Source organism: Mytilus trossulus, chromosome 10 (genome assembly GCF_036588685.1).
Source record: "Mytilus trossulus isolate FHL-02 chromosome 10, PNRI_Mtr1.1.1.hap1, whole genome shotgun sequence".
NCBI lineage: Eukaryota > Metazoa > Mollusca > Bivalvia > Mytilida > Mytilidae > Mytilus > Mytilus trossulus.
The window spans coordinates 61,141,979-61,198,155 of record NC_086382.1 but is presented as its reverse complement, the minus strand read 5'-3'; the positions used below and the strand labels follow the sequence as shown (position 1 = coordinate 61,198,155).

The 56,177-nt window shown below is 30.6% G+C and overlaps 2 protein-coding genes across 2 annotated transcripts; both read left to right on the top strand.

The window, feature by feature from the left end:
• Nucleotides 1-2,820: 2,820 nt before the first annotated feature.
• On the top strand, nucleotides 2,821-10,837 carry LOC134688316 (8-oxo-dGDP phosphatase NUDT18-like). The gene is made up of 6 exons (XM_063548901.1): nucleotides 2,821-3,062; nucleotides 4,424-4,581; nucleotides 4,981-5,101; nucleotides 5,768-5,864; nucleotides 6,997-7,249; nucleotides 7,763-10,837. Exons 1-6 carry the CDS (start codon nucleotides 2,978-2,980, stop codon nucleotides 8,012-8,014), a joined length of 966 nt encoding a protein of 321 aa, XP_063404971.1. The 5' UTR covers nucleotides 2,821-2,977; the 3' UTR covers nucleotides 8,015-10,837.
• Nucleotides 10,838-17,191: 6,354 nt separating this feature from the next.
• Nucleotides 17,192-39,222, top strand: LOC134688315 (hexokinase-2-like). The gene is made up of 13 exons (XM_063548900.1): nucleotides 17,192-17,247; nucleotides 17,460-17,563; nucleotides 18,529-18,697; nucleotides 19,759-19,898; nucleotides 20,344-20,422; nucleotides 21,114-21,253; nucleotides 22,247-22,352; nucleotides 22,785-22,864; nucleotides 23,526-23,638; nucleotides 24,148-24,303; nucleotides 26,911-27,053; nucleotides 38,284-38,417; nucleotides 39,061-39,222. Exons 2-13 carry the CDS (start codon nucleotides 17,501-17,503, stop codon nucleotides 39,130-39,132), a joined length of 1,395 nt encoding a protein of 464 aa, XP_063404970.1. The 5' UTR covers nucleotides 17,192-17,247; nucleotides 17,460-17,500; the 3' UTR covers nucleotides 39,133-39,222.
• The last annotated feature ends 16,955 nt before the right edge of the window (nucleotides 39,223-56,177 follow it).

The window sequence follows — 56,177 nt, the reverse complement described above, 5'->3', positions numbered from 1 at the left end:
TGTTAAAACATTGTATCCAAAATGCATGTCATGTAAAGGAAAACTTTATAAAATTGAAAACTTTGAAAAACAAATATGTAGGTAACAGTATTCCATTGTTCTTGTTTTTTGCAGAATTCCCAACTGAATGACTACAAGTCCTCTGAAGAACCCAGACAAGAGTCTTCTCAAGAATTCACAATAGAGACAACCCAAGGATCAAGCTGGAGTTACGATAGTTCAACACTACCAGAGCGAAACTTTGAGCTTCTTAACACAGCATTGTAATCTGCAGTTAGACCATTGCAGTCAAAGTTATCAACACCGTTTAATGAATCTGCTGATAGGACCAAAATATATATCAAGCACAAAGCTGGAAAATTGATCTCTACACTTTGGATACAATAGCTCCTGGTCAAGGTGACATTCTGTTAGATGCAATGAGCAATGGCAAAACAGTACAGCGGAAACCTCATCATCGGAGGACATCGTCAGCACAATTGTCCGTCTGTACAATGAATCAACAGATTCAGGATTTAAGGTAAAATCCTTTCAATTGTTGTTAATAAACATTCCAAACGTAATCTTTAGGAAATGATACCTGGTATCACAGTATATCGAATTGATCAAGCAAGACAATATGCAGTGCTGTATGGAAGAGGATCAGAAGAAGATCTAGTTTACACTCAAGATAAGCGACAAAGAATGGATAAGTCAAAGTTGGCGCATGCAGTAAATGTTTTAACTGACCCATCATTCATTCAACTAGTGGCTTGTAAATCTAGGGAGTTGAATCTTGACAATGGGTAAAACTTGTAATTCCAGATATTGTTAGAACAACAATGCATTCTACACTTGTTGAACTATATCTCAGTCATTGTGATGAAACTGACTCGCAACCATTCAGCAGATCATCACTATTTAGAATTTTGAATGCTTGCTCTGCATCCAAAAGATATTGTTTAAAAGGACTGTATAATGTTTCTGCAGAGGGAAGTGCAGCTTTTATGTTTAGACGAGTTGTATATACATTATGTACACAGCCATGTAGATCCTGCTCCACATGTTGCACCCGTCGTGTTGCTTATATGTGATTACAAATCCAGTAAATAGTCTAATTCGGTAGGTCACATTCATGAAAGGGAAGGGGATTGTAGTTACGACGTAAGGAACATATCCGATATCATTTGTGAAACGGTTATTCCATAACGGTCAACCGACTCGTGATGGCGTCCGTAAAATTTACGAAGGGATGATTATTAACAGACAATACCTAAGTTTTGTATCAACAACTGAGGTCTGATCATTGGTGCTGCCGATGCGACATGTACACGTTGGATGATATGCTGTTACTGCATAGTGACGTATCAAACATTCCCAGTAGACATCACTATCAAACTCTTCCTCATCACACACACACACCTTCATAGTCAAGCCTAGTTAGGGTGGCACCTATTTCTCGGAAGGGTTTTGTCTGGGCCATGTGTTGGACTTTTCGCACATGAATTTAAAATCAAATAAGCAAATGTTTATTTCTACTGAAAAAATGTATTTTCCTTTTACAGTTGAGTTCAGTATTAAATTACGTGCTTTGTTATATATTCATATTATTGTATCCATCGATACTAAAATACAACAAAACACACAACATACATTGACAGTCACACTCAATGAACGAATAAATTTGATCTATAAAACAATGTATTGTATAGCAATGATAATATTTCCCACAGAACGTAACTAAAAGTTAGCGTGCAATAAATTCTTTTATTCCATATTGATAAAATATTAGTAGGTTTTTCTATATGAATGGGATTTTGAATAAATAAGCATATTCACCTGCGGAAAAAGGATATTCACCGCGCAAAACGTCGCGTGCTTTTACGTGTATAATTTTGGTAAAAAAACGTTTGATGTACAATTGGTTTTGGTAAATATTTCCCATTACATTAATTTCTCTCGAAATATGGAATAAAACATTTACTGTCTTTTGTTTCGGTAAATATGTGGTTTTATTGACTTTTGAAAAACTGATATTCACTTCGGTCGTTGGCCTAAGTGAATATCAGTTTTTCAAAAGTCAATAAAACCACACATTTACCTCACCAAAAGACAGTAATTGTATAATATTGCACTAGTGCAATAAATCTTCAAAATTCATGACGTCATCAATGTTTAAATCTTAGTTTAAACCAGTTTTTACTTTCAAATATTATTTAAGGAATGACTGCGATATTTTTTCTGTCTATGAAGAAATAACATAAAAATGTGGTGCACTCTGAACAGTGCGTAGCGGGTTATTGACAGTGTGCACCACATTTTTCTGATCTTTAATTTTCTTAGACAGAAAAAATATAACAATCATTTCTTATAATACATTTTGAATCTTAGAAAACCATGAAAAATGTGAAGCGCTCTATAGTCGAGATTCACGTTGATAGTAAACATGCATATTTAGAGTATAAATATGGTATATTAGTATATATATGGTACAAATAAGTTATATATATCGAAAAATCTGAGATTTATGAATAAAAAAAGGGGGGGACTATATGGGGCTCATACAGGATCCTGTCCTCAAGCACCTGTGGTATATTGCTATAATTGGTTATTGCATGAATATTGGGGAATGTTCACGCAATAACCCTATAGTATTAAATGTTTTTGTCTTGATTTTTATTATTCGCAGCGAAACAATTTTTAGTTGTCATCGTTGTATAATAGTGATTCTAGTATAATCTATTTGGAGTTTGCTTTAAAAAAAATGATACGAAGGCACGGAATTCAATTCTTTTCCAGTCCGTTCCGTTTTTCATATTATTTGTACAGCTTTACATCCGGTAAAAAATTTACTTCGCAACTGAAAACTCTGTGTAACATGATTATGCTTATTTGCAGCATTTGATAATGTCTTTTAGAATTAAACATTAGGCTAACATGTCGACAATAGAGTTCAAATTATACAAGTAGAAGCAGGTTGTTTTGTAATTTTAATGTCATGGAAATTGAAGACGATGTGAGGAAGCTTTTGGCTGGAGAGGTTTTACCTCTATCAGATGTTGACACAGGGCTTGATAAATCAAGTAAGTAGATAATCATTGTATACCAGAGAAAACAATAAATTGTCACCAGTGTAACCATTCTCATGTAGGAGTTACAAATTCTGATATGATGATTTAAGGACACATTTCTAGACATATATGTGTTGGTGCATCGCAAACAGACACTCATATCCCATGTAATGTATATAACCCATTGACAAACCAAACATTTTACACTTTAAAGTCCTTATCTCTGTTTGTCACATTACATTGAGGTTCCTGTAAAATTTTGATTTCATAACACAAAACATGCATTTGAAGTCACTATAAATAAAATAACATCAATATTAGACTTATAGTTCAAGCTGTGCAGATTCTGAGGTCTACCACGACAGATTTTCAAATAGCAATAAGGTGCATTTAACACTAACATGTGCAGTCTTGCAAAAATGCAACTGTTCAAGTGAGGTACATGTATAATAATTTCCTGAGAACTCCCAAAACCTCAACTTTAACATGACATGCATGAGAACTGATTTGAATTACCGGAAAAACTATTCTGAATGAAACAGAATACTGCTTTTATTAGTACAAACTGTAATAAAGACTAAATTTGATTTTAGAGATATATAATACAGAGGTTTATTTACTCATTAAAAATGTCATTTTAACTTTAGGAATTTCAATTTGTGTGTCTTGTATGCATGATCTTTGTATAACATATATATATTTTCAATAATTAAGGAGCTTGACTCATCTGCATAAAGTACAAGTAGGGACTCCCCTTTAAGCACCGACTCTTGGTGCTTTCTGCAGATAAGTCATATTAAATATCCTTTATTAAATATACTTTGTTATTTGCAGTATACCTCATAGTCAAATGTGGGAGTGCTTAATTGCTTTGTTTTTTATTGGGTTCTTTTTGTATTGTATTTTTTTTTTTTTTTTTATATTGACATTTCTCCGCACAAACTACTAATGCCTCATGTTTGTCTTTTTAAAGTGAAGATACACTTACCGGGTGCACTTGAGTCAATTTCAACATAGTATTCATTGAATAATAATACATTGCTACTATTTTGAGTGTATTTTCTGTGGTATATTATTTTATTTTATTATTTTTATAACACTGTTATATATCTTTTATTATGTGTGTATTGCATATGTTAATGTTTATAATAATATTGTCTGTATCATATGCCCTCCTGGGGCCCTAATTTGGAAAATAAAGATATTCAATTCTATTCTATTCTATATATATTATATTTGCAATAATACATGTAACAGCAAATATATTATAGTTAGTACAACAGCAGAGCACAACTAAATGTTTGTGTTACACACCTTGACATCTGATAGTAAATAATCAATCAGAATTATTTAAAAAAAATGTATTTCTACAGAGTTCAAGCCAGTAACAAAGAACAATATGGGGTTTATTGTATCAGCAGTTATTGTTAATGAAGCAAGTCAAGTATTAATGATTCAGGAAGCCAAGTACTCCTGCCATGGAACCTGGTATCTTCCTGCTGGTCGAGTGGAGAAAAAAGAATCTTTAGTGGTATGTTTTTCTTATTTTTATTCATTTACATGCTTTTCATATATACAAACAAAAAATTCTAGATAAATGTATATAGCAACTTGAAATTTTGAAAAAAGACAGACAAGATATACAAATAAGCTGTTGACATGCTCTGTTAAATGTTTTTTTTTCAGTTCAAGTTTACATTGTATATTTATCTTAAACTATCTCCCACCTGAATATCAAGTACAATCCCTTCCGATAGGGGTTAGAACATGTATTAAATCATCTTAAAATATATGAGAAGCAAATAACCTGTATCTTGCCAACAACTAATTTTAGAATTAATGTGTTTATTTCCTATGCAGACCCTATAAGTGAATCTATATGATTCTTTTGTGAATTTTATGGTGTAGTGAATATCTTTTCTTATTTAAGGAAGCTGCAAAGAGAGAAGTGAAAGAGGAAGCTGGGTTAGAAATTGAAGCAGTTACTCTGTTGTCTGTAGAATTTGGATCAGGCTCGTGGATGAGATTTAATTTTGCTGGAAATATAACTGGTACAAAAAATAAACATGATCTTTGTTCTTGAACCTTTTTTTTAATTTATATATGTCAGTATGTTCATCAAGTCAAATACAATGACTGAATTTTATAATTTTATCTTCAATAAAAAATGCAATAGCAGAATCAAGGTTTGGTTTTAAAATTAATTAGTATTTTTCAGTAGTGGAATATTGTCTTAATCACACCAGAACTGCTGACAAACTAAGTTGCACATCCCAACATTTTCCCCCTTGTGATTGAAAATTTTCAAATCAACCTTAGATCTTTAACTTTTTTTCAATGCTGAATCAATAACTTATTGTCACCAAATCCTTATGCACTAATGTTTATGCACTGACAAAAACTAACAGATAAGTTGTGCATTTCCTAGAAATAAAGCTTGAAGAGATGTGGTATATCAATGAGACAACTATCAACCATAGTCAGTCAGATATATAAATATATTTGTAAACTTGTTTCCTGAGATAATCTGTAAACTTTGACCAATTCTCAGGAAACAAGTTTACAAATATATTTAAAATACTTCCTTATTTGAGTAAAATATTATATTTCATATGAATATTCCTGTTTTAAATAGAAAATAAAATTTATATATTGCAAACTTATAGCATTTAGAATTTATTTATGTACTGTTTTATCTTTATTAATTTTGATTTCAGGTGGAGAAATAAAAACATTAGATTTGCAAGACAAAGAATCATTACAGGCAGAATGGATAGACAGAAAACATTTAAAAGATGGCTCACTTAAAATAAGGTATGTATCTTTTATGCCCAATTAATGGGCATTATGCTTTCTAGTCTGTGAGTCATTTCATGTTTGTCCATCTGTCACGCTTCAGGATAAAGTTTTTGGTCAAGGTAGTTTTTGATGAAGTTTAAGTCCTATAAAACTTGAAACTTAGTGCACATGGTCCTTATGATATGATTATAATGCCAATTTAGAGTTTTGACCTGAAATTTTACTGTCTGCTGAACAAAAAAAATGATAATGTGTTTGGGGCATCCATGTTCTATGGACACATGCTTGTTTACAATTAATTCAATACAAATGTATGGAACCTTAAATAAAGTCCAACAGCATTATTTTGCTATACAAACAGTTGAAAGTTAGCTTTTTGATTATGATATTTAGCTTCTCTGATTAGTTATTCTTTTTATTACATTGACTATGGTCTTATTATCAGTCTTCACGACAAACTTTAAATCTACAGGCCCTGAGCTCAATTTTTGAAAATTTTTAGTAAGATTTTGTTGGCCTGTAGATATTATTTTTACAGGCCCTTTTTACAGGCCCGAGAGCAATTTTACTAGTCTAGGCTGCCACTCAGCGTGAAGACTGTGGTATAAAGTAGAAAATGGAAGGAACTTTATCTTTTTCTACGCTGGATCAATAACTTATTGTCACTTATAATTTACAATTTGTATTAATGTGATGTCATCAGGAACATCTTGGTGTAACCTTTTGTTGTATAACGTAGTCATAGGAGGACTTTATTTCACATATGAAATTATCTGTTTTTATTTCACTGGGAAATCATGGTAATTCATTGCAACTAATGTAAACCAAATATATAATTAATAACCTGATACCATGGATACTGTCTCAATTTTTCATTTTTAAAAATATTACAATCATTTCTAAATTTACAGATACATATTTTATAATTCAGTTAATCAGTAAACATCAATATTTCTACCTTTTCATCCTAAACAGGACTCAGGACTTTGTAACTGAAATGTAATTATGTTATACATACATAATATATATATTCTTTCAACAGCTACCTGTTTTGTTAATAAAATACGATAATTTTGTTCCATGATTGAAACAATTGATTTTAATTTAGAAATATTTCATAAAAGTATAATTCATTATATTTTTTTAGAGCAAAAGACATCTTTCCACTGATAGAAATAGGCTACTCCTATTATGGAAAACCACCAAGAAGTAGACATTTGAATTGTTTACCCACTCAAGTACCTCATACGAAAGCTATACACAGACCTGTGATCGTGTGTGTTTTACAGGAACGAGAGCTCTATCTTCTAGTAAATACCAAGACTAAACCACATATACCCTCATGTTACATAGGTTGTGCAGATTCCTCATCTAGAACATCAGTATATTCAATTTTAAAGGTATGTATGATTAGGCCAAATAAAAAAGTATGTGTGTTTACTATACCCCTATCTACCCTAATTTTTATCTCCTACCCTAAAGTTTTTTAGGCCATTTTTGATTAAGCACTGTCATAGTCACAATGTTGCTCCCATAGACTCAATTTAAAAAAAAATGATAAAAGTTTATAAAAATTCCCTAACTACCCATCCTATTTTTTTCAGCATGTGACAGCTAACACACATTTATTTTGTTTGGCCTTATAGCTGTTAATTGGTCTTTATTCATACGACTGGTTGGGGGATTTTCTAGCTGTAGTGAAGACCCATTGGTGACCTTTGGCTGTTTCTACTCTTTGGTTGAGTTTTTTTCTCTTTAACAGCTTCCCCTTTTCATTCTCAATGAAATTTATTCTGTTTATTTCTTTGACACATTCCCCATTTTCTTATTTTATTAGTTTATTTTCTTGAACACAGAATACAAATTCAATTACATAAATATTTTTATTCTAGAACTATTTGTCTTTTTTGTAGGAAGCAGATGTAGATGGCGTACAGGGTGGATATATAGAAGTTTGTGGACTTTTATCTGTGGAATATAATGGTGAACCAGACGCAAAGGTCAATGGTATTTGTCTGACCTCTATTGTTACCATGACGAGTTCTGCAGTACCAAAGATAGCCAATGACAATTACACATGGCACCATATTACTTCATCATTGAAAGACGAATTATTACAAAAAATCAAAGATGAACGTTTTGTGAAGTTTATAGATTTATATTGATTTCTTTAAATGGGAACCAAATTGAGTTATATTTTTGAAAGAAACATTTGTTTAAAAAGAATTCTTTTACTTCACGTTATTCCAATTTTCAAAAGAATTAATGATCTAAAAGAGCAACCATTTAAGTCTTTGGGCAGGGATTTGTACTTTCAAGTCTATTTAGAAAAAAAAAGTCTTTGTGCAAACAAATAATATTGATAATTTAGTAATAGTACCTCTGAGTATACTGTATAATGCTTAAAGCAATATATTTATTAATACTCATTTGGGAAAAAATGGAATGAATTCCTATATTTTACACCTACATGTACCCATTACTCTGTACTCCTTTCAAAGAAAACTTCATTCAGTTTGTTTTGTAATATATCGTCGCTGTGATGCAAAAACCATGTATCTAAGGTTTTTATAATTTTACACCAGGCAGTAAAAACTGATTTTTTTTTAATCGATTATTTAGAATTAAATATGTATGTTCCATATATGCAAAAATATCTGATCTTCTAACCAATCGATTACCAAGGCGAGCAAAAAATTCTGCACCTAAATTGTATTTTCAAAGCTTTTCATTATTTCTAAGCTATTTTAGCTTTCAGAACCTAAAATTGACAAAACTGTACCTGTTATTATCTCAGCTGCTGTGCCATATTTTTTTTCTTTGAGATACGATATTTTCGCACAACAAAATGTCTCACCAATCCGACTACACTTATTTGTCACATGTCAGAATTCGGGTTAATGATTGGTTAGAAGATCAGATATTTTCTCATTCAGTGGAGCATACATATTTAATTCTAAATAATCGATAAAAAGATTTCTGCAAAAAGTTGAGATACAAGGTTTTTGCATAACAGTGACGATATATATTATACTTGTTATAATCAAAAGGAAAACTTCTTTCTTTGTTTTGTTTACAGAAAATGAAATTAGAAACATTTTACAATCTATAACATTTTACACTGTGGTTTCAAATTACAGTTAGAGATGCACAATTTTAGTCAGGAGATGTGACTGAAAAATGTCTGTTTTTTATTCAGGGTTTATGTTTGATATCTATTTGAGCTAAAATGATAATATCCAAGTTTTAATCTTGTTGTTATGTTTATGTATGTGTGTTGATTGTAATGTTGTGTAATAAAAGTGTTAATGTCTGACTTGAGATAAATCATGTACAATGTATTCCTTTTTACCCACAGTTATGTATTTTAACTGAAGAGGAATATTTCAGAGCAGAAGGGAAAAAAAAATTACAATTATTAGTTGCTTATTTTCATTTATTAAAATTGGCAATTTCAGAATCCAGATAAAAGATTTTAAAAGCATACCGTACACCATATTTCATTGAAACAAAAGTTCAGGATTAATGAATACATTGTATTTTCCTGAAAAAAGTAACTTCCTTGTCACAAGTGATGTATGCAAAATAGATTTACCTATAAAACTTTAGAATCTATTCTAAAACCACCATAATAATAAATTAGTATTTTTCAAAGGGTATTTATTCCACTTATTTCTCTATTGTCAAGTCAATGATAGAATAATGGGGGCTTACTTTTTACTTCAACACCAACATTTTCTAGGTTCATAAAGTGTTTTCAGCTTGATGATATTTTTTTCTACCTGCAATGATCTGAAAGATATAAAAATGTTTAAGGCAAAGTTGTAAACATATAATATATGAAAGTATATCACTGCCGTCAGTGTTTCATGCAAGCAGATTTTGCCTAGTATCATGCCATGCTCTTTGTTGACTAAAATGTGCTATGATTTGTCAATGCTTGTTTAACATGTAGACAATATGTGCCATGCCTATTTTTATTGACACAATCCCATTTGTTAAAGCAATATATTTATATCATTCCATTTTTACAATTAGAATTTTCTCTTCAGTTTTGATTTTTCTGCAAGAAGATTGTGTTTTGTAAATATTTTACACAATTAAACTTATACTCTTTATAATTTTTGAGTAAAACAGTTCTCCAAGAAAAACTGTAGTGAAGGTCATCATAGATCATCAGAGATGATTTTCCATAATTATTTTTTCTATTCCCTTTTTAGAATTTGGTGAAAACATAAGCATAAAAGGGATGATTATTCTTACTCTCTAGCGATTCATTTCTTAAAAAAAAATGTACAAGAAAAGAGCACAAAGAGCCTCCTTAATTGTGTATGGTTTTTATACGACCGCAAATTTTGAAAAAATTTTCATCGTATATTGCTATCACGTTGGCGTCGTCGTCGTCGTCGTCGTCCGAATACTTTTAGTTTTCGTACTCTAACTTTAGTAAAAGTGAATAGAAATCTATGAAATTTTAACACAAGGTTTATGACCACAAAAGGAAGGTTGGTATTGATTTTGGGAGTTTTGGTCCCAACATTTTAGGAATTAGGGGCCAAAAAGGGCCCAAATAAGCATTTTCTTGGTTTTCGCGCTATAACTTTAGTTTAAGTTAATAGAAATCTATGAAATTTTGACACAAGGTTTATGACCACAAAAGAAAGGTTGGGATTGATTTTGGGAGTTTTGGTTTCAACAGTTTAGGAATTAGGGGCCAAAAAAGGGCCCAAATAAGCATTATTCTTGGTTTTCGCACAATAACTTTAGTTTAAGTTAATAGAAATCAATGAAATTTATACACAATGTTTATGACCACAAAAGGAAGGTTGGTTTTGATTTTGGGAGTTTAGGTCCCAACAGTTTAGGAATTAGGGGCCAAAAAGGGACCCAAATAAGCATTTTTCTTGGTTTTCGCACCATAACTTTAGTATAAGTAAATAGAAATCTATGAAATTTAAACACAAGGTTTATGACCATAAAAGGAAGGTTGGTATTGATTTTGGCCCAAAGGGTCCAAAATTAAACTTTGTTTGATTTCATCAAGAATTGAACAATTGGGGTTCTTTGATATGCGGAATCTAACTGTGTATGTAGATTCTTAATTTTTGGTCCCATTTTCAAATTGGTCTACATTAAGGTCCAAAGGGTCCAAAATTAAACTTAGTTTGATTTTGACAAAAAAATAATCGGTTGGGTTCTTTGATATGCTGAATCTAAAAATGTATTCAGATTCTTGATTATTGGCCCAGTTTTCAAGTTGGTCCAAATCGGGGTCAATTAAACATTGTTTGATTTCATTAAAAATTGAATAAATGGGGTTCTTTGATATGCCAAGTCTAACTGTGTATGTAGATTCTTCATTTTTGGTCCTGTTTTCAAATTGGTCTACATTAAAGTCCAAAGGGTCCAAAATTAAACTTAGTTTGATTTTAACAAAAATTGAAATCTTGGGGTTCTTTGATATGCTGAATCCAAACATGTACTTAGATTTTTGATTATGGGCCCAGTTTTCAAGTTGGTCCAAATCAGGATCTAAAATATTATATTAAGTATTGTGCAATAGCAAGTCTTTTCAATTGCACAGTATTGCACAATGGCAAGAAATATCTAATTGCACAATATTGTGAAATAGCAATATTTTTTTTTAATTGGAGTTATCTTTCTTTGTCCAGAATCAACTCAAATCTTTGTTATATACAATGTATATTCACTTTTTACTACCAACTGATAAATTAAAATAATCTTTACCATTCAGAGATAACAAGCAGTTTTTTTTCATCTTAATATTTTATGATGTATTTAAATGAGTAGTTATTGTTGCAAACTCCATTAGAAATTTAATTGAGATTAATTTGGAATAAGGGAAAGGGGGATGTGATTAAAAAAATTGGGTTCAATTTTCTCATTTGAAATGAAATTTCATAAATAATATGAAAATTTCTTCAAACATTTTTTTGAGAGGATTAATATTCAACAGCATAGTGAATTCTCTAAGAGAGAAAAAAAAATTTTAAGTTCATTAGAACACATTCATTCTGTGTCAGAAACCTATGCTGTGTCAACTATTTAATCACAATCCAAATTTAGAGCTGAATCCAGCTTGCATGTTGTGTCCATACTTGCCCCAACCGTTCAGGGTTCAACCTCTGCGGTCGTATAAAGCTACGCCCTGCGGAGCATCTGGTTAATCATTTCTAGCATTCAAGAAAATTTTCCTTCATACGAATTCTTTCTAGCATTGTTCAAAAATTCTTTGATAACTCTAACTATCATTTATCAAATTGCATCAGTCATTATATTAAGGTTCACATAAAATACTGAGATCTTTCACAAAATATTAGAAAATTATTATAACACAAAAACCTATGTCTGTAAAAACTGTAAGGAGTATCATTCAATTTGAATAATTTATATAATAATTACAGATACTTGTAGATAACTTTTTTTAATTTGTAGTATTGAAGGACTGTTAGTACAGAAATTATTGTGTGTATTTATTATTGAAAGTTCTTATTAATGCGACATTCACCAAGTCACATTATTCCCAATAATAAAAAACTAGCAATAATTTCTAAATTTACAGTAGTTGATATTTTTAGATTAATTGATTTTTTAGTAGTTGATATTTTTGAAATAACAGATTTTTTAAACTAAACATCAGCCTTATTTAATATGTGCTAGATGACTTTTGGTGCTGATATTTTCCCATATGTCTTTACTTTTACTATAATTTATTTAATAATTGATACATATATAACTCTTAGAAATGTCTGCATATGTCTACAGTATTTCTAACTGCACTAGATTCAAAATGTGTTATTGATATAGCGTTACTTGATTTAACCTAAATTGTAAGCATTTATATAAGATTTGTGTATAACAAGATTATGTTCTTCAAAGATTGATACCTTGTATGGTACATTGTTGTTAGTCCAACTGAGCATATTATATTCTTTTTTGCTCAAATAAATCTTTAGTATCCATGTTTAGCTTCACAAAAAAAACCCTTGTAACTTGTATGATTTTCATGTTGGTCAAACAAGAGTTATGGATCTTTTATCGTATTTTTTTTTTCATTTCTTAGCAACCAAATTTGTTTTCACAGGTTTGTACACCAATTCTCTGCATGAAAATTAGTTCCATTTTAGTTTGAAAATTAACAGATTTATTGTTCTAGCATTTTAGAAATTATATTGTTAAAAATTTGAAAATACCATGTAATAAAATGGAGAATGGAAATAGGGAATATTTCAAAGAAACAACAACCTGACCAAAAAGTAGACAACAGACGAAGGCTACCAATGGGTCTCAACGGTTTATTTTGTATACTAGTGCATCTCCTAACAAAATTGCAATCATTACATTCAATTATTTGTGGATGGCAAATCATGCATTCATTGAGCAGCTATTTATTTGTTATGGTGTTACAGAGAATATGTAATTAACCAAATGGCTGTTATTTAAGGTAAATGATATGTTCTAGATATTTTACATATTGATTTTTTTTAATTGTATAGGTCACCAAGACAGAATTACAAAGTGTCTCTGCTCTACAAATCAGATAGACTTTCTTCATTTTTCATAATTTACTAAAGCTATGTATTTCCAGTGTATAATATAGGAGAAGTTTTGACTTCTTGTTCATTTCTATGTTTATTTAATTTAAAACCACAATTTGGTTTCAGTCAGTTTAAATTGTTAACAAAATTTCTATTGTATGTATTAGTTTTGAGAAACACAAATTGCTCCTTGAAAAAAATATGATTATGATTTAATTTAAAGGAAAAAATCAAAACCAGAAAAGGGGAAACTTCAGATTAATAATAAGTTTATTGGTTATTTTACGTAACTTTAATTGTTTGTGTTTAATTTTTAATGTTTCAAGATTTTTTAATCATGAAATACAAAATTAATTTATGATTTACTTGTCTGTTTTTTATTGTAAAAATGTATTGATTTTAAAAGAAAAAAAAATCAGACCAATTATAATAAAGTTAAGTTGTATATGTTATATTTCAAAGTTTATATTTTGACTTGTATATGTTATGTTACAGAGTAATGCTAATATATGTCTATACTATTAGGTTAACTAACACATTCTGAGAATAGAAAAACAGAGAGATTATACTAACAAAATTTAAATTTAAAGGCTTTTTAAAATATGTGTGTAGATAAATTTACTAATTTGTATGTAGCTTGACAGCATCCAATTGAAACTTATCTTTATGATCACTTCTGTTCTCATGAAGCCTTGTTTTAGTCATATATGATTTCAAGCTTTGTCAATCCAAAATTCCAGTTTATTTGTTAGACAGAATTCAATCAATCTTGCACTGTTTTATCTAGGATGTTGTGGCATCTTTTTTCAATTTTTTTTTTATCACAAATAGGGTTTTTCATACCTGGATTACGTCATATCTGTTTATATATTACCGACTTTTGACTCTTGATTATAATTTTTCGACTAGTTACGTTTTCTCTTGTTGGACATCTTTGTACAAAGTCAGGTAAGAGCAAGCTAAAAAAGTAAAACCAAGCTTTCAATCGGTGCTATTTTGAGGAAAACTGCTTGAAATTTTCTTTACACAACAAAATCATCATGAAACAGTATTTGCACCAAATTTATGTCTGATTTTACGTATTACTTGAATGAGTTCCAGGATGTACAACTGCAGAAATGGTAACCTGTTGAAAATTTATGTAATCCGAAGTCAAAATTTGGTAATATAAAATAGTCTATTGTTTATGGGCATCTCCTACAATACAGGTTGAAAGAATGCAGGGTAAATTACATTGGATTGTTTTTGCAGGACAAGAATATGTGCTCCTTTTATATTGATCTTTGATCTGAGTAATTTTGGGTTTATCATATACCAAAATATAGAATACTTTTGAGATGAATGGCAATACATATCTTTCTTTGACAATTTTATTTTTTTCTGAAATAATTTTTTAGCTTTATAAAAAATGGTATATATATATCTCATACACTTTCACTTCTTATATATCAAATATTAGTTTTGCTTTGGATTTTTTTTCCTTTTCAAGAAACAAAAATATTTCTAACTTATAATTGTATTTATTTTCAATAACTTGTCTTTGCTTTCTAATATTTTTGTAGAATTATATTGTTTTTGTTTTTGGAAAAATGTTGTTTTGATTGTTGGGTTTTGTTTGGGTTGGGATTAAAAGATATTTAAACATACAACTTATAACTGTTACCGTTACTTTATAATATGGTACATTACACTGCAGGGGAGATAACTCTGACAAAATCAGCTGAATACTGTTAAGGAAATATTGAGCTTCTCAGTATTCAAAATAAGTGTTTGTTAAACTTGAACTATATTCAATGAAATTTAATCTGATAAATTATATTTTTCAAAATTTTTCAAATTTTATATTTTTGTCAAAGGGTAAAAAGTAATTTAGGTCGAGGTGTTTGGTACCACCTTAGTGTTTTAATTTGTAAGGTACCCGAGGTTCAGTCATCACAGCTGGCTTCAATTCATCGAAGAGCAAGTCTTGTTAACAGTGGCAGGACTTCACAGGGTCATTTCCGGACATTTGAACTTTATATCAAAAGACAATTCTTACATTTTTGTCTGGCCGTACTTACTTAACATATATATAATTTTGTAATACTCTGCAAACAGATTTTTTTATCCTGCAATATTAAAAAAATAAAAGAGAGATTTAGTTGAATGGCATTTTTAGAGATACTGATTTCATAATTTAAGAAAATTTAGTGTCACCAATTTCCTTTTTGTTTGTTAAAATTTTATTATTTATCAGTCTTTTATAAGTATTAAGTTTATAACATTTTGATGGGCTATGTTTACAAAATATGCAAGGGCAGTAACACTTGCAAATATGAAAAATTGGAATAAGTTCATGAAGTTTGAAACTCAGTTATTTACATCTATCCTAAAAGTAATAATTGTTTTATTTTGATATTGAGTATAAAAAGGACTTTTTACTATCAATCATACACATTATATGTAAACTAGGAACATTTATAGGTTGTATTATAATTTGTTTTATTTTGTTGCCTAACACACTCCTTAATGTTAATTTATATTGTTATACATATTGTTATTGGATTTATGGAATAAAGTTAATTTTGTAAAAAAAATATTTCCTTGTGTTTATTTTCTGCATGTGTGTGCCTGATGTGATTTGGTTCAAATTTATTGTTGAATGAATAAGTAAGAAGATGTGGTATGAATACCAATTAAAGTTCTGTCAAACAAAAGACCAAAGGATACAGAGGTGACCAACTGCAATTCACAGTATAGCCTTTAACAAGGAGCAAAAACCATTACTGTATTTTAAACTTAATTTTTTAGATGGTTACGTTTGTCATTGACGTATAGAATGCATTTTCTTTTATTTATATTCTAAAAATATTGAAAGAATTTGAGAAATATAGAGTTTTGAAAAGTAAACAATTTAGAGCAGTCTTGTAGAAATGAGAGGACATACGGCTGAAAGTTTGGAAATTAGAGGACTGTAGGCTGAAAAGGCAATGCATGAGAGGATTATGTTTTCACCAAACAAATTCAGATAGCAAATAAATGTAGCTGCTGCCCAAACCGCAATCCTCGGTTGACATCGCTACTAGGTACGGAATCTGCAGTGTTGTGAAGAATGGCTGCTGCATTATCCTTCTGTGTTTCAATTATTTACTGGTCATTAAAATACAGGTCATGTTTAGGTTTACTAGGATGATGGCTGTGTGTCTAGATTTAATTAACGTACAAACTGGAAACTTTTATGGTTCTGTGGTGATAAATATGACAAGAGATGGTTTTGAATGTTCTAGTTCTGTTGGATCTGTCATTTATTTTGTTTCACAAACTATGGTGAGTATGGTTACTAAAGACACACTCTTTTAAAATGTTTTTTTTTTTATCAAAAATATATGATTAGGTCAATTAAGTTCCCATAACTACTTAGTCTGTCATCTTGGAACCATGGTGTTCCAAGCTGTTTTATGTACCATTTTTTTCCCTTCCCCCTAAAAGGAAATATATTGTAATTATTTTGAAAGTCAATTTTGAGATTGATAAATCCTTTAAAACAATAAACCAGAGACATAATTTTTTATTACAGAATGTTTTATATGGCTAACAGCCTGAACCAAATTGCCTTTCAAGAAATAAGAATTAAATATTTCAATGTTTAGGAATATGTGTCCCCACATACAAAAAAAACACAATAAGTTAAATTATTGTGTCTTACCTAGAATTTTTAGAATTCTTGAGTTGAGTGGAGGTGTTCCTTTATTGGCAGAAGTTATTATACACATATAAAGAAAAGGGCTCTTTAAGTTGGAGGTAAGAATATTGATGTAAACAAATAGTACGGGAAATATTTGTCAGATAAGAGTTTTGAAGTAGGTTGAATTTTGATTGAATTACACTTTGGCAGTGATTAATATTGTGGAAAAATAAGTCAATAGAAATATTTATTGATCATATGTATGCATGTTCCCCTAAAAATACTGAGTTTTCTTTAACTAAGGATTTGTTATGCATTTTGCAGTTGGATAGAATAATTTGTAACTTGATGAAGTTATTTGGCCTTGAACATGTGTTCTATTTTCAGGTTAACAACTTGATGTTACAGTGTAGACAGTTTACAACATAATGGAACCGATTTCAAACAGACCAGGAATCCAAAAAATAAAATCTGCTGATAAGAGGAAGAAGGTAAAGGATCAGATCTTTCAGCTCTGCATAATATAAAAATATAAGAAAATCAATATCTCAGTGAGGATGTGTGTGTGTGTGTGTGCCACAGTCTCAAGAAGCTGCCTTTAAATTTTAAGAATTTTCATGTTTAATTGCATTGTTTGAAAAAGAGTTTCAAGCACTTTTGGTGGAAAATAATGTCAGTAACTATTTTGTACAGTTATACAAGGAGCTATATATTCTAATCTGCTTTTTTTACCCCCAAAGGATTCAAACCAAGGTCCATCATGGAGGTGACACTTCATGTCTATAATCTTTGTACATGTTCCTAGCTACCTTACATTGATGGCTCTCTCACTGTCAACATACATGACATATCTGTATGTAAATTTGAGCACAGGAGTAACTTTAAGTACAGAACAAACAAGATAATTTTTTTAATGTTTATCTACATTTTGTAGCTTAATTAATATGTTTTATGCATTTCAACAAAAGCTTTGTTGATGATGTATTATGTGAACCATTCTGATTCATAATTACAAAATCTTTTATCCTTTGTCATAATGTACGTAAATGATATTTATGCTAGGCTATATGAAAAATTTGGCTTTTTATGTAAGCCTGTATTTAGAGATGTGATATGATTGTCAGTGAGATAACCATCCAACAGATACCAATTAAAGTACAGTATCTAAATAACTACAGGAAACCTTATGTCCTTCAACAATGAGTACAACTGATATCTATAATTAGGTTTAAAAGACCCTGGCATTACAAAAAAGGTGACATAAGGGGGCCCTCTCCGGTCATGCTTTCGTGATTCCCTATATAATCAACCAAATTTTTTCACAAAAGGGGGGACTAGGTCCCCACAGGGCCCCCTGGGTCTATCTATGTTTGTATGGAAAATAAAATAAAATCACAAAAATATTTACAAACATACAATGTACACTATATCTAAATATGATATGTTACTTGTACAGGTCTGTGATGCATTGGAAAGTTTAAGGTTTACAGAAAATGATGTTAAACAGATGATGAAAGTTTTTGAGGAACAGATTGATTATGCCAATAGTTTGAATGAAGAAGACAGGAAGAAATCAGATTTATTCTGGGAATGTACATATGTCAGTGACCTGGTCAAAGGAAATGGTAATGTAACTGTCTATATATATATATATAATATATAACAGTGAAGTAACTGTTGTACAATGTAGTTACCTGATGCACATGTATACTAGGAAGATTGTTATTTGGATATAAGAAGATGAAGTATATGTGCCAATGAGACAACTCTCCATCCAGGTCACAATTTGTAAAAGTAAACCATTATACATGTTATAGTTCAAAGCACAGCCTTCAAGGCCCAAAAAATGACTAGTGTAAAACTATTCATACAAAAAACATACAGTCTAATCTATATAAAAAAGAACTACACCAACAAACAACAACTATTGAACATCAGATTCCTAATTTAGGACAGGTGCAAACAGGTGCAAATAAATGCATGCAGGAATTTTGAAGCTGTCGTTTATTTCACCAAGAAAAAATTTCTGTGATAAAAGGAAAAAAACCCAGAAAAATAAAGAAAACACAGGTTGAATATATTTACTGTAACAGCAACTGGACAAGTGTTCTATTTATAATTTATAATTTATACAATATAACAGATAAGAATGCAGATTATCTTGATCTAGTCAGTAATTTGTATATGAATGAATGGGACTGCTTAAACAATTGAATGCTGATGTGTTCATAACTTTCCCTCATTCAGAATAGGTTGGACTGTGAAATACTTATTTACTATAGAGACCTAAAGAAAAACTACATAGTGGTATTTATTTTATTGATAACCAATCTGGCAATTTTGTCTGAGTTCTCTGAGCAAATAAAAAGATTGAGATGTAAAAATCAGCTATTGGGGGTGAATTATAACACTGAGAATAAAGACCAAAAGAACATCTTTTGTGGATAGTTGTCTCATTGGCAATCATACCACATCTTTTTTTTTTATATTAAAAAAATTCAAGTTTATCTATAGTCACAGGTAATGTGGCATCAAAAGCAGAGTAACACTCCTCTTGAAATCTATAACTTTTTTCGACCAATGTTGTATAGACTAGTAATGTTAATATGGTTGAATCAATAACTTATGGCACATTATCACATCCTTGAGTAGAACTGCTTTCAGAGTATTTATTAATCTTTTACAGAAAATGGAAGATATCTAGGATTAGATTTAGGTAGTACCAACTTCAGAGTAGTGCTTGTTGATCTTAAAGACGGTTTAGCCAAAACAACAACAACATATTATAATCTAACAGATGACCAACTTTCTGGGCCTGCTGAACTGGTACTGTATTTGTACTAATATCATTTTGCTACAAGAGTTTCATATGATAAATGACTCCAGAATGTAACAATTTAAAAAAAAAAGAAATACTCTACTGTATCAATTATTTTCATTGATTGAGGAAAATTGCATTTTCGTAGATATTTGATCTTTTGGTTTTGCTAATACCTGCATACCAAGCCTATAGAAGCCTTCAGTGTCAAATTATCTGCTCTTCAATGTTTGTATTATGTTTTGAATTTTTGGTAACAAGCATATTATGAAGAGATATTAATTTTTCGAAATAGGCAACTGTTACAGAATAATTGGTACCATTTGATATTGTCTTTGTTAATTTATCTCATTATTTCTTCTTCAATTTTTGGTTTATTTAATGACGAAATTTGTTTAACCAAAAACATGCAATGTGCATCATTCTATTTTATTTGCTGTACCTTTCTTTCAGGTGTTTGATCACATAGCAGCTAGTATGGAAACTTTCATCACAGAGGAAAATATACAAAGTCAAACACCAATAGGTGTTGGTAAATATTAGTTCAACCAATATACTTTTACTCCCCCCCCCTCACAAATGTTACTATTGTAAAACAAGACAATATGTTCATAGGTTTCACAATTAATGTACAAAGAATTCCAAATGTCTTGATTGTATCTTCCTGCAGGTAGCTGTGTTTCATGATAAAAAAAATTATTAAAAGATTTTAACTAAAAATTAGGTTCCAAAATAGTCTACTATGAATTATACATTCTAATACAACATTGCCTATTTATTTTCTTTTTGATTGGAGAACATCACAAATTTCAGTGATTAATTCTATAACTGATTGTAAAATGTACAATTTAGCTGTGTTTTCTTTAAATTGCATAAAAATGCAGATAAAAATATTGCATTTAAAAAATTTATGGAAATCATGTTTTGATTTGATGGTCACAAATATCTGTTTATTCGCTCTCCTTTCATATTGCAAGAAATCTCAGTTTTGAATCTGTTAAATTTGACCATTGACACCTGCAAATTATCATATACAGTTCTCTTACTTCTTTATAACAAATAATGAAATCAAGTTACTGTCAATATCTTTCACGCAGCCTTTAACCAGTTCTTAAAGTTTCACAATAATTCAGCTCATAATGTGTTTCACATATTCTTTTTAGGTTTCACATATTCTTTTTAGGTTTCACATATTCTTTTTAGGTTTCACATTTTCTTTTTAGGTTTCACATTTTCATTTCCAACTGTTCAAAAAACTTTGAAGAAGAGTATTCTGGTAACCTGGACAAAAAGGTTTAAGTGTACCAATGGACCTGGCCTTGACCCTTGTATTTTACTGGAAGAGGCCATTGAAAGGAAAGGGGTAGGTTTAGAAAATCTTAATATTACAGGATTTTGATTAATAGTCTTTAAGTCACTACGTTTAAGTATAGATAGAAAGAAACTAAACAGCAACTCTAAGGAGTTTTTATCAGTAGCTGTAGCTTGTAACCATCATGATTGCTTGTGACCAAAAATTTGGAACCAAAAGATATGAAATGACTGAGAGCATGAGACTAAATAGGACATAAGTAAAACAGTCATCGTTATAAGGTTAACCAAACCTAAAACAAATTTTAGCCTTGGTTTGACAATGTTTGAGAAAACCTGATTTAAAATTTACAAATAAGAATAATACTCTAAATCAAGGTTGCATAAACTTAGAAAATGTCCTAAGGTACTTGACTAAATTGCTAGTAATTTGTTGAAATGCATAGGAACATGTTTTATGGATTAAAAATAAAGATTGAATTTAACTTGTCTAGTATTGAAATTATAAGTATTATCACTATTTTCTGGAGAAAAAAAATCATATCATGCTACTAACCTAAGATAAAAAATTATCCTCAGGTAATAAGGGGTACACACTACTTTAGAACAAGTAATCTTATTGTACAGTTCTAAAGATGCATATCAAATGTACATCTGTAAACCTTTACATAAACTGTACATCTGTAAAGCTGTATATTTACTACATCTGTAAAGCTGTATTAAAACTGTACATCTGTAAAGCTATATATAAACTGTACATCTGTAAAGCTGTATATAAACTGTACAGCTCACAGTTAAGCTGTATATAATTTGTAAATTTTTAAAGCTGTATGTGCTGTCATCAATGTAAACATCAATGAGGTCATAGACAAAATAGTAATCAACAGATCATCAATGGCTTTTTAAACTCTAAAATATTTCTCAACCACATCTCATGGTTGGGCTGTTGCTCTTTGATGAGATTGGCAGCTGAGAAACACTCTCTTTTTTTAAAAACCATGGATAATCTATTAATATTGTATATCTTTAATAATTCTGATTACAGGGATTATCAGTACCAGTCAATGTTATGGCCAGAATTAGTGACACAACAGGCACTTTAATGGCTGGTAGTTATTATGACAAGAAATGTGCAATAGGACTCATTTTAGGTGAGTTGCCTCCCTTAGATAGGGAGGGTAATATTGCTAGTATTAACTTTGAAGATTTATCTACATAAAGATTTATTTTTCATTTCTTATGAGTTTGTTGTATTCTAGTTGTTTAATTGTTGTCTCTTAAATATTTACCCTATTTCTTCTGTATTCATACATAGCTGCTATGGTTTGATGCAAAAACACATTAAAATATATTGAAAAGTGAGTAGTATATTCATTAAATGAAAAAAAATAGAAGTTGCAGCACAATTTACATGTATATTTTATCGTAGTTTATCTCCATCTTATTTTCATCTTCATCCCAAGCTGAAAAATTTAGCAAAATTTTTACTTGATTTCCATTAGAAGAAATTTAAGCACTTGTAATTTAGAATTATAATTTTTAATATGAATGATAAAAAGAAATGAGTTTGTATATCTTTAAAGGTTCAGGATCAAATGCTTGTTATGTAGAACACTTAAAGAACTTTAAAAAACTGGATCCTAAGGATGCCAAGTCAGATAAGGTAAAATACATGTTTATGGCTTTATGTTCTATTATACTTAGATGAGCATTGACATTTATTATACCTATATATATATATACTCTATAAGTGGGGCTATATTGCACACTGTGATATTGTATCTTGTCAATACATCTATCTTGGTTCATGATGCTAGCGCTTTTATATAGCATATTTGTGCTTTTTATATAAGATATTTGTGCTTTTTATATAGCATATTTGTGCTTCTACAGTATTGACTTCTCAAGACTTCCCTTCTGGTTACTGATAACCTTTGTTTTTTTCAATATTTGACCCAAACAGGAAGATGTCTAAGTGACTGGATTTTTTGTCCAGACCTGACTAAAGAGCGATAAGATTCATAGAAAATTGGTTTATATAAAGTCATGTTTTAAGGCTAATTAAGGAACGTTCAGATGTTTTGAACTTCCTGTTAGATATGTATACCTTCAGGCAATTTAGTAATTAGCGGTTAGCAACACTAAATAACAGCTACTGAACACTGAAAATAAGATTTAACAGATGTTTATTCCCAAGAGAACTGTCTGGAAATTGCTTCAATAATTGAATATGATTTATTCTTATAATAAGTTTTTTTTTAAATATATTCTTAGAATCAACCAGTTTTAAATTTGTTATATATCTTTGAGGTATGTTTGAATAGATATTGGTGAATTGTGAGTGGGGAGCGTTTGGAGACAATGGTTGTCTAGATTTCTGTAGAAATGAGTTTGAAAGAGAAGTTGACCAGTATTCTAATTTTCCTGGATCTTACACGTAAGTTTGTCATTCTGTTTGTATACATGAAACATAAAATTTTAAATCAGAAAATTCTATTTAAAACCAAATTCATCTTTTCTTGTCTATGATCCTTTTCTATACCATAAACTGAAGTGCCATTCATTTTTCCTTAGAGTATGCAATTATTTGTAAATTTGACTCTCAATTTTCTTAATCATCATAGATTTCATGTGGTCATTCAAATAAGATATTTTGAATTCTAAGAGTCTTTCCAAAGTATTCAAAGAATGAATACAAAAGGAAAAAAAAATAGATCTTGGAGATGTAAGGTTTTGATTACCATGTCACAATAGTTATAAATCTTTTCCTATATATATATGTGGTTATTTTGTGCTATTGTGATAAACGTAATGGATTGCAACTGTGCAATTATCTCCCTTTTACACACTGTAGTATCTCTCCCTTTTTGTTAAAGAATTGTATCCTTAATCCTCTGTCTATTGATGAGATTTAGGAATGCATACACAAACTTCCTTGTTTAACAGGTTTGAAAAGTCTTTTGGAGGTTTTTATTTAGGAGAAATGTTCCGTGTAGTTCTAGTCAAGTTAACAAAGGCAGGTGTTTTATTTGATGGTAAAGGATCAGATGAACTAATGACGAGATGGTTATGGAAGTCAAGACAGGTTACTACAGTGGAAAAGTAAGCATTTAAAATACAGCATAGGAATTCAGTTTATTAGTTATCCAGAATATCAAATTTCAAAGGTTTAGAACTTTATTGAACAAAATGTGACATAGTAACTGTGCTACAGGAGCATCAATTATACATAATGCATTGTTATTATAGATGACAGAATGAATAGAAATTATCAAATATATATACAATATATGTACATTGATAGAAGATATAAAATTTATTTGTATGAGCTTTAGAAACAGGACAAAAAGTGAGGCCCTTCCAAGCTTTTCTCCTGTTTTGTAGCAAGTACAAATTAATTATATATTTTCCAACAATGTACATAATACAGAGCTCCAGATAAGCTGCGTATTTGCGTGATCATGCAATACAAATAATAGAAAACCCAATGCAATTGTCCATTGAAGGGTTCAACAACCCAATTAATTCAACAGAAAACCCAATTATATGCCAAAACCATGAGTTCTCAACCCTTTTATTGGCTACCGTTTGTGTTATTTACCCTTATCTGTTTACAGTTGTCGCGTAAACTATTTTTATAATATTTATTATTGGAAATTTCCTGTCGTTCTAAAAATAGATCCCTGCATCGAGTAGCTGAAATGGGTCCCTGTTTGAGTTTTCCGTTGCTCAATAGGTACACGTGTTTATGTAAATATTTCGATCTTCTTGGTGTTTATCCAATTAGCGTGTGTCATGTAGTCATATTTTTTTCGCATTGCTTGGGATTTTTCATAACATACATCGAAAAAAAATGAAGGTGAATGTCAGGTTAAAATATTGAATAGAAGCATGTTTTCGGCTTATTTTGGAAAACTGAGGGAAAGTTATAATGAAAACAAGACTCAGCCAGTGTCTTTAGGAAGTGTCCATCGAACGCACGGGCGTGTGTGCGTACCATAACAAAAACATTGCTAATAAACACGGGGTTTCATCAAAAACCAATTCAGTTGGAAAAAGTGAAAGGCCCAATCAATTATGAAATGATAAAGCATCAGAAATCAAAAGTTCTAATAAAAGACAACTAAACCCAGATTTATGTAAATTGAATAAAAGAAAATCATTCAAGTTTAATTAGAGTTTATATACTATTTTTTATTCATTTTACGGTTAATTAGTGAATACACGCACCATGCACACAGCCACTGATCAGGCACTGGTCTCAGAATTTATTATATAAAGGTATAAGACGAGTGCCTGTGAATACACATATCTTTTTTGTGAGAAAATACAAAACTGGCAAAAGGTTTGAAATGGGACACACATTAAACCTACAATTGCTCCTCAGTGAATAAACCAAATAACAGCTAGCAAATAACCATAACCATAACCCTAAACTAAATAAAAGAGCTAAACAAAGACAGAAACATATTAATCTAAGATGGAAAAAAATGGGGTTGATATTGCCTAAATATTCAATATTGTGTCGATGAAAAAACCCAATACATTAAGGAGCTTGGTGGTGAAAAACCCAATTTGATATTAACCTGAGGGGTGAATTGGAATTGATAATGCAATGAACAAACTTTATCACCCAATTATATAAGAAAATGGTGGGTTAAAACCCCAATTTATGAATTCTTATCTGGAGCTCTGATAATATATTGCTTTTATCCTGAAATTACTCACTTGAAACTTTAGTTGTTAAGTTATCATTGTCTCTAATTTCTCAAAGAAATTATTATAGTTGAAATGCGGACTGCAAAGAGGACCCTAAAATGAACTGGTTAGGAAACAGAAATATTCATATTACCACTTGCTCAACGTGGAAGTGGGGTAACAGGAGACTTTATTTGTAGAAGTAAAAATAAGCAAACATTTATTTGTATTACAGGGTACTGTTAATGTACAATAGCTGGCTAATTGCAGAATAAATAAACCCATACAAATTCAAGTTATTAAAACAAGTATCGATAAAGAAACAATTATTAATGGTAGTACATGTACTGTAAATGTAATATGAGGCAGGCATAACCTGTGAATGGGGACGAAGTCTGTATGTATTATTTTTTTTTAATTCAATCATGTGGATAAAAGAAACCGAAATACCGTACGTCACGTTCCCGATTTTGTTTCTGTTGTTAGGGAATTAGCTGTGACGTTCTTTAGGTTATGACGTCATATTCGATGTAAACAAAAGAAACGTTTTCATCAGGTAACGTTTTTTTCATATCAAGTAATTATTAAAATTGAATTTGTATTGAGATCCAATCTTATATTTTACTACACTGATAAATATAAAAAAAATCAAAGTCTCATGAAAACAAGACAGATATCTGCACAAATGCGGTGAAACCGGAACAGGAAGTAGATCTGAAAAAAAAAGTTAACGATTTTGAGTTCATTAGTAAAATGAAAAATTCGGGAAATTTTCCCGATTTTTTTTTTTTTTTTGATTTTTCTACCGTAATTGGGGACTTCGTCCCCATATTATAAAATGTATTTAAATGTAATAAACAATTTTTATACTTCAACTATTTATGTTTTGAGTTCACTCTTCAGCATAGGTCTTTTCCAAAATCATAATTTTGTAATAATGACTGAATTTGACTTAAAAATATGTATGCTATGAAAAAAAGAAGTATCTTATGATTGGAGGTTATGTTTTAGAGATAATCCTGGATCATCAGAAAATACCATGTCTGTATTAAAAGAAATGAAACTGGACACCATAGCAACAGAAGAGGATGCTATTCTGGTACAAGAGGCTTGTTACCTCATGTCACAGAGAGCCGCATATATAGTAGCAACAGGTAACTTTAACGATTAATGCTTAAAAAATCCTTCAAAGAAACTAGGATTAAAGAGATAGTAGCAACGGGTGTATTGCATTTCTGCTAATTTTTCAAAGTCCCAATGCTACGTTTCCACAATTTTAAAGTATGAGTTTCCGCAATTTGTATTTATTACTTTTCTGGAAATTTACCTGGTAAATTATAAATATTTGAATATATATTGACTTGAAAAATGTTGCTATGTCCTTATACAGAGACAGGCGAAAGCAGTTTCCAAAATTACCTAAATGTAGATTAGAAATTCACGAAACATTAAGACAAATAGATTTGAACACAAACAAAACTGAAACTTATTTTCAATTTAATATGATTTGATTCTAGAATTGTTATACTTTCATGTTTCACCAACTTGGTATGTCTAGGTAATGAAATGACTGATATTTTCATAGATGGCACATTTTACTTGCATGTTATGATGACCTATGACTTACTTAATATTTATTTTATATTATGGCTTTGCTTTCGATCAACAGGTATTCCTCACTTATTTGCAGAAAAGCAATAATTTATTTTTTCCTGAATAGTTACTTTTTTTCCGGAAAAGTAAGATATTTATTTGCGGAAACGTAACTTTTTTTCTGGAAACGTCCTTTTTTTTTTCCGGAAAAGTAATGCCAAATTGCGGAAACGTAAAATGCCGGTGTCATATGGTATTTTGAACCCCCTAAAAATTGAACCCGGGGTCAAAATACCATGCGGTAAAATGACCATAATGACCCCGGGGTCATTTTTCACATATGGTATTTTGAACCCCCCTGCGGTAAATTGAACCCCCCTGTTTTTGAGAAATAGTATTGCAGATAATCTAATTTACAATTTATTGGCTATTTTTTTTTTTTTAATTAGAGGTTATGAGTAGGGGGTTCAATATACCGCAGGGGGGTCAAAATACCATGGCTATTTAAAATTTTGCGAAATATCTTTTCCAGTATGCTAAATACATATAAACTACTTATTGGAGTATTATAACTATGTTAAGGAGTTAGAATAGCTAGAAATTTTGAAATTTAAGGTCTATGGTAAGGGGTTCAATATACCGCGGGGGGTCAAAATACCATGGCAAAGTAAAATTTTCAAAATATCTTTGCCAGTTTGTTAAATACATACAAACTACTTATTGAAGAATTATAAATATGTTAAGGAGTTTGAATAGCTAGAATTTTTGAAATTTAAGGTCTATAGTAGGGGTTCAATATACCGCAGGGGGGTCAATATACCATGGAAATTATTTTTTTTCAAAACATTTTTTCCAAGATGTTAAATGCATACAAACTACTTTTTGAAGTATTATTACTCAGTTAGGGAGTTAGAATAGCTAGAATTTTTGAATATTAAGGTCTATGGTAGGGGGTTCAATATACCGCAGGGGGGTCAAAATACCATGGCAAAGTAAAATTTTTAAAATATCTTTTCCAGTATGTTAAATACATACAAACTTCTTGTAGGAGTATTATAACTATGTTAAGGAGTTTGAATAGCTAGAATTTTTGAAATTTAAGGTCTACAGTAGGGGTTCAATATACCGCAGAGGGGTCAAAATACCATGGCTAAGTAAAATTTACAAAATATCTTTGCCAGTTTGTTAAATACATACAAACTACTTATTGGAGTATTATAACTATGTTAAGGAGTTAGAATAGCCAGAATTTTTGAAATTTAAGGTCTACAGTAGGGGTTCAATATACCGCAGGGGGGTCAAAATACCATGACTAAGTAAAATTTTCAAAATATCTTTGCCAGTTTGTTAAATACATACAAACTACTTATTGGAGTATTATAACTATGTTAAGGAGTTTGAATAGCTAGTTTTTTTTTTAAATTTAAGGTATAGTAGGGGGTTCAATATACCGCAGGGGGGTCTAAATACCATGGGAATTATTTTTTTCAAAACATTTTTTCCAGGATGTTTAATGCATACAAACTACTTATGGAAGTATTATTACTAAGTAAAGGAGTTAGAATAGCTAGAATTTTTTAATATTAAGGTCTATAGAAGGGGATTCAATATACCGCAGGGGGGTCAATATACCATGGAAATTATTTTTTTTCAATACATTTTTTCCATGAAGTTAAATGCATACAAACTTTTTATTGAAGTATTATTACTCAGTTAGGGAGTTAGAATAGCTAGAATTTTTGAATATTAAGGTCTATGGTAGGGGGTTCAATATACCGCAGGGGGGGTCAAAATACCATGGCAAAGTAAAATTTTCAAAATATCTTTTCCAGTATGTTAAATACATACAAACTACTTGTAGGACTATTATAACTATGTTAAGGAGTTTGAATAGCTAGAAATTTTGAAATTTAAGGTCTATGGTAGGGGGTTCAATATACCGCGGGGGGTCAAAATACCATGGGTAAGTAAAATTTTCAAAATATCTTTGCCAGTTTGTTAAATACATACAAACTACTTATTGAAGTATTATAATTATGTTAAGGAGTTTGAATAGCTAGAATTTTTGAAATTTAAGGTCTATAGTAGGGGTTCAATATACCGCAGGGGGGTCAATATACCATGGAAATTATTTTTTTTCAAAACATTTTTTCCAGGATGTTAAATGCATACAAACTACTTGTTGAAGTATTATTACTCAGTTAGGAAGTTAGAATAGCTAGAATTTTTTTAATATTAAGGTCTATGGTAGGGGGGTCAATATACCGCAGGGGGGTCAAAATACCATGGCAAAGTAAAATTTTCAAAATATCTTTTCCAGTATGTTAAATACATACAAACTACGTGTAGGAGTATTATAACTATGTTAAGGAGTTAGAATAGCTAGAATTTTTTTTATTTAAGGTCTATAGTAGGGGGTTAAATATACCGCAGGGGGTCAATATACCATGGAAATTATTTATTTTTCAAAACATTTTTTCCAGGATGTTAAATGCATACAAACTACTTATTGAAGTATTATTACTCAGTTAAGGAGTTAGAATAGCTAGAATTTTTGAAATTTAAGGTCTATAGTAGGGGGTTCAATATAACGCAGGGGGGTCAATATACCATGGAAATTATTTTTTTCAAAACATTTTTTCCAGGATGTTAAATGCATACAAACTAATTATTGAAGTATTATTACTAAGTTAAGGAGTTAGAATAGCTAGAATTTTTGAATGTCAAGGTCTATGGTAGGGGGTTCAATATACTGCAGGGGGGTCAAAATACCATGGAATTTATATTTTTTTCTTACATCTTTTCCAGCATTTTAAATACATACAAACTACTTATTGGAGTATAATTACTATGTTAAGGAGTAAGAATTGCAAGATTTTTGAAATTGAAGGTCTATGGTAGGGGGGTCAATATACCCCAGGGGGGTCAAATTACCATGGCAAAGTAAAATTTTCAAAAATATCTTTTCCAGTATGTTAAATACATACAAACTACTTGTAGGAGTATTATAACTATGTTAAGGAGTTTGAATAGCTAAAATTTTTGAAATTTAAGGTCTACAGTAGGGGTTCAATATACCGCAGGGGGTCAAATTAGACCTTGAGTTTCAAAAATTCAAGCTATTCTAACTCCTTAACATAGTAATAATACTCCAATTTGTAGTTTGTATGTATTCAACATGCTGGAAAAGATATTTTGAAAATTTTACTTAGCCATGGTATTTTGACCCCCCTGCGGTATATTGAACCCCCTACCATAGACCTTGAATATCAAAAATTCAAGCTAATCTAACTCCTTAACATAGTAATAATACTCCAAATTGTAATTTGTATGTATTCAACATGCTGGAAAAGATATTTTGAAAATTTTACTTAGCCATGGTAATTTGACCCCCCCTGCGGTATATTGAACCCCCTTCTATAGACATTCAATTTAAAAAATTCCAGCTATTCTTAATCCTTTACATAGTAAAAATACTCCAATAAGTAGTTTGTATGCATTTAACATGCTGGAAAAGATATCTTGAAGAAAAAAAAATTTCATGGTATTTTGCCCCCCCCCCCCCCCCCCCCCCCCCACCCTACCATGGTATATTGAACCCCCTACTATAGACCTTGAATTTCAAAAACCCAAGCTATTCTAACTCCTTAACATAATTATAATACTTCAATAAGTAGTTTGTATGTATTTAACAAACTGGCAAAGATATTTTGAAAATTTTACATAGCCATGGTATTTTGACCCCCTGCAGTATATTGAACCCTTCTATAGACCTTGATTTTCAAAAATTCAAGCTATTCTAACTCCTTAACAGTATTATAATACTTCAATAAGAAGTTTGTATGTATATAACATGCTGGAAAAGATATTTTGAAGAAAAAATATTTTCATGGTATTTTGACCCCCCTTACCATGGTATATTGAACCCCCTACTATAGACCTTGAATTTCAAAAACCCAAGCTATTCTAACTCCTTAACATAATTATTATACTTCAATAAGTAGTTTGTATGTATTTAACAAACTAGCAAAGATATTTTGAAAATTTTACTAAGCCATGATATTTTGACCCCCTGCAGTATATTGAACCCCCTTCTATAGACCTTGATTTTCAAAAATTCAAGCTATTCTAACTCCTTTACTTAGTAATAATACTTCAATAAGTTGTTTGTATGTATATAACATGCTGGAAAAGATATTTTGAAAATTTTACTTAGCCATGGTATTTTGACCCCCCTGCGGTATATTGAACCCCCTACCATAGACATTCAATTTAAAAAATTCCAGCTATTCTTAATCCTTAACATAGTAATAATACTTCAATAAGTAGTTTGTATTCATTTAACATGCTGGAAAAGAAATCTTGAAGAAAAAATATTTTCATGGTATTTTGACCCCCCCTACCATGGTATATTGAACCCCCTACTATATACCTTGAATTTCAAAAACCCAAGCTATTCTAACTCCTTAACATAATTATAATACTTCAATACGAATAAGTAGTTTGTATGTATTTAACAAACTGGCAAAGATATTTTGAAAATTTTACTTAGCCATGGTATTTTTACCCCCCTGCGGTATATTGAACCCCCTACCATAGACATTCAATTTCAAAAATTCCAGCTATTCTTAATCCTTAACATAGTAAAAATACTCCAATAAGTAGTTTGTATGCATTTAACATGCTGGAAAAGATATCTTGAAGAAAAAAAAATTTCATGGTATTTTGCCCCCCCCCCCCACCCTACCATGGTATATTGAACCCCCTACTATAGACCTTGAATTTCAAAAACCCAAGCTATTCTAACTCCTTAACATAATTATAATACTTCAATAAGTAGTTTGTATGTATTTAACAAACTGGCAAAGATATTTTGAAAATTTTACATAGCCATGGTATTTTGACCCCCTGCAGTATATTGAACCCTTCTATAGACCTTGATTTTCAAAAATTCAAGCTATTCTAACTCCTTAACAGTATTATAATACTTCAATAAGAAGTTTGTATGTATATAACATGCTGGAAAAGATATTTTGAAGAAAAAATATTTTCATGGTATTTTGACCCCCCTTACCATGGTATATTGAACCCCCTACTATAGACCTTGAATTTCAAAAACCCAAGCTATTCTAACTCCTTAACATAATTATTATACTTCAATAAGTAGTTTGTATGTATTTAACAAACTAGCAAAGATATTTTGAAAATTTTACTAAGCCATGATATTTTGACCCCCTGCAGTATATTGAACCCCCTTCTATAGACCTTGATTTTCAAAAATTCAAGCTATTCTAACTCCTTTACTTAGTAATAATACTTCAATAAGTTGTTTGTATGTATATAACATGCTGGAAAAGATATTTTGAAAATTTTACTTAGCCATGGTATTTTGACCCCCCTGCGGTATATTGAACCCCCTACCATAGACATTCAATTTAAAAAATTCCAGCTATTCTTAATCCTTAACATAGTAATAATACTTCAATAAGTAGTTTGTATTCATTTAACATGCTGGAAAAGAAATCTTGAAGAAAAAATATTTTCATGGTATTTTGACCCCCCCTACCATGGTATATTGAACCCCCTACTATATACCTTGAATTTCAAAAACCCAAGCTATTCTAACTCCTTAACATAATTATAATACTTCAATACGAATAAGTAGTTTGTATGTATTTAACAAACTGGCAAAGATATTTTGAAAATTTTACTTAGCCATGGTATTTTTACCCCCCTGCGGTATATTGAACCCCCTACCATAGACATTCAATTTCAAAAATTCCAGCTATTCTTAATCCTTAACATAGTAAAAATACTCCAATAAGTAGTTTGTATGCATTTAACATGCTGGAAAAGATATCTTGAAGAAAAAAAAATTTCATGGTATTTTGCCCCCCCCCCCCCACCCTACCATGGTATATTGAACCCCCTACTATAGACCTTGAATTTCAAAAACCCAAGCTATTCTAACTCCTTAACATAATTATAATACTTCAATAAGTAGTTTGTATGTATTTAACAAACTGGCAAAGATATTTTGAAAATTTTACATAGCCATGGTATTTTGACCCCCTGCAGTATATTGAACCCTTCTATAGACCTTGATTTTCAAAAATTCAAGCTATTCTAACTCCTTAACAGTATTATAATACTTCAATAAGAAGTTTGTATGTATATAACATGCTGGAAAAGATATTTTGAAGAAAAAATATTTTCATGGTATTTTGACCCCCCTTACCATGGTATATTGAACCCCCTACTATAGACCTTGAATTTCAAAAACCCAAGCTATTCTAACTCCTTAACATAATTATTATACTTCAATAAGTAGTTTGTATGTATTTAACAAACTAGCAAAGATATTTTGAAAATTTTACTAAGCCATGATATTTTGACCCCCTGCAGTATATTGAACCCCCTTCTATAGACCTTGATTTTCAAAAATTCAAGCTATTCTAACTCCTTTACTTAGTAATAATACTTCAATAAGTTGTTTGTATGTATATAACATGCTGGAAAAGATATTTTGAAAATTTTACTTAGCCATGGTATTTTGACCCCCCTGCGGTATATTGAACCCCCTACCATAGACATTCAATTTAAAAAATTCCAGCTATTCTTAATCCTTAACATAGTAATAATACTTCAATAAGTAGTTTGTATTCATTTAACATGCTGGAAAAGAAATCTTGAAGAAAAAATATTTTCATGGTATTTTGACCCCCCCTACCATGGTATATTGAACCCCCTACTATATACCTTGAATTTCAAAAACCCAAGCTATTCTAACTCCTTAACATAATTATAATACTTCAATACGAATAAGTAGTTTGTATGTATTTAACAAACTGGCAAAGATATTTTGAAAATTTTACTTAGCCATGGTATTTTTACCCCCCTGCGGTATATTGAACCCCCTACCATAGACATTCAATTTCAAAAATTCCAGCTATTCTTAATCCTTAACATAGTAAAAATACTCCAATAAGTAGTTTGTATGCATTTAACATGCTGGAAAAGATATCTTGAAGAAAAAAAAATTTCATGGTATTTTGACCCTCCCCCAACCCTACCATGGTATATTGAACCCCCTACTATAGACCTTGAATTTCAAAAACCCAAGCTATTCTAACTCCTTAACATAATTATAATACTCCAATAAGTAGTTTGTATGTATTTAACAAATTGGCAAAGATATTTTGAAAATTTTACGTAGCCATGGTATTTTGACCCCCTGCAGTATATTGAACCCGCTTATATTGACCTTGATTTTCAAAAATCCAAGTTTTTCTAACTCCTTAACATAGTTTTAATACTCCAATGAGTAGTTTGCTTGTATTTAACATGCTGGAAAAGATATTTTGAAAATTTTACTTAGCCATGTTATTGTACCATGGTATATTGAACCCCCTACTATACATCTAAACTAAAGACCTTTCATGTTAAAATATCTTGCTACTGTAACTCCATAACATATTTATTATACTCCAATCAGTAGTTTGTATTTATTTTATTAGTTTGAAAAGATGTTTTGAAAATTTTACTTTTTTAAAATCAAGTGAGCCATGGTAATTTGACCCCCTCCCCCTTTTTTACCTTAAAACTTTAAACTTAAAAGTCTACCATTCTATATAAATATTTTAAATTTCAAAGAATTATAGTGTCCAAGCTACATGGTCTAGTTTTAATGCTTTAAGAAGTTTTTTTTAATGAAATTTTGTTGGTTAAGATTTCAGAGCACTTATACCAAGCAAATATTTTTCTTTTAACCAATCATTGAAAATTTACCTCCCCTTCTTGTATAAATGATTTTTAATATTTGATTAGCTTTTATATAATGTTAAACGTTTTATTAATCATCTAAAATGAAAAAAACAGGGGGGTTCAATTTACCATGGGGGTTCAATTTTTCATACAGGGGGGGTTCAATTTACCATGGGGGGGTTCAATTTACCATAGCGGTATTTTGACCCCGGGGTCATTTTACCATGGGGTTCAAAATACCATATGACACCGGTAGCAACATATAAATTTGAAGTGTCATTGTTTACTTTTTCAAATTGTGACTAGGATGAGAGAGTTGTCTCATTGGCACTCATACCACATCTTCTTATATCTATCAAATGCTACCAGCAACATGTTACTTTGAAGTGTTATGCTCCAATGTTAGTAGTAATAGGTTCATTTGAAGGATCTTGCTCATATACTTGTCAACAAAAGAAATGATACACACCTTTGGAATAAAATTATCAAAAAGTATTAAGCATAAAACAAAATGAGATACACTATTTTAAAAAGCTTTCATTTGCAATGTAAGCACATATGATAATTAATATCAAAACCTGTCGGAAAGTAACTAAATTCCATGTAAACGATCAAAGGGTGCAAATTATTTTTGCCAAAAATTGGATAAAAAATCAACACATAATTTTCTAAGCACTTATTTTTTTTTTAATAATGAATTTTCAAATTTGTCTTAAAATATTCAATATACTAATTAAGTTATGTTTATGTTGTAACCAATTGGTAGAAATATGTTTGTTTTTTTTAATTTTTGGTAAAAAAAGTATTTTGAAATCTCAAAAAATGGGAAAAAAAATATATATATTTTTGTTGTAAATCAATGCTTTAGATATGAAAACAACACACTGTAAATTTGGAATCTTTCGGATTAGTTTTAAGACTGTTTTTTTAACTTCACTTTTCACGTACTGTCTATGGTAAATCAATTGATAATGTATACATTTAAACGATTTCTTACAGGACCAAACTTTGCTTAACAAATAATCGAAAAAACTGCATGATTTTTAAAAAAGAATTGATGGCAAACATTCTCTTTACCTTTAATTGAGAGGTTGGCATCATTATTTGGAACTTCTGTTTTAAAAATTGTTGTTTTATGTAAATTTTGTCAAAAAAAATAAATGTCGCCAAATGATGTCATGAAAGCAAAACATTCCATATTTGTAAATGGATTCATATTTCCATGGTCATTAAGAATTAATACCTTCAATATTGTTCCTATAAATGGAAAACTTTCATCTTTAATTTGAAACAAAAGTCTTGTATTGTTTCTTTTTTTGACTAGCATATGATCATGAAATGGTAAATTTGAATTTTTGATTATTATAATACTACTTAATTATAGAAAAAGCTGTATTTTTTTATTCAATTAATGAATGGTTATGGCTGAAGTAAAGTTTGTTGTGATTTAAAATATTTTTAATGAAAAGTAAAAATGAGTAAACATCCCAGAAAATTTACTACATCTATCCAGTCATGCACAGAGAACAGTCAAAGGGTAAAAAAAAATATGAAAATATAGCTTTTGATTATATGTTATATACAGGAAAACAATGATTGACTCTAAAGTGTAAATGACAGAAGGCAACAATGCTTTCAAAAAACTATTTATATCTTGATGGACGACTTACAGATGTTATACCACCAAATCATAGTATGTCACATCTGGCTGTATACAAAAGTAGGTCGCAAAAAATAATCCCTTCGATTAGACAATTGTAGGTACTAGTAATTAATTCTACATTTCATTGCAGTAAAACATTTCTGGGTATTTCAAAGCACCATTTTTGTTTTATTTGGTGTTTCTACAGAATATTTGGGAAACTTGAGGTTACATGGTAACATGCAATGAAATGTTATATGTTTTTTTTATTGTACTGACCAGGATAAAACTTAACACGTGCCAAGTATTTTTTTAGTTGAAACAAAGTCTGAAAAACCTTTTCCTAAAGTGCAAATTTAACAAAGACTAAAATTCCATTCTAAAGGGGAAATCAATGGTGGTATTACACCTACACTTTGCCCATACTTTCACCAGAAAGAAGGCTTGAAATTAATTGATGTCATGTAAAAGAAAGTCAATGTTAATATATATTGATAATCAAAAGAACCGGTATAAAAGAAACTGATCAATTGTTTCACAAAAAACTTCTAAGTCATGTTATACTCAGTGCATTAAAACCTTTCACAATTAACACAATAATTAGATCATCATTCATACTGACATAAACACCATAAGTTATCCCTCTTGTCACAGGGTGTATTCTCCTACTATAACAGATAAAGAAAAAATAATTACATGTAAATTATGATGGCTTGTATCTGTGGTAAATTAGAATCATAATACAGATGGATTGGTTATTAATAATTAATGGGGAAAAATATTGAATAATGTTTAGATCTGTTCACAATTTTTTTTACACATTTTTGATTGATTCACAACCAGTTTATAATAGTTATAATAGACCTCATTGCTACTTTTGAATTTGCTGAGTTTAAAGCAATTGAAAACAAGAATTACTGATGCATTTTTGTGTCAAACATTAAAACATAATGTCTCTGGTGACTCAGTAATGGCAAACAAATAGCAATAAAGGTGTATAATGACATTTGAACTAATGATACATACAAGAATAGCTTTTGCATACTTGAGTCAGATATATTCTCTTATAACTTGTGATGGTCAAAATGCCAAGCAAATGTCTCTGATGGCTAGTAGAGAGTAAAATCCCAAAAAATACTGAACTCCGAAGAAAACTCACAACGAAAAGTTCCTAATCAAATGGCTAAATCAAATGATAAAAGCACATCAAAGGAATGTTCAACAACTGTCATATTCCTGACTTGAAAAAGGAAAATAAATACCACCAATAAAGGCAATAACTTAATAAGGTGTATAACGATCTGCAAGCATGGTGCTGCCTGAAATCTTTTGAGAAGTAACAGTGAGTAGAATCTCCATAATTAAATTTTCTGGTTTTATTTCAGCTCTAGCAGTTTTGCTAAATCATATCAATGAACCAGAGGTTTCCATTGGAATAGATGGATCTTTGTATGAACATCATCCTCGGTTTCATGATCACATGACAACATTGTTACAAAAACTGGTTCCCAGTACAAAGGTATGGTATACAGAAAATGTAAAAGGAACATTCAATACATTATTACTTGATCTTCACAAATTTGTGGACTCAACTGTGTGTGTTTTAGATGATTTGTTGGCACATCAATTACCTGTAATGTTTGGTTTATGTCTATGATATAGCAGCAGAACAACAACAAAAATAAAAACATTAGGCATTGTTTTTGAGATGATAACTTTTTTGGTAGAAAATGTTACAGTAGATATATATGTACAACAAGGTTGACCAGACATCTAAACAATTTCAATAGAAAATAGTGTATTGAAAAAAAGGAGTTAAAAAAAAAGATTGCAAAAGCCTCATTTTTGAAAAAAAAACACACTTTATTTTTTACCTTTCAAATGTTTTGGTGAGTGTGGAATGATCAATTAACTGTGTGTAACAGTCCAATGTTTGTTGCTTTTAGATTGTAAATTAACACTCTAGCACTATGCATTATAAAAATTCAGGATTAGATTTATACCTAAGTTTAATTTGATTCAAAAGTGGCAGCCACAATATTGCCATATTTCTACCTCAAAGGTTTTTTTTTATTTTTAAACAATTGCAAAAACTGTTCTTTTGATTTATGTGTTATATTTAGATCAACAGATTAACAAGTGATATTTTATTTCTGTTGTAGTTTCGATTATTTCTGGTAAAAGATGGAAGTGGTCAAGGTGCTGCATTAGTAGCTGCTGTAGAATCTTCATAGCATTGGTTTTATTATAGTGATTTTCATAATGAACTTATTATATAATCAGTTGTAGTGAGTTTATATATAAAAGTGATATCTTCCACTTCCTTTTTTTTTAGATTATGCCTGTTCCTGTTGTTTTATCTTGTGTAAAGTGCCATTAAAAAAAAATCCTGCTAACTCTCACTTTTCTTTTCATAATTTATTACATATAGTTTAAAAAGCCATTTTTAAAAATCTTTTAAAATGTTGGTTTTTTTTTTTGTATAGTTTTTGAAAGAAAAAAGGTTTTATTATTAAATTTTTAAATAATCTATAGCGTATCCTTAAGCTTCCGTTCCAACATTTCAATGGCTTATATCTAGAAAAAAAAAGCACATTGACCCCACTTCATTTTTTTCTGCTTTTTTATTTCTTTATTTATGTACTATCAGTTGATTACGTTCTTCCAAAAAGCTTGTTATTTTGAAAAGAGTGGCAAACATCATTAAGACAAAATTAAATGCCTAAAATGTGACAAGAAGTAAAATAGTATCATCTTTTTACACTGACACCATCAGAGTTACCATGAACCCACAATTACCATCTTTAAATGCCATCACTGCACAGAAACTTGCAAAAAAGTAAAAATTTAATTCAGTAAACATTTACAAATGAAATTGACCTCCATTAGTGCATACATGGAACCAGTATAAAGTAACAGGGGGATATATGCTCCATATACTTCATATTCAGGTGCTGCTGGAGTGTTGCTGCACAAAAATATTTTAAGCTTTGTTCTCAACTGACCCTCATTATCAATTTCAAGATGTATGTCAAGCTAATAGGTTGACTTAGTTGTATCTATTTCATCTTATATTGCAAGTTCGATGGGAAAGATAACTTAAATATAGTCAACAAACGTTGAATTGTTGTGACTGACATCATCTACATAGGGGAAAGTGAAGTACAAGGAGAATGATACCTAATTTTGTTCATTGTTTCTAATAGTTTTCAAAGGTACCAGGCTTATAATGTGATATGTCAGACTCGCGTTTCATCTATTTCAGACTCATCAGTGACGCTCAGATCAAAACAGTTAGAAAGCATAACAAGTTTAAAGTTAAAGAGCATTGAGGACCCAAAATTCCAAAAGTTGTGTCAAATACTGCTTATAGGTAATCCTGGGATTAGAAAATCCTGAATATTTCGAATAATTCAATTCATAATTCCTAAGACGTTTTTCTATGAAGAAAGCCTCATATGAACAAGGGAACAAGTCGACAACAAGAGGAGTACAGTTGTTGCCAATGTTAATGCCGATTAGTTGTTGTAAAACGCGTCCTCCAAACATACTAAATATGTTGTCAATCATGAAATGAAGAATCTTGATAATGTCACTTTCAGAGACTTTTGTTTCAATCAGAATGAGGTTTTTTTTTAAAGTCGACCCCTTAGACAAGATACTTGTATCTCCGTTAGTAATTTTTTTTTCATTAAACAAAGCAGGACCAACTCTTTTAATTTGTCTTTGAGTTTGGAATATTGAATACTTGTGAAAATGGTAGAAAAGTAAAATGTTTAATGCTACAGTAACTTGAAGATGAAAGAGTCTCAGATTGAATGAAGTCTAACAGATCTTTGGAATATTTGAGTATCCACAACTGATTCACACCGACTCTAATAGTATAATAGGAAGGTTCTCAAAACGTAAAAAAGCATCATAAAAAAAAACAACTCTGAGGAAAAACTTAAAACGGAAAGTACATAACAAAATGGCAAAATCAAAAGCATACAGACATCGACTCAATAGATAACAACTGTCATATTCCTGATTTGGTAAAGGCATGTTCTTAAAATGGTGTATTGAACCTGATTTACTTGCTTTATCAACCTTTTACTTGTATCAGTTGCTTAAAATATCATTATATTGACACCAATGTGTAAATAACAAATAGAAATAATAGGTAAGATGTCGAAAAAATAGGGTACAGAAGTTAACTTTGTGTTATAATCTTTAAAATCACTATTAAAACAAACAAATATATTCTACAACAAAGAAATACAAGAGAGACATATACACAAAGCACGGGTTACATGCAAAAACAGAAGTCTAATTTGCCGCTGCTGGCGAGGTTTTATTCCCTGATGGTATCACCATCCCAACACTTCTGCATTGACATGAATTATCATTGATATGACCGAAATAATAAATAAGCTGTTTACAAAACTTGAAATTTTGAAATACTAGAGCTTTTCTTCCTTATTAACAGATCAGATTACCTTAGCTGTATTTTGCAAAACATTTAGAAGTATTTGGTCCTCCATGCTCTTCGGCTTCAAACTTTGTTTTACATTTATAACTTTTTTTAATATTCGAGCGTCACTGATATGTCTTTTGTAAACGAAATGCCTTTCTACCTCAGAAACAGATTTTAGCAAAACATTCTCAACAATCATAACTGTAATAGTTAGAATATTTTTTTCATAATAAAATTCTTCGTGAAGTACCACATTTTATACTACGAGAGATGAAATACAAAAATTCCATTAACTTCAGGATGAGATTTTGATCAAAGTACATTTCTTACTACGACACAACATAAGAAGTATTTTGAGTATTATTCATTGTTTTTTTCATTTATCAAATTCCCATCCTTTCTATTTGCTTTATTACAAGAACACGTAGCTCCCACATTAAATGCATCACATTCTAAGAGTACATGACACTGCTTCTTACCGGTGACTTATCACAAGACAAATGGTTGATTAGACTTGGCAATATCGGCTTGATTATGTCCAAATGATTCCTATGACAAAAAGTAATCAACCATGCGTTTGAACCAAATCTTAGGGTATTTCAATTATTTCCGTACAGGACATTTCCTGCATAATCACATTCTGATATCATGCATTAGTGATTCATACAGTATTAAAGAGAAGTGGGTTTAGACAGGGTTAAATTTGTAACAAATCATAAAGAGGATGATTGTACTGTCATCTCGTAGTCAAATATAATTTACAACGTATGTGTTGCAGGGAATTCGGGTAACCTATTCCATAGTTTAAAGTGGGGTTTCAACTTTCTGTACGTAAGTAAAATGTAAGTCATAAGATTTACTCTAGTCTTCGCAACAAACTTTCCCGACGTATTCTTCCTTGTTTGAACATGTTGAAGATACAATATCTAAATCTGACAATCATGTTCCAAAAAGCATGTTACATGGCTGCGTTTACGTAAAGAGTGTTTTAAGTTCCAGGTTAAAGGTCGAGTTTTAAGAAATGTCACTATATACTATATTGAAAGAATCTTATATTAAAGGGGGCTAGCTTTGAGATATAAAAAACCATTTGATTTGTTTTATTCAATCACTAATAAAAATTGAATAGTGAAGTAATTCTCTTTCAGCAGCCTTATTGGCTCAATATTGTCAAAGCTAGTTATCATCGAAGATGAATTATTCACCTGTAAGTCTTCGATGATTTCTTTTACCTTGTTGATGAACCCATTCAATTGTCAAGGATGTGTTATCAATGCAAACAAAAATAATAGTCGAAAATGTAAAAAAAAGAAAAGGTACAGTTATAATCTTTATCACAAAAAAACGAACAAATATATAAAAAGGAAACATAAAAAGACATTTAGACAAAGCATTATAGAAAAGATGACACTTTATGCACTAAATATAAAAAAGCGATTCCCTCAGTTTTTGTTTCATATCATGATTTGGCGTCATGATTTGAATAGCATCATCGATAAACTTTTGTAACCAGGGAAATATTGCGACGTGTACATTATTTTCAGTCCCTTCCAATTTTGTCACGGTATAACAGAAAGAGTAAGTACAGCTTAAGATCCAATCTGCCAGAAAACTATACAATAGGCTCTAAATTCAATGTTATCATATAGTTTGTATTATATTACTTGTATTAAAGATATACTGTTTTCAATCACTTGAAATATCGATGAACAGACTTGTAATGTCAAATAAATATCAAAGATACCAGGATTATAATTTAGTACGCCAGACGCGCGATTCGTCTACATAAGACTCATCAGTGACGCTCATATGAAAATATTTATAAAGCCAAACAAGTACAAAGCTGAAGAGCATTGCATATCCAAATTTTGTAATGCCAAAATCTGACGTGTAACAGGACTGGTCAAGAGGAAGACTTGTCCATAGGTTTAACATTGAAGCAAACCTTAAGCAGTTTGGTATGACCAGACAAACAGGTCAGTTGGGGTGGGACATGCTAATCAGGTCGCTTAATTTGTAGAATTTTTAAGTTCTTGCAAATGGTCGGAGTTGCCAATTCGATTATTTAACTGTCTCGATTTGATAAATCCGGCTATGCATTTTCCAACAATATATTCTATTTGTTTCACATCACATATCATCTCGTTCCCACCAGCAAATATCTTGCTTACTTTAAATATCTTGTTCCCACAATAAAAAGTTGTTATCACCAAAGACAAATTTATCTGTATAATTCAGGATTTTAAAGATTGTTTCTTGCGATTGTTAAGTGGTTTTTTTTTTCAAATATTATTTTGTAAACTCCAAACACAATATTTTGTTATTTGACATTATTAATTAGGATAACTCATTTGACATACTCAAATGCTTCATATTGAACCTAAATATTATTTTGAATCGCAGACGATATCCACCTCTTCACCGTAAAATATGATATTCAATATCCACTTAGTACAATGTAAGAGGCACACTTTATACTTTTTGTTTTATATTTTGCATATTTCAAATTTGTGTACAAACATTATTATAACATATACTTTTGTTTTCTTTTCATTTCCGTATTAACAGTATTGCTAAATTCTACACTATCATGCTGCACTACCTGTACATTGGTTTGAAGTTACTTTTGATGCGTTTTGTTTATTTGATTTTGCCATGTGATTATGGACTTTCCGTATTGATTTTCCTCTGAGTTCAGTATTTTTGTGATTTTTCTTTTTAAGATACGAATAATTACCGAATTTAAAGTAGTTTTATTATTTTCTTACATGAAAGAAACTGCTCAGAATTTAACTGGAATATTGATCACATTGTTTGTTTATGATTTATTCCAACAATAAGACCAAATGCTGATTGACTATGCGGATTGTTTTTTGCTCATTGTTAAAGGCCGTACGGTGACCTATAGTTGTTAACTTCTGTGTCATTTTAGTCTCTTGCGGACAGTTGTCTCATTGACAATCATACCACACCTTCTTTTTTATATGTACTTTGAAAACAGAGTGTCCGCATGTTAATTTGTATACGTTATAACTTGTTATTAAAGTATTGGTTGACATTATTACACAGACAGAAAGAAGCATTTGAGAATAAATTAATTCGAATGAAACTAATAAGAAACGAAGCCAAGACAATAAGCTCCTTCCTGTAAAGAGAGTAACGATGACGTCAATACACTATTAAAGAAATAAAACAAACGTTACATTCGTGAAATTGATATCTAGAAAAATCACAATATATATTTAACAAATTGTCTTTAAAGATGCTATTTTTGTTGTTGAAATAAAAGAGTTTTCAAGGAATAAAATATTGACTTAAATTCCCGCCTAGAAGAAATACATTGTGTATCCACGCAATGTAGTCACTATATGTTTAATATAAATTTTCAATAAACCTCACAATCCAATTCCCTTTTCAGCGATATTGCCAAACTCTCTGCATCGTAAAGAACCCTTGAACGGAATATATAATAACTAAACTTTATATTTCTTTGATCAAGATGGAAAAAAATAAGCTACTTGTCACTAAACAACATGTGACAAGTTGCAGTCCAAACCCGCCTTTTGTCTCAGTTCATTCAATATGCAGAGCCTACAAAATCAGCAAGGTAAATTTGTCACCGGATGTTAAGTAACCAATAATCGAGGTATGTACATTTGTACTCTATTTGTCTAAAAGTAGAACATGAACCTCAATTAATCAACACATAAATTATGATCCCCGAATAATTTCAACGATAGAAACATAAAGCATAAAGCATAAAAGATTTGCTTAAAGTCGGTTATACATATAACAATACAACATAAGCTCTGGTGAGCCTTTAACCGACATACATATAAGACAAGCACAATAATTGTCTTGATGCCTTTTTACAAAAGTTAGAAATATTGGCATCAAACTTAAGTTGATAGTCAATTGTTACACCAAGTAATTTCACTTCTTTTTCACAATGTATAATATTACCATCTAAACTAAATGAAATGATTTTATTTTCAGTTTTCTTGCCTATGGCTATTGCCTGAAATAGTTATCAAAGGTACCAGGATTATTTAGGGTTAATTAGCTCTAAGCTTTCTTTTTCTAACATATTTACCACAGTGTATATATCAGAATGTGCATATGACAAAAATCGATTTAGTTATCCATTTATAAAATGTAACGAAATATTACAAGTATTGTTTTACTGCTTTGAACATTTGTTGTTCTGCATTTTGTTGATACTTGTATCATAGCATTGCACAAGGCCGTATCGTTCTTTGACGGTGTGTGACGTCTTAATCCAGATTTCCGATTCTGATAAAAAGAGTGTTTGGCAGTGCTGTTTTCATTTATTTTCACTGCTGGTGAAAGTTTCGTCCCCGAGGGATACGTATCACCAGCCCAGTAATGAATATCAATAATGTGGTCATTTTTATAAATTTTCTTTGTACAAAAAAAATGAATTTTTGAAAGACTAAGGATGTTCTTATATTAGGCATAGATAACCTTAGCCGTATTTGGCACAGCTTTTTGGAATTTTGGATCCTCAATGCCCTTAAACTTTGTACTTGTTTGGCTTTATTTATATTTTGATATGAGCGTCACTGATGAGTCTTATGTAGATGAAACGCGCGTCTGGCGTACAAAATTAAAATCCTGGTACCTTTGATAACTATATACAATACGTTCTGTATGTAATTTATCCTGGTACCTTTGATAACTATAAAACAACAAAAATCTATTTGTTGACGTCGTTATTAGTTTATGTGTATGTTTGTGGTGTTGGTTGTACAGTTTTAGCTGCTGAATTATAATTAGGAGGAGCTTAAGCTAGCAAGAGTTCTAGGTTTTATCCATCTTTTTATTCTCGAAAATTATATGTTCTAAGTCAGGAATATGACATTACTTTCCATTCTTCCGTTGTTTGGTAAAATCTTACGTTTGATTTTTTCACAGATTTTACCTTTTTGAATTTACCTTAAGAGTTCGGAATATTTGTTAATACTTTTTTCATTCTTGAATGTGTACTCAATGAAATTTTAGTTTGAAATACAGGATATTTTTATTAGTTATCATTGGTCTTGAATTTGACTCCAGTAACAGAAAATACTGTCTCCCAGATCGGTACATTCTCTCGAATATTTGTTTTTCTCTTTTGTATACGTGTGTGCATTATGTCGGTCTGGGTCTATACTATTTAAACTAGTTTTTGTTATTTGAGCTTATTTTGTGCTATTACAACATTATATGCGGAAAGGAGAATCCCCCCAAACAAAAACAACATCGTTATTAAAGACACATTTCTCTGTGTGCATAATCAAAGCCAAGAGCCTGTAATTTAGTACTTGTTGTTTGTTGTATTTCACCATATTTGTTTTTCGTTCTTTTATATTTTCATACATCAGATTGTTATTTTTCTCGTTTTACTTTTGACATGTCGTGGCTTTTTGTAGCTTTTTGCGTGGTATCAATTTGTTCTTTGTTAAGATTCCATATTATATTTGGTAACGTCTACACTATTTGAACACTGGTGGAACGTTTTTCCATTGGCAATCATTCCCTATTATTTTATTTTTATATTATCTTAAATTATAACAGGCACTTAAGGGAAAACATTCGATGCATTAAATTAGCGTGAATTTTTAGCAAAATGACTTTCTAAATATGGTAAACCGAGGATCTAAAAATGATTTTTTTAATTAGAAAATATATATCACAAAAGTAACCTGAATGTCATCTCTGCACTTTGCAAGATTTTTCTTTCGCATCTCTCTGTATGTGGTAACCCTTCAGGTCTTTCTTCTTTAGGTTTTTAATTCTCAACCGTATTGTTATCTTAATTAAACAAAATGATGCCTTTTCAAATAGAAAAAAATATATAAAGAGTTAAATTATTTTTCCACTTTGTTAGAGTTTGACATTCTTTTGTCCTTCCTTGTATGTGCTAAAAAATAAAAATCACAAAAAATACTCAACTTCTAGGAAAATTCAAAACAGAAGTCCGTTATCAAATGGCAAAATCAAAAGTTCAAACACATAACACGAATGAATAACAACTGTGTATATAACCCGTCGGGTCTCTCTTCTTTAAGTTTTCTATTCACAACTGGCTAGTCCTAATAGTTAAATCTGCTGAATTTTTTTCTCTCTTAAAAAACAATCACGGATATTTTTAAGTTTCTTGTTAGAATGGCTGTTCAATGTTGGTCAGTTTGTATTCTGCCTTTGTTATTATTTACGGTGCAGAAGCATTAAAAGTTATTTCATCGTACTCTATAAAAATATATAAGATGATGACAAAAAAATATGAAAAAATATGAATGCAAATGAACTTTTCATTAAAGATTAATTGAAATAGAAATGGGCAAGTATAAGTCAGTCATTAACAATGAGTAAAACAAAAAAATGATATTCAACTACAACCAAGGAACTACAAGTTCCTGTCGTGGTAAAGGCACCTTCAAAATGTGGTCGTATTAAACATGCGCGCAAGTGCTCAACCATCTCCTAACATAGGACAATTTGTAATGCACAAAATGAAAACAAACTCTTAAAAACTGTTGAAATTGCAATAATCTTGACTCGGTGTGTCTCTTTACTCTGGTGTATCTAGTATCTTGAAGTTTTTTAACAATTGCATTTGTTATGCTGAATTGATAATGAAAGAGCCAATAGATAGCTAATTTGTTTTTTCTAGTACAAAAAAATGAATAATTTCCTTCATTAAATTCAAGCCTCATTTTACATTTTGTAATTGATAGCTCTATTGTGAGTAGACATTGTATTTTATTAATTCCGAAGAATTCACACAATAAAATTTCCATTTTAAGTAATTTGAATCAATAAGTAACAATATGGATAAAGTCCAATTTTCTTTTGAAGTTAATGATAGGGAATGAACACCAAATTGAGTGCACCGTAAACAACAGAATCTCTACTGGAATTACCATATTCAATAGTAATATTCTGATACTTTAGCGAGGTGAAAAAATCAGATATTCTGCAATTCAATTTTGAACATGCTAACTGAACTTTTGACAGATGTCAAGCACATTGGAAATTGATGAAAATCAGGCTATTTACCTGACAGCCCTTTGAAAAATATATAAATGATTGAGCTGGCTTAGTAGCTATCTGTCAATCAATTTGAATATAAAATTCTAGACAATACCTAACGTAAGGATAAACTGTAGTGACGCCACAGAGGGAAATCTTTTCATAATTGATTTTGATTATTCCAGCTCTCTTTGAGTAGCTAGTAGTATGGAATTGAGGGGCAAAAAAGGTTAAAACACATACATATTGGAACCTTGATGTCATGTTTACAAAAAGTAGACCCCATGACTATGAAATGATTAGAATATTGTATTTAATTGTGCTATATAGAAAACGATTTTTAGCATATTAGATGATTAATTCATACGCTACAAACGCGTCATGTTGCTCTTACTCAAAGAAGAAAAGTTTATTGAGTTTATGTTTGACACATGTCTGTTTTGGATAGTTCTGATTAAAATAGTTTTTTGCAAATGAATTGTTTAAGGGATATAAACCACGAATTAGTCAACATTTAAAAAAAAGATTTTCTCAGTTATAAAAGCAGAATAGAGAAATGATTCTATGTCATTTGCCGTCATTTTGTTTCATTTTTGTCTAAATGTGGTTAAACAACAACATAGCAAATATAGCTTTGAATAAGTATACATGCAACCTTAGCAAAAGGTAAAATCACAACAATACTGAACTCCGAGGAAAATTCAAAACGAAGAGGTTCCTTATTAAATGACACAATGTAAAGCTGAAACACATCAAAATAATGGAAAGCATCTGCGATATTCCGGACTTAGTAAAGAGAATTTAAGCATTGAAAGCAAAACAAGTGAGCCACCAGGAATAACAATTTCGTTGAAATATGCATATCACAAGACGAAATAATCAGATTCAGGCAAACGATGATTTAAATTTATAATTCATCTATAACATGAAATGAAACACCAAGATTTGTTACTGACCAATATCACCTGTTGTACGTTTGGTAAAAATCAGTTGGTAACTTTTTATTCGAGTTTTTAAACGTCACCCAAAGTTACTCTATACTATTCAAGCCACAACTTTTATAACAACTTGATAAAAGTTGACAAACGTAAACATCGGTAACACACTTGGAATCTCACTTGTTTTTAAAAATGTATGTCAATTTTTTACCCAAATTAATCCAACATTGCCTTACTTTACAACCACTGGGTCGATGCCACTGCTGTTGGAGATTTATTTCCCCGAGGGTATCTCCAGCTCAGGAGTCTTGAGTTATCATTGGGATGTTTATAATTATAAATTAACTGTTATCAAAACTTTGAGTTTTTTAAATACTTAGGCTTTTCTACCTCGGGAATAGATTACCTTAGCAATATTTGGCAAAACTTTAAGAAAATTTTGGTCTGCAATGCTCTTCAATGTCGTACTTTATTCGGCCTTTTAAATGTTTTAAATTCGAGCGTCACTGATGAGTCTTTGTAGACGAAACGCGCGTCTTGTTTAACTGTACAATGGTATCTATAATGAGTTTATTTACTAGGTATACATTACGCTCGTGCATGATCATATTATGTATAAGTGACCCTTAAGATGTTACTGCGTTTCAACTCGCTTTTTATATGTTTTATCGACCTTTGCAAAGAAGATGTAATTCTACCGACTGTGACCCATTCCTGATTGTGTCAATTTGAATGAGCGTGGACATTCTTAGCAAGAGACGTTGAACTTGTCCAAGATCCTGCCTCTTGTGTCGACCAAGCGATTCCCTAATATTTTGTTTGTTATCATAATTTGTATCTTTCTTATTAATATTAGAGATTTCAAAATCTCTTATTTACAGTTACCTTGCTTTAATTTGATGCTAGAACATTTCTGACAGTGTGAGTAACTACCAGTATTAATATGATGGTCGTTACTTCATATGCAGACCCTCAACATTAGAATTTCAAAGTTACATTATACATTGATATCAGTATTAAAGAATTATACACGGAAATACAAAAAAAATCAGATTATATTACCGGTATTTCATTAAGAAATATTTGACATTTAACAGAGACCATTAGTTATATCGTATATTTATCTTTCAATATGATGTGATTTCGTCTTTATCTTCTATCAGTATCGTTGCTTAAATCTTTAGACTTGTGATCCGGTTTTCGTAAAAACGTCATTTCTAGACGATCTGCTCCCCATAATGTTTTCTAGTTTGTAAATTCTGGAAATGTATCCTCTTTATTGAATATTAATACTTTTATTGCTGTTCCCAAGGTTTTTGAGAAAATATTGTGAAGATATTAATCTCCTTGTTATACGGATATTTGCATATCAGTCTTACATATATCATGTATATTCTCTACTTCATTTTAGACAGTAATCGTTATGTTCAAAGCATAAAAAAAAAGAAAAAAAAAAAAGGATTATATCTTTATATATTATAAAATTTTGATACCAGTTTTTTTTTGTACTTTGTATTAATATGTTTAAAAGATAGGCAAAAGAAACTAAAGGGATATCTAAACTCATTAGACGGAAAAAACTGACAATGCAATGACCAGAAAAAAGAAAACATCGAATAGTACACAAAACACCAGACCGCAAACTTAAGACTGAATAACACAAACCCCACTATAAATCAAGGGTGTAAACTAGACATTTAGTTAGACGTTGGTTTTCTCGTTTGAATTGTTTGACATTGTCTTATCGGGGCCTTTTATAGCTGACTTTGCTCATTGTTGAAGGCCATACGGTGACCTATAGTTGTAAATGTCTGTGTCATTTTGGTCTCTTGTGGACAGTTGTCTCATTGGTAATCATACCACATCTTCTTTTTTATATTTAAAGTAAAATCTATTTCACCATTTATATGACATTATAGTTATAAAATATATGATCTTTGCCCTAAATTATGCTGATTATATCATTATTCATATTTATCCTTAATAAAACATCATTTAAAAGCTCGAAGAATTTAAAAAAAATTGCTTTCTCTGGCGTCAGAGGTTGCATCTTTTATGCGATAGTTATACAAATGAGAGGTTTATTTAGATTTGATTTACCATTTTCTATATAAGGAATTGTCTGTACAGATTGCGAAATATGACAGTTGTTTTGTATTCCTGTGTAGAGACTTTTATTTTGCTGTTTGGTATTTTTGTTATTTTACTTTTTACCTTTTCATGTATTGTATTTTGATTTGGGACTAAGATAAGCTATACGTAACGTAGGCACTTCTTCTACCCTAAATTATAGAAATAAGACAATTTTGATTTTTTCGAAAAATTAAGGATTTTCTTATTCCAGGCATAGATTATCTTAGTCGTATTTGACAACAATCTGTAGAATTTTGGATCCCCATTGCTCTTCAACTTTGTATTTGTTTGGCTTTATAAATATTTTGAATATGAGCGTCACTGATAGTTCTTATGAAGACGAAACGCGCGTCTGGCATACTAAAATATTTATAATCCTGGTACCTTTGATAACTAGTTATATAGGTTAAATGTTAAGATAATTATCTCCATTAAACACATGCTAGGCTTCTTAAATACTTGTCTAGTAACGAAACATACCAAAGGCACATTCAAACTCACTAATCCAATACATACTGGCAACTTCATGGCAAACAAAAGACAAATAAACAATAGTTCACAAAACACAACAGTGAAAAATAAAGACTAAGCAACACCACTTAAAAAAACTTGAGGTGCTTCGGAATGGTAAGCAGATCCTGCTCATCATGTGGCACTCTTATTGTTGCTTATGTGAGTACAAACCCGGTAAAAATCTAATCAAGATATTTGTCATTTGGAAAATTTATTTCAAACATTTAAAAGAGAGGGGAAAGATACCAGAGGGACAGTCAAAATCATAGATCGAAAACAAACTGACAACGTCATGGCTAAAAATGAAAAAGACAAATAGACAAATACTAGTACACATGACAAAATATAAAAAAATTAAAGACTAAACAACACGAACACCACCAAGAATTGCGGGTGATCTCAGGTGTTCCGGAACCTTTCTGTTAAGTTTTCTTATAAGTATCATATATTTTCCTTCGATACAATGAGAACTCTGGGTTTATTAATTAATTTAGTTAGAATGTCTGATTGAGATGACAAAACAGAACACTACACTTTAATTTCTATACAAGTATTCCTGTTATTTAAAACCATGATCCTGACAGACAGGTTGGGGCATCATGCCACTCTAGAGGTTTCACTTTAGTCATTCGTCTGGCGTCATTAAATAAGTTAATAGTGTCATTAGTTTAAGTGCGGAATTGTGTCTTTAAACAAAGAAACCGAAATAAAGATAATTGAGCACATTAAAGGACGATACAATAGTTAAATGAGGAAATATTTCGTTTAAAATATATGTTTCGATTTTTTTTATAAAATATTATTAAATAAGGAAATTTGGTATAAGTGCCAATGAGATAATTAACCATCCAATTCACACTTCCTTAAACCATTATAGGTCAACGTACGGTCTTCAACATGGAGCCTTGGCAAAAGTTACTAGGGTAAAATAATTCAAACAGGAAACCCAACAGTTTAATCTATAAGGGAAAAAACCAGAAACACTTATGAGCCATATCAAACAACGACAACCACTGAACATAAGGTACCTGACTGAGAACAGGTCCGAACAAATGTAGCGGGTGAAACAGTAGTGTAACCTTACAAGAGAGGGACGAAAGATACAAGAGGGAGAGTCAAACTCATAGATTGAAGATAAAATGCAACATAGAAAGGCACCCTATAAAATATCAATTGAAATTGCTTATCTCAATCAAGAGACATATTAGGACAAATAAGTGAACATACACTCAACGTTTAAATTTGAACTATGACACAATGTAAATACAAAATCAAATAAAAATGACGGATGAGATATTAAACGATATCAGAAAGACCACCATAACCCTTGACAACATGCTGCTCATAAAATAATGTTAACAGGTAAATGAAAATAATTGTGTTGTAAGGTATACAGTAATGGAATCGGAAAATAATTTTTTAACAAAATATTTTTTTATTTTCATATGCACATTACTTAAATGTTTCCAAATGCTTTTCTGTAATTATATTATTATCTTACTACACAGCTACTTTTGCATAGGTACTATTTCTGTACTAAAAATCTGTAGTACTGGAAATTTACTTTTAATATTCAGTACTATTTTGTTACTTTAAAATTATTGTAATATTTAGGTATCTGTATTTTACAGTACTTTATTTGTACTTGAAATTTAGGTACTATAGATTTTTGGTTACTACCATTACATTTTCAGCATTTTGAAAGTTTTTCTATTTCAAATCTCTTAAAATTATGATTGAAAACATGGAATATTGTAACAAAATATTTAGTACAAATCAAGCACTGTAAAATACAAGTACCTAAATATTACAATAGTTTTAAATATTAAAAGTAAATTTCCAGTACTACATTTTTTTTTACAGAAATAGTACCTATGCAAATGTAGCTGTGTAGACGACACAAAGTACAAATTTCACGTGTTTAATATAATTAAGAACAAACTCACAATAAACATCATCCCATGTTTTAGTGAGGTTTGTATAACTCTTGTGTTTTTATGTTATATTTTGGGTAGCGTTATTTGTCTTATGGTCTTTATTCTATTTTGCCATGTTGCTGATCGATTAGATTGAATTTTCCTTTAGTATCACCTTTATAAATGTTATGCACCGGAAGATCACTCCTCGATTTACTATAATTAGGAAAGTTCAAAGCAAAAAAATAGTGAACGCAAGGATGTATAGAAACCGTTAAGAAGTGTATGACCAATTGGGACCGTAAGATATTTAACAAATTTATCTAGAACAAGCTGGTTCGAGAGAGTCGGAACCTTAGTTTCTTTTTAATTTCAGAATTTATATGCGGAGGCTTGAAATAAGTATCTTATCGAACATGAAAGTATTGAAGCCCAGACTGCTGAGCTGATGATCCTTCTTTACTAATGATCCACCAGTAGTGGTTTGGAGGCAATGATAGAAAATGGAAAAATACAAATATATTCAAGATATTCATCGGATGAGGGTGTTTTTAATTTACATTCTTTTGGAACGATCAAAGCCAAACATTTAAAATCCTTGGATGTAATACTAAAGAAAAACGCTAAGAGCTCTTTAACTAAAAGGGACCTACAAATAGTTGCCCAATTTATTTAAGGTCAACTTTTCCATTTTATTGACCGAGGTTTTAAAAAAAGTATGTTATACATCATGTCAGTACGGTAGCACCGACTATAGAACTGATGATAAAGTAATTACGCGATTACGTATACTCTGCCTTCAGGTAGAATAGCTTTGTATGAAAATACATGCATCCTGTAATTACATTTTTCTATATTAGTTATTTAACAGCTGATTTATTTGGCTGTTCAGTTCAGCTGGATATTCAGATACGATATTTAAATGAGCATGCAAGTGCAATGCCTTATTTCAACTTAACGTTGAAATCCATGGGTGGCTTGCATAAATGAAAAACATTTATTGAAAAGCTTACAACCCTGGCTCGTAGTACAATCTGAAAACATACCCTTATTGCTAAAGGCAACAGAATATTTGTTATAAACGTAATATTTCAACACCACAAGTCTAATTACCAAGTTTCTATATGACATCATTAAAAGTTGAAAATATTTCTATTGTGCAGTTTGACAAAAACTTAATTATAACTTTTTGCACGCTCTTTATAAACGTTATCTTTTAAAAGCAAGGATAGTGAGTAATGTGTAATGTATTCACGATATAATATATACACATGGAAAAAAGTATTGCAACACCTTGATTTTTTAAAACTTAATAAATCAGCCTCTTATTTTGGACGTTATATGATAAAATATGTGTTTTATATTATTGAAACATAGTTTATAATAACAGTGGCATGTAAACGGAAAAAAAAGTTTAAAAAAAAGGATTTATTTAACCACAATTTTAATAACAAAATGAAGTGTTTTTTGCAAAAAATGCCTTTTACAACTTTTACTGTTACAGTAGTCGAACTTTACAATGTCAAAAATTTCAAAATTAATTTTCAGATGATTGTTCATATCATGGTTGATCGTTATACGCCAAATAATTAGTTCTTAGTGCGCAACCTCCATTTAAATGGATAACCGCATCATAACGTCTTCTGATTCCTGCCATCAATCATATAATTTGTTGTTGTTAAGTTAGCAGCAACCATTTCTGGTATTGTTTATTTCATGATGTGTTTGAACTGGGGTGTCCTTTCGAGCACATAACGCCAACCATAATTGCACAACCAGTAACGATGAGTCGGTCTCGAACAGTTCTTGTTATAGGGTTCCTGTATGCCCACCACTCTCTTTGTAGGATTGTATTGTATGCAGTGGGTTTCCTTCTGACCAACCTTCATTATGCTTGATTTTTTCTAGCAGATGGTACAGGGAAGGTCTTTAACGTCGTTTATTGCATGATTTTTATTCTCAAAACGACTTATAGTGGGATGGCGATGACCAACAATACGTGCGGTTGTTACAGCGACATTACTGATTCTCTCATGCTGATAATATGCCGTCTTGATGCAGAAAAGAGTTCTGGAGGACCCAACACAAGATGTCAATCACATTCTTTTATAAACTTAGTTATTTAAAATGTTGAAAACAATGAGGATAAAAACATCTGTTTTGCTGCTTACGGGTACAGTAACTGCATGTGCAGATACCAACTTATCGAGTCGATATGTATTGATTAAACTCAGGTGATACTTAAATAATGTTTAACTAGTTCTATTTAAAAAAATTATATCACAAAA

Coding starts and splice junctions, on each gene's coding strand:
- LOC134688316 (XM_063548901.1), top strand. CDS start 2,978: ATGGAAATTGAAGACGATGTGAGGAAGCTTTTGGCTGGAGAGGTTTTA. Junction 5,865..6,996: donor GATGGCTCACTTAAAATAAG/GTATGTATCTTT, acceptor ATATTTTTTTAG/AGCAAAAGACATCTTTCCAC. Junction 7,250..7,762: donor CAGTATATTCAATTTTAAAG/GTATGTATGATT, acceptor TCTTTTTTGTAG/GAAGCAGATGTAGATGGCGT.
- LOC134688315 (XM_063548900.1), top strand. CDS start 17,501: ATGGAACCGATTTCAAACAGACCAGGAATCCAAAAAATAAAATCTGCT. Junction 21,254..22,246: donor AGGCCATTGAAAGGAAAGGG/GTAGGTTTAGAA, acceptor TTCTGATTACAG/GGATTATCAGTACCAGTCAA. Junction 24,304..26,910: donor CAGGTTACTACAGTGGAAAA/GTAAGCATTTAA, acceptor GTTATGTTTTAG/AGATAATCCTGGATCATCAG.